The 72,089-nt window shown below is 34.3% G+C and overlaps 3 protein-coding genes across 12 annotated transcripts; 1 reads left to right on the top strand and 2 right to left on the bottom strand.

Moving 5' to 3' along the window:
* The first annotated feature begins 13,270 nt into the window (after positions 1–13,270).
* On the top strand, positions 13,271–19,407 carry LOC105770397 (potassium transporter 2). 8 transcript variants are annotated; one of them, XM_012591589.2, is made up of 10 exons: positions 13,271–13,286; positions 14,637–14,732; positions 14,914–15,148; positions 15,218–15,463; positions 15,548–15,601; positions 16,303–16,563; positions 17,126–17,178; positions 17,284–17,401; positions 17,691–17,945; positions 18,165–19,407. In XM_012591589.2, exons 2-10 carry the CDS (start codon positions 14,694–14,696, stop codon positions 19,292–19,294), a joined length of 2,391 nt encoding a protein of 796 aa, XP_012447043.1. In that variant the 5' UTR covers positions 13,271–13,286; positions 14,637–14,693; the 3' UTR covers positions 19,295–19,407. The 8 variants fall into 8 exon arrangements, with proteins under 8 accessions (XP_012447043.1, XP_052487366.1, XP_012447044.1 ...); XM_052631406.1 differs by lacking the exon at positions 13,271–13,286 and adding an exon at positions 13,862–13,877; XM_012591590.2 differs by lacking the exon at positions 13,271–13,286 and adding an exon at positions 14,000–14,015.
* Positions 19,408–20,031: 624 nt separating this feature from the next.
* Positions 20,032–29,398, bottom strand: LOC105770398 (uncharacterized). Of its 3 annotated transcripts, none has more exons than XM_052631408.1 (22): positions 29,257–29,398; positions 29,062–29,157; positions 28,567–28,718; positions 28,283–28,355; positions 27,878–28,000; positions 27,244–27,352; positions 26,601–26,680; positions 26,348–26,429; positions 25,514–25,653; positions 25,309–25,419; positions 25,048–25,164; positions 24,842–24,931; positions 24,120–24,173; positions 23,346–23,420; positions 23,157–23,232; positions 22,931–23,030; positions 22,768–22,837; positions 22,038–22,111; positions 21,660–21,769; positions 21,234–21,500; positions 20,321–20,646; positions 20,032–20,196 (listed from the first exon to the last, which is right to left on the bottom strand). In XM_052631408.1, exons 1-21 carry the CDS (start codon positions 29,383–29,385, stop codon positions 20,363–20,365), a joined length of 2,412 nt encoding a protein of 803 aa, XP_052487368.1. In that variant the 5' UTR covers positions 29,386–29,398; the 3' UTR covers positions 20,032–20,196; positions 20,321–20,362. The 3 variants fall into 3 exon arrangements, with proteins under 3 accessions (XP_052487368.1, XP_052487369.1, XP_052487367.1); XM_052631409.1 differs by having other exon boundaries at positions 20,032–20,097; XM_052631407.1 differs by having other exon boundaries at positions 20,032–20,646.
* A 6,616-nt stretch (positions 29,399–36,014) lies between these two features.
* LOC105770589 (WRKY DNA-binding transcription factor 70) lies at positions 36,015–37,352 on the bottom strand. The gene is made up of 3 exons (XM_012591860.2): positions 36,867–37,352; positions 36,683–36,784; positions 36,015–36,596 (listed from the first exon to the last, which is right to left on the bottom strand). Exons 1-3 carry the CDS (start codon positions 37,208–37,210, stop codon positions 36,125–36,127), a joined length of 918 nt encoding a protein of 305 aa, XP_012447314.1. The 5' UTR covers positions 37,211–37,352; the 3' UTR covers positions 36,015–36,124.
* Positions 37,353–72,089: the final 34,737 nt, after the last annotated feature.

The following is a 72,089-nucleotide window of genomic DNA, read 5'->3' as shown; positions in this document are numbered from 1 at the left end:
ATAAGGTCTTTCCCAGCTTTGGATAAAGTTCTTTTTGCATGGGAAGGGTCTTTTTCAATACCAGGTCCCTCTCGAGGAATTCTCTAAAGCGGACCTTTTTATGAGCTTGCATCATTTACTTTTGGCACATTCGACCATGATGGATAACTTTGAACATTCCTCTTCAATTAGAATTAGATCCAAAAAACTCAGAGAGAAAGAATCTTGTCTTCAATAGGCAAAACCGTGATGGACCCAAGAGAAAGACATTGCCCCGGTAAATTTTTTTTTGTCATCCCCTTTTTGGCAATATGACATTAATCATGAACAGACTGCAAACTTTTGATATTGTGCTGTTGTTCAAATTTAGTACATTGTCAGATATGATCCTTTTGGCGATCCATACTGATTCTTCACGAATTTGCTAACTGTCGACTTTGTGACATTAACATATGAAGCAGCTTCCACCCTTTTAGTAAAGTAATTGACGACCATAAAGATGAATCAATGATCGTCAGACTCTTTTGGCTAGATTGACCAAATGACCTTCATGCCCCACATAAGGAGAAGTCATGTATCCCAATGATTCTTTGTAGGGTAAAATCCATTTCTCGACTTGTTCTACCATCCTTAACAGGTCCGGAAATAGGCTACAATCTATGTCATCTTCAAAGTCATGAGATCCCTCTAAACACATGTCTCGCTCAAAAGGAGATTCTGAGTCTGTAGCAGCGTTACTCATGTCGTTGATATCCAGGGACCTATAGTAAGTACAAAAGAATATACAAAGAATGTACGAATTTAAGAATGATTATTTATACAATATAATTATGAATGTGGAAGAAAATCCAAAAGAATGAAAGAATAATTATTTAAAAAGAATAAAATATATTGGCTCAAAAATGAATGCAAAGATGTATTTTATTAGAATAATGACGTTCAGACATGAGCCTATTTCGCAAAGGAATTTTTATCATTTTTAGGCTAAAAACAACAAAATTGTTTTGACCATTACTCTAAATAAGCTCTAAAAAACTACATAGATTTCTTTCGCAGTTCAATTACTTAGAACACTTCTAAGTTGATAAGGGCGAATATCTTCAAGGACCCTTATAAATTGTCTTAAAAAATGACATTGATGTGAACGCCTCTCAACATTTCTTCATACATCCCATTCACCCCCATTATCAAATGTGATTGGGTAGCAAATTTTTTGCACTGGATGAATCGCCAAATTTGACAACGCCCATACTGATAAGCCTTTCAACCAGTTTTTTAAAGGTAATGCAATTTTCTATAGAATGCCCCTTAATTCCTGCATGATAATCATATTGTGCACTTGCATAATACCATTTGGGATATGGGGGCTGTGGAGGCTTCACATGTAAAGGAGAAACAACATGCGCATTGAATAAGCTTTAATACAACTCTTTGTACGACATTGGAATTGGCGTGAACTGGAGCTTTTCAGTACCTGGCTTCACACCTAATTCTTGTCTTGATGAACTCTGTTGATTAGCAATCGATTTGTCGTACGTATTCACGCTGTTCACCTCATTTTCCTTTTCTTTTGAGGCTTGCCTTCTATTATTTCCTCCAGCATCAATCTTTCCTCTCCTTATGGCGCTTTCAATCATTTCACCATTCATAATTATGTCAGAAAAGCTTTTTGTTGCATTCCCTAACATATGTGTGATGAATGGGGCCTTCAATGTATTAACGAAAAGCATCGTCATCTCTCTTTCTAGAAGAGATGGCTGAACTTGGACGGAAACCTCCCTCCATCTCTGTGCGTATTGCCTGAAACTTTCACTAGGCTTCTTCTCCATGTTCTGAAGAGTAATTCTATCAGGTACCATGTCAGTCACATGGCTATACTGTTTTAAGAATGCCTGTGCTAGATCTCTCCATGAATTAATCTGGGTACGGCTCAATTGATTGTACCACTTGGATGCTGCCCCTGTGAGGCTATCTTGGAAACAATGTATCAGCAGTTGGTCATTATTAACATACCCAGCCATCCGTCTGCAGAACATAGTAACATGAGCTTCGGGGCTACTAGCTCCATTGTACTTCTCAAACTCAGGTATTTTGAATTTATAAGGGAGTACTAAATCCGGAACCAAGCTCAATTCTTTAGCGTCAATTCCATGGTAGCTCCCAGTACTTTCCATCGCTCTAAGTTTTTCCTCCAACCATTTGTACTTTTCTTCAAGCTATTTCGGCAATTCACCATTCATTTTCTCAACTGTCTCATCGAAGTCAGGGATAGCGGGATTTTCAAGGTTGTCTCCAGGGTTAGAGCCTGATCTAGCTTGAAAGTTCATTGGTGTTACATCATCGGCCTGAAACTGCTGAGGCTTGATGGTGACAGAGGACTTGCACGGATGTACCTCAACTTGTTGAGGGGTAAAGCCTAGAGGATAGACAGGTCCCTCATTGTCTCTTTCTTCAACATTGAGCACAAAGCCTTTTCCTTTATCAATTCCCTTGTTCAACCATTGAGTTAACTGAGCCATCATACTCCCTTTAGATTCTATCATTTTGTCTATCATTTTTTATTGCTCATTCATTTGTTGTTGAAGTTACTCCTGCGTTTCCTTTTGGAACTGTTCTAGTCTTTCCATCCTTTGATCCATGTCCTTAGTTTTTGATCGAGTACCGTAATGGTGTTTAGTAGGATGGTTGGTTTCCAGATTAACTGAGGAATGATTTATATTAATTAGAAACTTGTAGTGGACTTTAATGTTTATGATGTCATGCAATGCGAATGCATGCAATGAATGCATAAAGAGATGTTGATTCTGATTCAATTCCATTTAGAAAACTTTACTAGAAAACAAATCTCTTTACATAAAATGGATATTTATACGGCCTTGCCCTCATAGGCGGAGATATTCGATCTTCTTCTTCATTTGAGCGTTAAGATAAATCTCACGAACTCTTTAAAAAGCGTATCTTCTAGCTCCTTTTTGCTCGATCCAGGCCGTAACTTGTTGCTTACTCACCCTCGTGAGGCTCGTTGGCTTCTCTTTGAGAAAGTTCAGCAGCCCTCGAATAATCTTTGCCATCTTGAAACCTTGGGCAACAGAGCCATAGTTGTGTAGTCCTCAATTAAATTATCATCCTTCTCTTATAATGTGTTCTTGGACCATATTCGGACAACCATATTATCATCCACTTTATCAAGAAACTCATTTTCTTATGACAAGCTCTCTATTTAACAACTGAACGTGAATCAACACCTTTTTTTATGATGAAATGAAATGCTATGTCATGCAATCAAAATAAAACACAAAAGGTGAGTAACATATATAAACATAGAAAATAATCAAGAAATAGTAAAACATCTATTTGGATATCTACCAGGGTTTAGTGCGGTGCTACCTAAGGTAAGCTCCTAAGGCTCATTATATGCGGTTCGGTTCTAAAGTAAAGGTACCCGAACCAGCAAATTCCTCAATCCTCACCCATTATAGGTTCATAGGGACCGAGTTCAGTTCAGGGGAATACATTTCCCTATGGCTGCACGGAGATGAAAATCTCACGAAGACATATGTACGGATGTATCCCGGAAGCGATCCACTACCCTGCACGGAGGTGAAAACCTCACGAAGGACTAGTTTCTCGCTCCCACTTAAAGGGTAAAATCATTCAACCCATGTAATGTGTAGTGCAAACAGTACTTAAATACATTAAACAAGAAATAATGAATGCAACAGGCTTTTTAAAACAAGTTTCATTTTTCGACTATAAGACAAAAATTAACCAACTTTGCGGCTCGACTCTCAAAATTTTTTTTTTAAAAAGTCCCCAGTGGAGTCGCCAAGCTGTCGAAACCATTTTTCTGAAAAACAAAAAATTTAGTTGTCGACCCTTTTTTAAAAAGCAAAAATTGGTTTTCGATAAAAAATTGAAAAAATTGGGAGTCGCCACCAATCTTTATTAAGGTGTGATTGGGTCACCTAAAAACGACTTTGGTCTACGAATTTTAGAAAAACGGATCCAGGAGTCGGTTACTTATGAGGAAGGATTAGCATCCTCATTACGCCCAAATATTGGTACCTAGTTAATTAATTAATGTCTTAATGTCGAAAGTTTAAAAAATATAATCCTTAGCAAAAACTTAAAAACGTTACGTATTAAGACCCTTATCATTTCAGAGAAAGAAAAGGCCACACCCAATGCGTTAGGGCACGACACTCTAATTTCCTCCATAATGAATTAGGCCAGAATACTCGTGTAATAAAAAATTTAAAAGAATATTTATTTGTTTAAGATTTAAGAAATCGCGGCCCAATACGTTAGGGCACAATTCCTCAGAATCCTAAACTTAGAATATTTCCTTTGTTATTATTATTATTTTTAAAAAAAAAATTTGTCTCGAGAAATCAATACGTCACATCCAATACGTTAGGATACAACATATTAAATTCCCGACAACAAGCATTTCATTTTATTATTATTTTTGATTAATGAGCAACTCTCGATCGTTGGATTTAACGAAGAAAATCGGAACCCAATACGTTAGAGCTCAATTTCCTTGAAAATCCTAAATACGAGTGTTATCTCAATTTGGAAAATCTTAAAATCGTAAAAAAATGATGTGATGCTACATTAAGAGTAAAATGCAATAATAAATACAACCATGGCATAGAAATAATATAGATTAATAAATAAATAAATAAAAATAAAAATAAATCAATGACATACAAAGCATCAAATAAATGAGCAAAAATGAAAAAGACGTGCTTTTAAAATATAAATAAAGACAAAAATCGATAAAACAAAAGAAGGAAATAAATAAAAAACTAAAAAATACAGCATATATACATGAAATTAAATGACATACGCATGTGTTTACATATAAAATTTGGACTATAGAATTTATAACAAAATATATATAGTGCTTTTATGAAAATAAAGAAAATATTATAACATATGTGCTAAAAATATAAATAAGTAATTAAACATTTTGAAAATAAATAAATCATAAATAGATAAATATACATACGTATATATATATATATAAATATAAAAGAACATTCATTAAAAAAATATGTATATATGTAAAATAATATCTACATTAAAAAAATATATGTATATATATAAATATGAAAAAATATTAGTTAAAAGAATAGATATAAATATACGTGTATATATAGATAAAAAAATCACATATGAAAATTATAAAGATAAAAATAATAATAATTACATTTTTAAGAATAAAAATATAAAAAAAGGGATTAAATTGAGCTGCAAGTAAAAAATCTGGGGCAAATCCGCAAATAAGTAAAGTCCAAAGGACTAAATTGAATGCACTGGTATCAGTAGAGAATCAAAAGGGAAATCATCCCCTCCTTCCAAAACGCTGCGCAGCGAGGGATCAAATTGAAACAAAAATAAAATGTGCGGCCCCTTTTAAAAAAATAAAACAGGTTTAATTGAAGTGTATTGCAAAAAGGGAGGGACTAATTGCACAAATTTTCCCTTTAGCCAGAGTGCACGGATCCTCCCCTTCGGGTTGGGTCATCGCGTGGGTCATGCCTGGGTAAAACGGCGTCGTTTCGATGTCCCTATTTAAGCCCCAATTTTTGCAAAAAAACGTTATTTACAGCTTAAAAAAATAAAAAAAACCCTTTTTGTTTGTTTGCTAGGGTTTTTATACCCCGCTTCTGCTGCCACCGTTTCACCACCCTTTCGTCGCGAGTTGACCGCGATCGGTGACCGGAGGCACACCGGAGGCACGTCGAGTTGGTTTTTAAACCCCTCTTTACAGACTCGAGGGCAAGGGTAAGCCAATCCCTTTCTTTTTTATTTTTCGCAATATAACAACCAAATCAGAAAAAAGAAGAAAAATCTAAAAAAAAACTCCAATGATCACCTTAAAAAACGAACAATCGATTTGCTCTCCTATTGATTTTTGTCTCTGTATTTTTCTTTTTCTTTATTTTCTCTTTTACAAACGAGAAGTATAACAAGCTAATGTTGAAAAAAGAAGAAATCGAAAAGACAAATAAAAACCTTTAGAAACTGTTCTTTCTATTGATTTTCTTTCAAAAATCTTGATCCCCCCCATTTTTACAGATTTGAGTCTGCTATTTATAGCAGACTATGGAAAAAGAAAAAGGTAAGAATCTTCTAATTTAAAACGCCTCATTTGCTCGCTGATTTTTCTGATTTTCTTGCTATTCTGCCTATACTGTTTGTTTCCATCTTTGCTGTGCAGGTACAGGCTTGGAGGTAGTGCACGCGCGGAGGGAAGGCTTGGTGCTTGCGGCACTGGGAATTGCTGTTGCTGATTTGTTTCGGGCTAGTGGGCTAGGGTTTAGGCATTTGGGTTAGGTTAAATTTAGTTGGGCCTGATATTTTGGGTTTGTAATCTATATTGGAGTATGTGAATGGACTATCTGACATTGAGCTTTTATTATTTTCTGATTTTTATTATTTTAATGGGCCCGGAGCAAAATTGGGTATTACAGTTAGGTTATTAGTTTTGTTAGCTTCTGAATGAAAAATTTTGCATTAAAATTTTTATGTAATTTTTTTGCATTTCGAAACTGTTTTAAGAATTTTGAATTTTTTTAACAGATCTAGTATTGAAGATGGAGAATCAGTTTTTTGTATGCGTTTATTTCGATGGAGAAATTTTGACAACAACCGTGGGATGTATATTTGAATGTCGGAAACAAGTAGCAATAAGATTTAATAGAAATATCTCATTTGATGATATGAAGGAAAAAATTAGTGAAAAAATTTATAGACGTTGTGGGAGAAGGATATCAAAAATTTTCTACAAGTTTCCAGTTTCGAAGGATCCAATAAAATTTACTGAAATGAAACTTGTAGAGGATGAAGACGTGGAGACAATGGTCGCTCTTTATTGTGGGACTCGGAGCAACCAAAATGCACCGATTCAGTTATTTACTGAGTTAGCTAGTGTGGAGGCAACTGAAGATCCCACTCCATTAGGTGAAGAAGATAGAGTTCAAGAGTCGTGTATGGTGGTTCCGGTATCATATGTTGATAGTCAAGCAACTATACACGAGATCGATATTGATCTTAATGCTGCACCCGAGATTGATGTGGTTGGTGATGATGTATACTATAGTAGTGATCATGTTGATCACGAAGTTGATAGTGAGAGTGATCCCGACGTGGACGAGGTCCCGAATGACATTGACGACGAAGGCGTGAATGGTGATAGAAACGTTAATGCGTCTTCAGTCAAAAACCAGATTCGTGGTATTGTGATACACAATAATCCTGGGGCACACGTGTCTTGGATAGATCCCGATACGGCATGGGTAGCTGAGTTTCCAGAGTACCCTGAAATACTACATGCTCACTGGATGACCGTATATTTTGATCCAAATGAGTTGTTCGTGGGCCAGAGATTCGAAAGTAAGGAAGAATGCAGATTTTCCATTAAGCGGTATAACATGAATATATCAGTAGACTACAAAGTCATCGTGTCTAAACCAACATTATATATTGGAGAGTGTTGGAGGTTGACAGAAGGCTGCAATTGGTAGATACGAGCTGCATTTATCTAGAAGTCGCAGATGTGAGAGATACGAAAATTTGTTAAGCCTCACACATTCACTTCAACAAGTATGACAGAAGATCATCGAAAACTTGACTCTAAAACTATCTGTACGTGCATCATGCCAATGGTGAAAGACATGCCGACTATTAAAGTTTCGGTATTGATTGTCGAAATACAAGCACGATTCCAGTATCGAGTATCATATCGGAAGGCATAGATAGCTAAACAGATGGCAATGGAGCAACTGTATGGGGATTTCGATGCATCGTACAATTAGTTACAGGGATGGATAGCCGCTATGAGGGAACACGTGCCGGGGACTGTCATTGAGTTGCAGACATGACCTTATTACGGGCTGGATGACCAACTGCAATCGAGAAAAAGAATTTTTCATCAGATGTTCTGGACGTTTGATCCATGTGTGTGTGCATTTCCCCACTGCAAACCGTTTGTGCAAGTAGATGGAACCTAGCTATATGGAAAATACACACAGATCCTACTTCTTGCGGTTGCTCAAGACAGCAACAGGAACGTGCTCCCGATAGCATTTGCCATCGTCAATAAAAAGAACATGGAATTGTGAGAGTTCTTCCTTACCAACCTGCGGAGGTATGTTATTAGCAACGATAATATTTGCATCATCTCTGATAGAGGGAAATGATTAATTGCAGCCATTAGGCGTTCCAGTGTACCATGGAGATCTGTTTACTGCATCCGGCACATCGCGGCTAACTGCCAACAAGATTATAAGAATACAGACTGGAAGATACAAGTTGTAAGAATGGGTAAAAAATTACCTTATCTTTTCAATATAAGTTTTAATGTTTTAGAGCAATACTGTAACTTATATTTTCTTAATACATATGCAGCGCACGAGTTAGAGCCACACATTTTTTGCCAAAGAATGGCCCAACTTGAGAGTGACATGGAGGGTCAAACCAACACATCTTTTCCATAGTGGTTGGGTACCATGGAGCCGTGGCAATGGGTTCAAAATTTTGAAGAGGGCTTTCGTTATGGTCAAATGACCACAAACTTGGTGGAGGAGATCAACGCTGTGTTATTAAAAACATGACATCTTCCGATTTCATCTATCTTCTCGGCTACATTCTTCAGGTTGGCTACCTTGATTCCAAGAATGAGTCAGCAACAAGTCAACCAGATAGAGGCGGGACACGTCTTTGTCGAAGATGTTAGGGATGCAATGGTTGCAAACCGTTGGATGGCGAAGTTGATGATAGTAGAAGTATATTCACGACGTAATGAAACGTTTCGAGTTACAGAGACCATCGGTCGTCGACCTAGTATACCACCTAGGTCCTACGGAGTTGATATCCGAAACAGACGATGCGACTGCAGTAGGTTTCAAACACTTCATTATCTATGTGCACATGTTGTGGCAGCTTGTGCTAAAGTTAGGCTCAATATAGAACAATTCATCGATGAAGTGTACACCATCGAACGCACGTTGCGTGTATGGGAAAACGAGTTCCTCGTGCTTCCTGACCTATCTACTTGGGAGGTACCTCCGACGACCTTCGAACTTGTCCCAGACAAAAGGTTGCGTAGAAACCCGAAAGGTCGTCCGCAATCATCCAGAATCCATAACGAAATGGACATTAGAGAGAAATCCGACGGGAAGCTGTGTGGCGTATGCAAATTAGCCGGTCATAATCGGAGTAAATGCCCGCTCTGAAACTACCATGTTGGACAATCGTCTCAATCAGGTAGAAATTGAGATGTAGTTTATTACATGTTGAGAGGATTGAATCACAAATTTGTCTACAATTTGTTGAAGTTAATCTAATTTGAAATTGCAAAATAAAATAAAAAAACCATAAAATTTTATTTAGAAAAACGGCAAAAAAGTCATTATATAAATACAAAGTTGACTATTTAAATTGCAATAGCAAAAAAAATTAAATTGATAAATAAAATGCCAAAAAAATTCATTACATAAATATGAAGTTATCTATATTACAAAACCCCCTAAAATTGATGGTTTGATGGTGTGTATCTAGGGGTATATTTTTGTGGAGCTCGACGTTCACGTTGCGGGAAATTACGGTGATCAACGTTCTCATCATCCGTATGTAGAGGTGTGAGAAACATAGATGAAAAATCATATGTCTCAAATGCCATCGATGAACTTGAGCCTAGAGGAGTGGAGCACGGCGGTGGATACGAGCCTGCGAAATAGTCATCGCCTCTAAATCTGGATGATAAGAACTATCCCTAGAATGTAGTTCTGTCTCTGCCTCCAGCTCCGACTCTAGCTCTGGCTCCGACTCTGGCTTTTGGTCTGGTGCATGATGCGGATCTAGAAAGGGTTGCCCAATTCGTGTCGTATGCGGAGGGACTACCATCGACCGCCCACCAAACAGAATTGGTTTCCCTATATCACAGTATCACTGTATGTACTCTAACGAGGGCTGCAAATCCAAAGCACGATCCATCTGAGGTGCCCTCCCCAACCGGTTGTTCCACATCGTAATATATTCTTCATGCACTTCTCCCTAATCATGTCCATACATCCCCCTCTTGTTCATCCCATGGATCTCCCCCAATTGTACTGGCAGTGTCGGGATATACTGTATGCAACCGAATTGCCGGAGTACTCGATTGCCATGATACTACTCCACTACTTGAAAATTGATAACGGGTGCACTAATGCACCATAGGTTCACGTGGACAGATGAGGGGATATTTGCCATAATTTCTGAAACAGAATACAACATCCAAATGAACTGCACAGTTAATAACATTGTTATATTAACGCGGGTCGAGTGAGATAAAATAATAAAATTAAGTTTATATTGGAAAAACTTACCCCCTCTCCAGCATGATTCTCAATCATTAGACGGTATATCGAAACTGTGTATGACCTCCCGATACCCGGATTAGTACTCCATCTACGAAAACAAATGGTTAGAACAATATAATCTAAAAAAATTTATGTCAGATTACAACAATAATATAATTAAAATTAATATAAACTATCTTAAAAACATACGAATTAAAAAAATAAAAATAGAAATAGATACATACCTAAGTAGTTTATGTTCAAACAACCTATAAAATTATATAACAACAAATTTAATCAACATTTTAATAAATCAATAAAAATGTTAAATAAATAAAAATCAAATAAAATTATATTATATAAAATTACATTATATAAAAATTAAATGAGTTAACAAACAACTATATGATTAAAAGAGTCAGTTATGATTAAACTTTTAATGAAATGATTTTTAATTTTTTATAAACTTATATGTTAAACTCACCAAATACTAAACTAAATGAACAATTTATAATTTAATCCTAAATTACTAATAAATTAATTTTGTAAAGTAAGAGATGAAATTCATAATTAAGAGATTGTGAAGGTGTCAACTGATAAATTTCGTGTTCTTTTTAACAAAAAATTTTCATTTATAGCAAAAATTCCAAGGTAAATCTCACTTTAGTACTTTAAATCCTCTTATCTTTAGCATAGATAAAACTAGTTTTACACCCATCCATCTTTATTATTTATGTTCTTAAATAGATCAAATGTTATTAATCCCTTAGCGGATTTATAATTTCATAATAAAAGATAAAAGATTAAACAAATTTAAATTTCGAATATGATATTGAAGTCTTACAAATTTAAATTACTAATAAATTAATTTTAAAATAATTAAAAACACAAAAATTTATAACATAATCCTAAATTACTAACAAATTAATTTTAAAACAATTATAAAAAGCAAAAAAATTTACATTCATACAAAATACTAATCCAAAACTATAACCACTAAACATAAATAATTAATAATTAATAATTAATAATTAATAACAAAAAAATCACAATATCTTAATTAAACTCTTTAAATTATAAACAAAATTATTTACTAAAATAATATATTACCTTCTTTCTTTCTTTCTTCTTCTCCTTCCCCTCTTTTCTTTCTTTTTTTCAGTTGATACATGGGGTTTGGGGGACCATACTTATAAGGTCCCCCATTTGTAATTTTTTCCCATTGAAAGGACAATCGCCTGGTGGAATAGACAACACCATGGTGGAAGGGACAAAGGCAACAGCATGGGCATTGGCGCCTACTTGCCAGGCGCAATTAATGGCGCCTATCTGACAGGCGCGACCTGTTGACCCTTTTTTTACTCGTATTTTAATCCGTTGACTGTATTTTTACTTATATTTATATTTAAATATTTTTAATAATAAAAAATAATATTTTATTTAAACAAAAAAATTAATATAAAAAATTCATTGGCGCCTGTCAGATAGGTGCCATTAAAAAAATATCATTTCGGTAATTAATCTATCTGACAACCTATTTTTGTATTTAATTTTTTTAATATATTCCAATAAAAAACTCTTATATTCACACATGACAAACATTTATTATATATTTTTAAATTTGAGAATATAAAAGGAAAGTAAATAACTTTTCTAACGCTAACACGTTGCAGACACACCATACTTTTCTTTTTTTTCTTTCTTCATTTTATAAAAATAGTTAATTTGTAATTTTGATTTTAATACGCTTAAATTTAAGATTTATAGTTGAAAATTAATTTCTAACATAATTTAGTTTCTATGTTTTATAATATTATTAAATAATTAAAATAATTAATATTATTAACTATTCAATTAAAATGTTACGTAGTTATATATAATTTGAAAATAGATTTTTAAATTAAAAAATAGAAATTAATTTATTGAAAAAAAAAAGATTAAATTCTAAACGTACAATGTGTATATAGTTAGAATCATGATTGTTTGAACTGAATTGAACCGATTAGGATATTGGTCCAGAAAGTAGCATCAAACCAATTGACTCACGAATTGATACAAACTGATTGAACTAAAATTTTTTAATATATATATATTTTATGACTATTTTAATAATTTATTTAATCAAACCCTATGAACTAGGGTTTGGCTCACTCCATTATTTTTGATTAATTAATATTTAATACATATTCAATCACCATTCACAAATTGATTTTCACATTTAATAGATGAGTTCTACATGAATATTACACATGATGAAAATTATTGTATTGAATATTAATGAATAAAATAATAATAAAATGAGTTTTAACTGACATAATTAATTTGATCATCAATTCTAAAAAATTACTTAAAATATATTTTAATCTTCAAATTTTTGTTGCTTCCTATTTATAATGCGCTTCAACATACTTAAATTTACAACTTTGATGTAAATCAAATTAAGAATCAATTCACCAATTTTCACATTTTTAGCGAATATAATCAACCTCGAAATGTGGAACGACAAGTTTACGTTTAAAGTGATGAACATAAGTTACATTACATGAAAGGACCAAAGTCTAAAGGCTATATTGGACAAGCTTGCCAATATTCCCGCTCATGATAATCTCCTTATATTATTTCTTCATTAAAAAAATCATGCTCCATCAATCCATTTTCATGGAATCAAATTGTCTATTGCTTCTCTCCACGTTCTCTAATCCAATTTTGATTCTGTTTTACTGAACAATGTTCGTATTGTCGGTTGAAACCTTCAAGTCTGTGTTCATTTGATCTTCAAATCCATCCAAAAGAGCATCATTTCATCTCAAAAAACTCAGATCCTTTCACATGCTTATAGTTTTGCACACATCAGCTACCATAAATGGAAGTTCCAAGCTTGTGTAGAGTCTAGAGCTAAATGCAACGAGGTTTCCACTTGGTGGCCATTGAAATTTGCCAGAAGAAAAGACTCGGGTAAGTTTCTCTATATCTATTTACTTGAGTAAAAGGTTAAAGGGGATGGTTTTTTCAGCAAGGTTTGTAACTTTAATGGGTTTGGTCTATCTATCTATCTATCTATCTATCTATCAATCATCTACGGGTGCTACAGCTGTTTCCAGAATGAAGTTTAATATTGATGAAATAAATAACAATGATAGACACAGTAACAAGGACGAGGGACGATGTAATCAAAATGCCGGGTTTTTTTTAATCTAAAAAGACAAAAGTGCATTTGGATTCATCTCATGGGGATTATCTGCAGCACATGGGGCTGCCCATTTTATGTTCATATAGTCTTCATTTACAATAAATAGGTTCTGTTAACAGTTCTGATTTCTGAATGGTCTAATGGAGAGGGGTAAATTGGTTTTGCCTTGTCTCCTTTCATTTGTTTCTGAGTTACTACCAAACAAACTCCATTATTAAAGAAATTAATAATATAAGAGCAACTTTACCTTTCCTTTACTTCAAAATTAAAAAAAAAAAAAACTTTCCGAGCTTTATCAAGCAAAAGAAAATGAAAGGTTTTACTAAGCTTCAGTTAGAAATCTGAGACAGAGAAAGGTGTGGTCTTGTGGGGTATAAGTTAATTCATTGTATTTGGCTGTTGGTGGTGATATATCATTCTCTTCTAAATGCAACTGTAGTTGCATCACATGATTCTCTTATTTTGTTCTCTTTCTTAGCCTGCACAAAACATTGGTTGGAAACTATTACATTTGCTTTTATATTATAAATATATATGTATTACACTTATATTGATTTTTTCTGATTGTTTTTATCTTCTGCTTCTTTGTCCATATGGGTTAATTCTGTAAGAGGGTTCAAAGTTTGGTTTTTTTTTTGGATTAAAAATTGAGGAAGGATGAAGTATCAGTTTCTTCCACTTTTCATCAACCATAAAAATAATATTATGTAAAAGAAATGAGGGCCCTTGAGCATTTAAGAATTCTGTCTGTATAATTATAGCGTAGCTGAGCTTCAATCCTGTTTAAGATTCCATAAATTTTCTATTAATTGGAGTCTGGGTATCACTTGGCTTCTTGTTTTCTTACTTTCCGTGAGAATTTGATTAAGATGCGCATAGCTTTCAAAGAGTTTGGGTGGAGGATGTTATAGAGGTATGGAAGCCATGTGGGTGAATGAGACATGCTTTTTATCTCCTCTATTTGCGGGTGTGTAATGGAGGGATAGCCTGGATGTCCTTGGAAATTTCATCTTGAAAGTTCTCTTCTTTTTTTTCTTGTTTAAAATTATTTCTTCCAAATTCCCGGTGTTGGATTGTGCCACTTATGTTTGGCATATTGTTTCAATGTTTATCAGCAGCTAAATTGGGTTCACTGGCAAGAAACTCTGGCTGAAAATCGAAGTATAATTATCATGGATCTTGAGTATAGCAAGTTCTCGGATGCTTCAAAGGTTTTTGCATTTAACTTTCAATCTGATAGCGTAAAGTGCATATACATCCATAAACTATTTTAAGTTATTGGTGATTTAGATTTTGTATTTAGGAAAATAAGTAGGATTAGATTATTTGGTTGAAGGAATTATGCTGTTATCGGTTGGTAGGAGAGTAGCTTATTCTGGAATTGTGTTGCAGAAGGGTTCTTGGAAGACGGCATTGCTTTTCGCATACCAAAGTCTAGGTGTGGTTTATGGGGATCTGAGTACTTCCCCTCTTTATGTCTACAAGAGCACATTTGCTGAAGACATTCAACACTCAGAGTCAAATGAAGAGATCTTTGGTGTTCTATCCTTTGTTTTCTGGACTCTTACTTTAGTCCCCTTATTCAAGTACGTGTTTGTGGTTCTTCGAGCGGATGACAACGGAGAGGGTAAGCATTTAAGCAATTGTCTCGTCCATATCATTTAGCCATTAAACTGAAACCTTTTATTGATTGCAGGCGGGACTTTTGCACTGTATTCTCTGATTTGCCGACACGCAAATGTCAGTCTTCTGCCCAACAGACAGGTTGCTGATGAAGCAGTCTCTACATATAAACTTGAGCACCCTCCAGAGAAAAGGAGCAGCTCAAGAGTAAAAGTGTACCTTGAGAAGCATAAGGTCTTGCACACTGCTTTATTAATCTTGGTTCTCCTAGGTACTTGTATGGTGATTGGAGATGGCGTTCTCACTCCAGCAATTTCAGGTAAACCTCCTAGCAGTTGGTTGGTTAAATTTGCAACTAATTTTTTTTAGTCACCGACTAATTAATATATACTTCGATATGTAGTTTTCTCTGCTGTCTCTGGCCTCGAGTTATCCATGTCCAAGGAGCATCACCAGTGTAAGCTCCTGAGCTTACTATTCTGGATCTTCTCATATGTAAATAGCATTGAAGCCTCTGATGCTATAATGGGGCCAAACCTTTTTTCATATTAACTGATTAAACACTTACCTGATTAAAGTTCGCATCTAGCTGGTGAATAAAATCCAGTTGTCCTGCAGGGAACATTCAACAGTAACCTGTCCTTTCTTTTAGTCTAATCTGGTCCTCTCTTCTTTTCTGTTTGATGGGAAGGTGAATGATGAATTTGGTTTTAACTGTTTCTGAAATAATGAGAGAACAAAGAAAATACTGAAGTTATGAGATTTTTGAAGAAAATTTTCTATTTGATCGCATTTTTGTATATAATTTGCAATACCTTAAGGGGAAATAAAACATTACTCTCTTGGTAAATTCTTTTCCAGGTAAGGAGACATTTACCCTCTTTTCTTTTCACTGGAATGGTGGATTTGATATCTTTTTTGCAGCTTCATGCATGAGCATACAATATATTGCACTTATACGAAAGATGCTTTCCACACTGGTTTGCATGGAATTTAATTTCAGACTTGGCTTTTAAACAATAAACTGCATTTTTCAGTCTTCTATTTTCTTCCATCCTTGGGTCCTGTTGGCCTTCCATATATTACATTCCTGTGTTTTTTTTTCAAGTTATCTATATTCTGCCCCTTTATCTGACATTCATGCTATCTCTTTTGCAGATGCAGTTATTCCAATCACTTGCTTCATTTTGGTGTGTCTTTTTGCACTTCAACACTACGGTACGCACCGGGTCGGATTTTTATTTGCTCCCGTAGTGTTAACATGGCTACTTTGTATCAGTGCCCTTGGCTTATACAATATGATCCACTGGAACCCACATGTCTATAAAGCTCTTTCTCCATATTACATGTTCAAATTCTTGAAGAAGACAAAGAAAGGTGGATGGATGTCTTTGGGAGGCATACTTCTCTGCATAACAGGTGAGTTTAAATACAGATAAATATGGTAAAATTTCATCCTCATTATGTCCTTGGCCACTTTGCCTTTGATAGGTTCAATGTAATTTCCTTAGCTCAAAGTAATCCATGCATGGGACATAAGTTAAAATTTGCCCATGTTTAAGGTTGGTTCACAGTTACAAGAAGCTCGTTATTTGACATTATTAGATTATGTTGGCAAAATGGAGAAACCTTTTCCGAGTAATCATACAGTTAACCCTGCAAATGAATATCCGTTTCCTTAGTAAAATTCAAAAATTATACTCACGCGAAACTCAAGGCTGGCCATGGATCCTATCATTCAAGCTAAACATCTCAGCATGATCTGATTTGCAAGGCCCCATTATACTATCTGCTGTTATATCCAAATAACAAGAATTATGTCCTGTATCTTTTTATTTTTCAGTCTTCAAGCAAAGTCATCAGAATACCATCTGAAATTTGTTGAAACTAGAGATATATCGATAACTAATGCCATAGCTTAACTTCATTGTGACAACTTACAACCAATGATTGCCAATAGTATACCTGATTATCCATGCAGGCTCGGAGGCAATGTTTGCTGATCTTGGTCACTTCTCTTATGCTGCAATTCAGGTAACTCAACACTAATACCTTGTAAATTTTGATTTGATGGTTACTGATTCAAGTTGAGTTCAAAGTCGCCTACTAAATTGAAATTTAACCTTTGCCTTGCTGCAGACTGCTTTCACCTTTCTGGTTTATCCGGCTCTTATATTGGCATATATGGGTCAAGCTGCTTATTTGTCTCAACATCATCATACGAGTTACCACATCAGTTTCTATGTCTCGGTTCCAGGTATACTCCCATCATCTGTTTACAAAACCAACAAAAAATGGTAGGAAGTTGACTGATGAAATAGGAAATGTAAATTTCAAGTCTAATCATTGACCTCCCTTTTACTCCAAGAGCTAAGAAATAGTCTGAAAGATTGACTGACGTGTCGGCAGGATAACACCATCTTAGTTTATCATGTCTCCCCAGCTTAAAAGGGTTGCAGCTCTCTGTTGGGTACATATCTGAATTCATGGTTGTAGACAAATAAACTTGACTGCATCACTCTTTTTGTGTGTGTGTGTGTATACAGAAAGTGTGAGATGGCCAGTGTTAGTAATAGCGATTCTGGCTTCTGTTGTGGGAAGCCAAGCAATCATTAGTGGAACATTCTCGATCATCAATCAGAGCCAATCACTTAGCTGTTTTCCTAGAGTGAAGGTTATTCACACCTCCGACAAGATACATGGCCAGATTTATATCCCTGAAATAAATTGGGTGCTCATGATCCTTTGCATCACTGTGACTATTGGATTTAGAGACACAAAACACATGGGGAATGCATCAGGTAAGTTTGAACACTTAAAACTTCATGCATTGCAGATAATAATTCTCTAACATAATACGAATTTCCATTTTCTTATTCTTTTGGAAGATTTTTCAACTGGCCTCTACCTATAAACTAAACTTCAGCAGGAAAGGGTTTGAGGAATTAGATCCTTCTTTTATGTTAGATGAAACAAAGAAGTTTGATGCATTATTAAAGTTCTGCTCTTATTGGTATCAGGGTTGGCAGTGATGACTGTGATGCTGGTGACAACATGCCTCATGTCCCTCGTTATTATCCTCTGTTGGAACAAGCCTCCCGCTGTAGCTCTTTCCTTTCTTCTTTTCTTTGGTTCTATTGAGTTGCTTTACTTCTCAGCTTCACTCACCAAGTTCACAGAAGGTGCTTGGCTTCCTATTCTGTTGGCCCTTTTCCTCATGACAATCATGTTTGTATGGCATTATGCCACCATTAAGAAATATGAATTTGATCTCCACAATAAGGTGTCACTAGAATGGCTATTAGCATTGGGTCCAAGCCTAGGAGTTGCTCGAGTACCCGGTATTGGCTTAGTTTTTACAGATCTCACCTCAGGCATCCCAGCTAACTTTTCTCGTTTTGTCACTAACCTTCCAGCCTACCACCGTATCCTCGTCTTTGTGTGTGTAAAGTCTGTACCTGTCCCTTTTGTACCCCCAGCTGAGCGTTATCTAGTGGGCCGTGTTGGTCCTGCTGCTCATAGGTCTTATAGGTGCATTGTTCGTTATGGATACCGAGATGTACACCAGGATATTGATTCTTTTGAAACGGAGCTAGTTGCCAGACTGGCTGATTTCATCCGCTATGATTGGCATCGGAGCCAGCACACTAGTCCTTACGCTGAAGATGATGCTTCCCACTCTAATGAATCATCAAGTGAACGTAGATTAGCAGTAATAGGGACAGTAACATTTTCTGGCACACCAGGTTATGGAATTGAGGAAAGTGTGGAACCAGCAAGTGTATCTATTGGATTCTCAACAGTAGAGAGTGTGACGGATGTGATTGAGATGCAGGCTGTGGGTGCGGGAGCTGTTGAAAGAAGAGTTAGATTTGCGATTGATGATGATGACTCTGAATCTGATGGGCAAACCAAAATGTATGTTCAGTTGGAAGAAGAGCTGAGGGATCTGATGACAGCCCAAGAAGCAGGGACTGCATTCATACTAGGACACACACATGTAGAAGCAAAGCAAGGATCTTCTATTTTAAAGAGATTGGCCATTAATTTTGGGTACAATTTCTTGAGAAGGAATTGCCGCGGACCAGATGTTGCACTCAAGGTGCCTCCAATATCTTTATTAGAGGTTGGCATGGTTTATGTGGTGTAATCTTCCCATCTCATGTAACTAGTTTTTGTAGCTTATTTTATTTATGCCACAGATATATACATAAACATAAATATAATGAAGTGAAAGAAAGAAAGAAGGCGTACTTGCTAGTTCGAGCTGGTCTGTAGAGAAAGTTATAACCTGTTTAAGAAAGGGAGGGATTCACCTCTTCCTTTATGTCAGATGATGCTAAACACATGAAATTACTATACATCAAAGTGCGTATTAAGTCTTAATACCATTTCTCTATTTCCACAACAGCGTTTTCACTCCCTACCACGTGTTACCGTATAGTGCGTTAATATCAAGAGAGAAAAAATTCAATGCCAACGCAAAATAGTCAAGCTTAAGGTACAGCATTACTGAATCAGATATCCTCGATCAACTTTAAAATCAGGGTAGATAACATCATGATCATAAAGTATATCCGCAAATCCACACATCAACTGTGTATTAGAATTGATCTTGAGATACAAGTGTTCACATCATCTACAACCAAAACTGTGAATTCCAATGAGCTGAATCAAAAGCTATATTTTAACCGAGAATAAAACTGTGAATTCCGTTGAACCAAAACACTAAGAAACATTTTTGATTGGTGTAAACCATGTTGAAGAGATGCTCATGTTGCTCGCTTGGACTTGGATTTGGACCGACTCAGCTACTTCACATTATTCCTCATTACGATCTTCTATATTTTTTTTCTCATACCGGTAGTATATAAAATCAAACTCTGATTATAGCACTGAACTTTTTTATTATTCTTTCAAAGGAATACATCTAAATTTGGTTTATAGTGCTCCCTACACAAAATACAATTACATGATCAAAACTGCACACCAGTCTCTTTATAGTAACTGTGGAACAAGAAGGCAGCAGGCAACATCTTGTACGAAAGAATGCTTACAAATCAAATAATATACCAAGAGGAAAAGAAACACCGTATCAGATAGTACTTGGCAGACAACAAAGACTTTCATGAAATTTTAATGTTAAGCCAGTCCAGATAGAGAAAGTGTACAAAACCTGATATTTTTCTCCTCCATTTGCGTTCTGTTCCTTCGTATTTTACATCCCAGTTGAGGATGTCCGATTTATCCTCTGTGCACCCAATTTCGGAGCAGCTGCTCTATTTCCTCTGCCTCTTCCCGCCGATAAAGGTTTTGCCTTGGTTGTCGGAGGGGGAGCAGCAATAGCTGCCCAGGGATCATCATCATCAACTGCTCCAGCTGTTTTTACATTCAATGGTCTAGAAGCAGATTTTGGAGGAGGAGCTGCTATAGAACCCCACAAATCATCGTCTTCATCTTTAGCTGCCTTCACTGTGCTTTTTGGTCTCAAACTTGTTGAAGCTAAAGCATAGAAACAAAAAAAACCATCCACCCGAAATGTAAATCTTCAAATTTTCACAAATATCTCATTAAACAAGCATATCTAATGACTTAATGACCAATATCCCTCAGAACTGATTGCTGATAAATTTTTAAGGCATTTCCAGTTTCAACTACATGTAAATAAGAGTTCTAACAAATGCTCTTAGGGCAAGCTTTAAGTTTAGCTAATATATTATTTGTAGTAAATATGTATTAATAGTTGATAACTTTGTTCATTGTTTCCAATGCATGGGATAAGATAAGATAATATTACATACAGTAATTTTAATGAGAGCCCTTGGGGCACTCATTGAAGAAAACTTTAAATAATGACAAATTTCTGATTAAGGGCAACTATTTTTTTGTTTTTTGGCCAGAGATTTAAGGGCAAATCTAGATCATCTATGGTTATTCACATCCTTATTCAACTAGTTTTAACATGTTTACAATGACTGTTCATGCATATAGAAAAATTTAAATGCATCGCATATTTTCCCATCTTGGACCATAAACATTAAGACTAGAGGTTTAATTCCCACATTCCAGAATTGAATGGAGAATACTACCTTGTGGTTTAGGCTGTGAAACTGGTTGTGAAACAGGACGCTTCTGAGCTGCCTGAATATTTGCCAAGGCTGGAGAAGGCTTTGGCTCGTCAAGGGGTTCAATATCATCCCATCCATCTTTGTCACTGTCATGTTCTTCATGAATGCCATTTTCAATTTCTCCCCATCCATCGGTTGAAGTAGGAGACGGAGGCATCAGTTGATCTGCAAAATCTGTACTGGAACTTACTCGGTGGACTGGTGCTGTACTTGGAGTTTCTATTAGTCCTAAGATTGTCATAGAAAAACAACATTAGAGATGGAATTATTGAATGAACACAAAAATATAATCAGACAAAAGTGAAGACCAAAGGTGCAGCATAATATTAACTTATTTCCAAAATAATAGGTACCAAATTTTATAAGTCACATAATTGCAAGAAATACCTAAGCTGGCTGTAGAGGCTGTGGTAGTTGCAGGTGTGACAGAATTTGCGGTAGCAACTGGAGCTTGATCAGAAGCTTTGCCTTTAAGAGTTAAGGAACTCATGGCCCATCTGCAAGGTTAGAATTTTACCAGTCAAAAACCAAAATTACATCCTGGGAAAAGAGAACTGACATTATCCATCAAGTGGCTATAAAAAAATTCTGGACATGCCTTTATAAATCATTTAACTATTTAAGCTAGCTGCTTAAAAATTAATGCACCTTACAAGAAAACAAATTCTAACACACAAGTTTTCAAGGTCATTGATTCCATGTGAACCATCTTGTTGTATGGTAACAATCAATATGGCCCTCCTACAGCAAAAATTCTCAACTTACCCCAGTAAACTAGCATTTCCAGGCATTGATGAAATCCCTAAACTTCCAGCACCAGAAGTATCTTCAGCATTACCCTGTAAAGAACAAAGCACAAAAACATTGGCATAAGAAAATACTATACTATAGATGATAGCAAAATTTCTTAGAACATACCTTGAATATTTAAATTTCAAAATTTTTACGCTTGTATAAAAACTATAGTTTGATCCAGATAATACTAATAATAATACCACAATGTTTGATATGCCTTCACTATTCGCTGAATCAAAACATCCTCACCAGAACTTAAGACAAAGAATATATAACAATGAGAGATAAACACATAAAAGCAGCAAGATATATTTTGAATCGAAAAGAACACATAATTAGTTATATATTGCTTGAATGCTTGAAATGTCTAATAGCCATACACTGGTTAACAGCAAATGGATGAAACCACATCAACAGTTGCAGAACCAAGAGCTACAAACATTATTAAGAAGTTTTAGCCTTGGTTCATAACATGATTTACTGCTTAAAATCAACAAAATATGAGCTACAAAGTGTTTCATTAAGGATGGAAAATTTATACTTGATGCATCAGAATGCTGATCAAGAAAATAAGAGAAAGTTAGAGATAATAAGAAATAGCATTTAATTGTCTGCTTGATAGCACTGAAACTATAGTAAGTTTGCATTTGCCTAAGTTCAATGAAAAGAAATGGAGATGCAAAGGCATCTTATAGCTCACCTTCTCATTATACTGCTTCACTATCTGTAAAAATTGATCAACTGCTTGAAATGCCTTTGACCGTACATCACTGTTTAAAAGGCAAGAGAGTACATTCTTCATGTACACTGATGAATAATAATAAAAAGCTGACAAGAAATAAACTAATCAAGAATAACATAACCTGTCAGGATCAATGATAAGTACAACAATATTTGGAAGAATCCGGGTAGCAATCTCAGTCATGTCATAATAAGAACTAGTGGCACATAAAGCCATAACTCCTGCCACAACATAATTTCATGTTAGTTTGATGACAACATAAAAACAAGAACACGAATGCTTTAAAAATCTAAGAAAGCACATTTAAAAAACCAAGAGTATCAGAAACTAGCCATAAACATGTATACCTGCTCCTCGGGCAGGAGAGAAAGTATCACGCAATGCACGGACCGTAAATGCATTGATCAAAACTCTCTTCCGTGTCTACAATTTTGGAGCAATATATGACAATTTTTAACGGGACACAATTAATTGAACTTTAACAAGGAGCAGGTAATTTAAAATATTCAAGAACGATTAGCCAAGAATCAACTAACCCCTTCATTTAGGTAGCTTGCAATGTTTCCCAATAATATGGTGGTATTTGTTCTAATTGCAGGTTCTTCATCAACCTGCACAACATTGCCAAAACGTACATAAGAACATGACTTTAAAACAGAAAAAATCATCAAACAAATTAAAAGAGAAACTTACCATTCTCATAATAGTAATCTATTGGTGATTTTCATATGGGAAATTAGACACAACTCCAACACTAATATTTTAAGCTGAACCCAGTTAACCTTTTTATCCAGTTAGATAATATACTTCACTGTCAATTAAGACAATCTCCACCATGGCATGGCCTTCTGTTTGTTAGGTGCAAACCAAACCAATGCATGGCAGTTGGGTGTTGGACCCATACCTATTTCTTTTCTTTAATATTTTCAACGCAATCTAGATAAGTGTTATAGACAACAAAACATTCCTTTGTTATTAACTATCAGAAATATATGAAGAAAATAATTTAATCAAAATGATATTTAAATCCATAAAATTAAAATTTGCAAAATAAATTTAGTATAATCTTTAGTTAGATGTGCAATAAATTAACAGTTTATTATAATTTATGAATTTGCAGGTTCAACTTGATGTAAATATAATAATGATTTTATTATAAACTGGTCATGCAGGTCTAAGGTTATAAAAAAAGAAACTTGTGGTTGTTCTGTTTTTCTAATATTTCCCTTGCAAAATGATGGCGATGAAACTCATATAAACTAACCAGAAAAAGAACATAGAATAATACTACAACACAATATGATGCACACCTGTAACTTGGAAAGATACTTCAGTAATGAGCCTGACAAAGTACGTTGTGAAAGCTGCAATGGAGATGAGACAGCAAAACTTAGAACAGACTCAAATAACATTTTTACATAAAAATAGTAATATATCACGAAGCTTAAAGAAAATATACAACGAAGCAAGATTGTAAGATCATGGAGATAATATAGCAGCACGGAAATTAAAATCACAAGCTCATAACAAACTCAAACTCGAGTTCGTTGATTTTCTTTTTCCTTTTTTCAGTACTTCTTCCTCCTCCATTGTACTTGAAACAACATAACAAGCAATTGAACTTCACACACAAGAACTTACACAAAACCTAAGACGATTGGCATATAACAGGGAATATGTTCCCAAACTCAATTTATCTTATTGGTACCCATCTGAAGATCCTAACATTTAGCAGTGGTCGCTAGGGAATATGTTCCCAAACTCAATGGATCACAATTAGTTAATGAAATCCATCTTTACATTGTCTCCTAGTTCCAACATCTTTTGACTAAAGTCAAGTAAAGAAAAGTTTATAAATTTTACTGGTTCCTCGAACATTTCAAGCTTGTAAGATTAGCAAAGTAACTTGAATAAGTCACCAACATGACTGGTAACATTATACTCTCTTCAAAGAGAAATGACTAAGAGATAGATGATGAGCCAAAGTAGAATTCCCTGCTTTCAAGGCTCAGCTGGATGGATTTGAACATACCTTAGGAGCCAATATAAGCATGGACTTGAGAGTCAATTCTCGGAGAAACGCAGACGTGTCTGCAAATCCAGTAGCAACATGGGGGTAGACCTAGTTGTAAAATTTTAAACCAACAGTTATTAATTTGCAATATTATCAGGAGTTTGAAATAAGCAACTAAAATCTGCTCGAATGAGGGAGTAACATATGTGCCATGGATTGCATACTTGCTCATCAACAACTTGAGCAGATAAAGATTCACCGAATTGATCAATATGCTGTAGAAGAGCAACTCGGACAGCTCGGTCATTAGAAGCAAAGAGCTTCACAATTGTAGGCAGTACCTACACCAGAGAAGCCAAGATATTATCCAGTCAGCCAAAAGTAATAGAGCAGAAATTACATGTTTAAACAGAGTTGGATTTTATATTTAAATCAAACATAAAATCATATGTCTAAAGTAAACAAGAAATAAACAGTTGTATGACCTTCAGACTAAATTCTTCAGCAGAAAGCCAAGAACCCATTTTCAACAGTGCAGTCAAAGCAGGGGCAGCAGCTGAACCAAATTCAAGGGCAGAGGCTAACAAAGGAAGTAACTGCAAAGCAAGTTATGAAATCATAAATTGGCTGTTGAAACCATGGATGATTTGTCTTAGTTAACTTATCACACTTAAGTTCCAAAGGTTGCACCTTCTTCAACACAATTGGGCGAGGAAGCTGCTCTGCTAAATTAGGAAGCTTACGAAAGAAAGTATCCTTCTCAACACTGTCTTTCAAACTAAGAATTTCCATGAAATGTATGGTGTCCACCAACTTATTTTGGAAATATTCTGGCAATAAAAGTATTTTAGAATGTGGTATTAGCCGAAAGCAAAAACTTGATGGAGAAGAAGGAATTTTCAAAACAAATGCACCATGGGTGGAAACATATGCAAAAAGATCACACACAAAAGGCATCAATTTCACAAAGCAGACTTCAGAAGAACCAAAGAGAAGCACCATATAGAACAGAGAGTTCCAGATCAAACCTTCTGATAAAGGAAAATTTATTACAATTACGAGGAACAGTGAGATTGCTGTTTCTAAGCCTAAAGCTTTCAGCATAACTTCACTTTCAAGAAATTACAAGAGTGTACCATCTCTCTTCATCATCTCAAATCATCCCCCAATAGGGGATGAGTTCAGAACTATTTTCCTCTTTAATCTCCCAATGCTTCCCATAAAGTAGTAATAACCAAACAAAAAGGACTATATGTACATAAAATGTTTCAACTGTTGTTCAGAGGTAGAATTGATCCTAAAATATAGAGTCCACAACCAAGAAATAATAGAATGAAGACAACATATCCACGAAAACAGCTTGACTAATTTACTATGTGGTCCGTGCCACTCCAAAGAGGTCATTAATTAGGTTAGTTGGTCCAAGATTGAAGATAAAAATCTCAAGCTTATAAAGCAGACTGCTTTGCTGGATGTCTCACCCTTTTGGCAAAACTACAAGGACACAAAGCAAAGGGCACTTACCACTATTTTCTATAAGCTTTGATGTATTCAACCTGCGAGAAGGCATGGAGCTCAAGAGCCGCTGATAATCTGGAAGCAGAGACTGAGAGACAAGAAATTAGGTAGATAAGTACTAAAACGAACCTTGCAAAGGATCAAAGCAAAAGCACATATAAGTGCTATTGCTAACTGAGGAATGCGACCACCAATAATAACTATAAATTTGAAATACGCTACACTCATTTCGAATAGCAATAGTAATGTAACTACAAACCTTTGGAATAGAGGCAGTGTTGCGCAGCTCCTCAGTTTTTCCCAACTTCATGCCAGAGAAAATCTCGTAAATAAGACATCCTACCAAATTTTTTAAAAAAATTGTTCATATTGCTAGCAGATCAGACAGGAAAAAGAAAGAAACAAAAATATCAGATAAAGAACTGAAAGTGAACCAAATCACAGATATGTCATGGTTGTTATCTTTCATTTCACTAGTCTGCTTTAGATACATGCATAAGTCAATACAATTTTTCTGAATGTCATTGTAACACACAGAGCGCATAAACAACAGCTGAGAAGGTTTTTCAAATTTTGAAACAAATCTAAACTTATAAGCTCAAACAAATGAATGCCCACTAGAAGCATAGCCAAATGAACATCAAAAGCTATGTACTCTCTACTCCTGCATCACTCTCAGTCAACACTAGCATCTAACAGAGATGAAAAATAGTCAGTATCAACTCCAAACCCATGCAAGGAAACACACTCTTGTCCTGATGAAACTTCATGATGTAAAAACACCTAAAAGATCAATGTGAAAAGAACTGGATGCTCAAAGAATTAGCACAAATTAGCTGTTTACTCATCAACCTACCTAACTTATTACACCAGTATATCAAAAGAAAAAATTGCAAACTTACCCAAACCCCAAGAATCAATAGCCCATGGTGGAGATTTTCTGATTGTGGCCCAGTCGCACTTTGCCAGCTCTGTTGGCTTGTATTGCGATCCAACAAGCCATTCATATTGCTGATGGAAACAACGGATTAAATTCAATTATCCACAGGCAATCTTGACAACAAAGAATGAAAAGTTGATCTTGAGAATCCTAAAAAGATGAGAGAGAAGACAAAGAAAGAGAGATGGTCTGCAGAAAGGATTCCATAGCATAGTAGCATATGATGGAAAAATGAAAATATATAATATAGAAAATGCATGATAAAAAATTATACAACAATTGAATAAAGCATTTCACCTATGTAATTAGATGCAGAAAAATACATAGATTGAAAGGATCCTGAATTTAATATGGAAAGTTAATTCCAATGTCAAAATTGAATGAGAAACAACTTCATTTATATGGCCTCTCAGTTACTTTATGGGTTGCATCTCTAATGATCCATTCAGAAAAAAATAACCTTGCTCTTCTTTAAGAAAATATGTAGACTTCATTCCATAAATACCTACTTGGATTTGAAGATTAAATAGTATATACGTTATAATGAGATTCAAAATAGTTGAAAACACTTGCTCACATCCAAACACAAGCATTACCAGCATCGGTCCTGTAGCAGTTGCATTGGCCCCATCATATTCTGATAGAACATCAAAAGCATATAGCTTCCAGTCCAAGGTCTGCGTTACAACAACACTTGACAAGCAAACATTGCCATGAACCTGTACCATCCAAAGCTAGTGAAAAGAGTGATCTTGAAAGAGATAACAGTGGGTTAAAAATAAAGAAATCGCAGAATCACATTTAGTAATTAACATGCATTCAATTGAATGTAGTGCAATTCCCCTAAGATAAGAACTGCTAATCGCTCTCACTCAATCATGACTAATTCAAGTACAAGAAGAAAATCCTTTAATTACCTTGGCAAACAGGTTTTTGCATGACTACAAATTTTTAGAATTTCAATGAATAAAGATGTAATTGGAAGAGTTCCAAATACTTACAAGTTTGCAGTCGTTATTTAAAAAGCTCACAGCTTTAGCAATTTGGTGGAGCCCCCAAGCATAATATTCATCCCTACCAACAAAAGAAATCACAATCTAAAATTATTATGGCTTTAAACAACAAATTAAGTTCATCATATTCTATGTATGATGGCAAAATAAAATTTCCAATAAAGCATAATTTAATTCCAATATAAGAAACTAAATGTATATTCATTCTGGGAATCAGGAAAAGCAAAATAACAAACACAAGCAAGAGACTTAGCACAGTTAAGAGAATATACCTTTGTGTACCTTCTAAACCGAGTTCCTTGATCTTCTCTGATAATGGCATAACAGGCTCCGTGACAATATAGATTGTAACTTTCGAACTAGAACCATCAAAAGATTCAACCTCAGTACTATGAAGAAATGACAAGATATTCGGATGCCTCACCTGCAAAAAGAAGCAGAGAAACTCATTCCGAAGTTCAGAATCTAGAGACTATACAAACACAATTGAGACTCCAGTTTCATCTTCTAAAACGCAAGAGAAAGAAAAGAAGCAAAAAGGGTATCTTTCACACAGAAAGAAAATAAGTTCTGAAGAAATAACAAGTAAATATCTAATCTTTTCGGATCAGAACACGCAGGAATTGAGTTGTACAGGAAACAAGTATAGGAAATTAACAGTAATATGCAATTCTAGAGATTGGGTTATTCTAGCAAAAGCCATAACGAGACAGAACACAGAGGAAGCAATTGGAATAGAAAGGCAAGGAGCAAGATGAAGTAGTTACAGTTCGAAGACGCTTGACACCATTTCGACCAGCAGCTAAATGGCCGTCCTGCGGATTACTTCCGGAAAGAGAAAATATAGAAACCGGAGATCCATCGTCCTGAAAAGATTAAAGAAAGAAAAGAAAGAGATCGAAAGGTTTATGAGAGCTGAAGGAAGAGATTAAAAAGGGATGGAAATAGTGGGGAAGTAGTAGTGCCTTGGAGGTGCCGCGAAAGTGAGACCAAGAGCCCCAAGCAGAAGGGTAAGGATCTCCAATGTTGTAAGGTAGATCCTTGAGCCCTGCTCCAGATCCGCCTACCACTCCTTTCAGGAATTTCAACATCTTTTTTCTTCGATGATCTGTGAATAGAGAGATGGACAAAAAGATGAAGAAGAAGGAGGAGGTTCCAACTTCCAATTCGATTCGATCTGCCAATATTTTCTTTTATTATTGTTATTTAAAATAATAAAATAAAAATAGAACCCTATTATATAATTCTTCAGTTAGTACATTCAGTCGATGTTCAAAGAGGTTAGATTCTGTGCTTCGCGGTTTCACCATGCTCTGCCGCATCATCCTTCATTTCTCCATTCTCCAAACTTAATGAAGGCAAAACTGGGCCAGGACATTTCTGATGGGCTTCGACCTCTTGTGGAATTTTGTAACAGGTCGACGGAAATTTAAATTGACTTTGCCACTCACTGTTGTGACTAAAATCTATAGCACGTCCCATTTGTCAGTTTTTCACAGATTTTTCTGAATTTGAATTTCCATTTGTACCATAATGGTTGCCCCTCTATTTAGATAAAAAGTACATGTGCTCAAAATACAATAATAATGGAGGATTCTTTAATAGTTTAATATTACAGTAATATAGAAATAAAAGTACTTCACAAATTGATCGGTTAAGAGATATCGATTTCTATCATTCATATGCCCAAGTCGTATATGTCATAATTTAGTGATGTTAGAATCTAGATCAGTTGATGATGACACTGATGCAGCTCCATAGCCATTGAACCATCCAAAGCGTAAAGGCCCCACTCTAAATGCTCATGCATTACAACCATAGCGCCCGAGAATACTTTCAGCACTTCACCTTCACTGGAGTATCTAAAGCCTTTTTTTGTCCAAAGTACTTAAAGGAAATCAAGTGTTTCTTTATTTCTGGAATGTATGGAACATTTGACAAGGTTTTGAAATGCCGTCAAACAAATTTATATGAATTGTGCCAATCCCCACAACTTAGCATGCGAGGTCATCTCTCATTAGCACTAAACTAGAACACCTCTTATATGTTGAAAGAAATCTTTGAAGGTGTTAATGTAAAATGTAGCAGCCATATCAAGAATTCGCCTCTTACCAGTGCAAGAATCGGATACTGCCAAAGTAAACCCGACATCATTTGAAGTTTCTACATCAATCACATTTGCACAACCATTCTACTACTCAAGCAATTATGCTTTATCATTCATTTGTGGACAATCTTTCTTTATGTTCCCAAACTTCTTATAGTAATAACATTATATTCTTTTCTTGAACTACGATCTGGGATGAGTTTTGCTTGATTGTCCTCCTCTTGATTTGGATCTCCCTCGAGCAATCAAACCATAACCTTGATTGTGTTCACCTACCTTACAAATGAATTTCTTTCTCAACTCATTAGAGCATAAGGCATTTTTCACCTCCTCAAGAGAAACATCATCATGACTATACAACTTAGTGTCAATGAAGTTCTTATATGGGCAAGGTAAAGAACACAAAACAATCAATGCTTGATCTTCATCGTCGATTTTAATATTGATATCATTGAGATCCATAATAATAGAGTTGAAAGTGTCAAAGTGTTTGAAATAGGCATACCTTCCTCCATCTTTAAGATGTAACGATGTTGTTCAGGTAGACATAGTTTGTCAATAACTTCGTCATGTATTTGCTTTCTAATTGGAGCCACAAACCAGATGCAACGGTCTCTTCGGCTACCTCTCGTAATACTTCATCGCTTAGGCATAATAGAATATCATTGTGTGCTTTCTTCAGTTTCTCGTCTTTTTGCTCTTGCGAAAGCGTGTTTGGTAATTGTCTCTACCAAACATCTTAAGCAATCCTTGTTGAACCAACATTGCCTGCATCTTGATGCATACGAAACTATTTTTACTGGTCAATTTCTCGACTACGTATTTAGTCGATAATACACTTGCAGCGATATCAACATTTTAAGTAACAACAGAAGTAACAAAAAAAGATCACAAGCATAACCACTTTGCAAAGACTACAAAAGCAGTTGAAACAGAGCTTTGATATCAATTTGTTTGGAATGGATTGGACTAAGTATGTCAATACAACCACAACTTAATTTATTGAGAATGAATAAGACATATACCACAAGAAATAATATGCAAAAAATAAATAAATAAATTAGGAGACAAAAATATTTTCGTGGTTTAACTTTAAAGTACCTCTATAAACAGTAACAAAAAAAAATTCATTATAATAAAACGGTGAAAACTACAAGTGTTTTAACACTCTAAACATAATTCAAAAAACTTACTAGTGGCATCCGAAAAATACCCAAAAACTGTTAAACCATTGATGTCAAATTAACCACCACTAACTAATTCACTCTGAAAAATGGTATGTCTCATGGCTTTAAGCAATTTACTTTGACAATTTGTAAAAGAACAATAATTCTTTCTGAAATTGGTGCATAAATTAGCCACCATTTTTGACATTGAATTCAAGCTAAAACCCTGACAACATTCCGGTGCATTAATGGGTGCAATCAATTGTTGATTTCAGCTCGGGAGTTCAAGTTAGGAAACCTAATAATCAAGGGTCTAATTTTAAATTTTATTTTTCTATTTTACAAAAAAAACCAAGCTGTTTAATAATTTATATCCGCAATAAGTTAACAAAAATCAACAATTCAAGTTTGTGTTTATTAACAATGGACTAACTTTTCAACTTTTATAGAATATGCGGACTAAATTTCAATAAATTTAAATGATGAGATTATCTTTTTCAATTTTAATAAGATTAAACAAAAGATTGGTAATGGAGATAAAGAAATTTATGGAAGAAACTAGCTAAGATCCTTAAAGCCAACATCGATATTCTCAGCAATCTAAACAACATTGTCTTCATTGATTTGTCCCTTTTGCTCAACATTAAGAATTAACGTTGTAACAGGTCAATTTTGACCTGGGTCTAAAGGCCCAAAATAGATAAAAAAATAATAAAGTCCAGATACTCGGCCTGAAACTCAAATAACAAACACCAATTACATGCCAGGCCTAGTACGATCCAAGATAACAAAACCCTAACCCAATTCAGCCCACAACCTAATTGCCCTAGTGTTCCATGTGCGCCGCACTTCCCTTTCGTGCCTTTGCGGCAAGACTTTCGTTCAAGCATGACAGCATCGTGACATTACACCAAAATGGTCAGGGTTATCCCTCCAATGCCCGTTGACCTTGTCAAAATCTGCAAACAGGGTACAAAGGAGACAGATACGGAAGCAAAAGCAAAAGCAAAAGCAAACACAAACAGCATGTAAATCAGTTATAAAAGGCCGCATTAACCATGTAATTTTTACACACGGACAATCGAATACTAAGAGAACAAAAATCAATTGAAAAATCCCAAAGGTTTATATCTATTGTCATTTTAGTTTTTGCTTCGTTTTGTAGTCTACTTTTATTTTATTTTATTTATTTTTTTACATACGGAAATAAAATAAAAAGAAAAAGGGAGGAAACTCACCTGTGTTCGGGTTTTTAACGCCGTCGGGACAACCGAGGGAGCCACATCCGAGGATAGGTGGCCGGAAATCGAAAGGTTTCTTGAGTTTTTCGGGGCTTTTGTTAATATTTTGGGGATTTTGAACCTAGATTTGGGTTTAGGGGGTTTAAAAAGATCAGGTCAGAGGTTTTCCTCCTTTCTGGCCACCGCATACGGCGGCACCGTCGCCGGTGACCGGCGGCTGACACGGTGGCCCCTTTTCCAGATTTTGGGCCGGTGCCCGGAGAAAAAATGGGGGTGAGAGCATTTCTTTAGTTTTTTCGTTAAAGAAGAAAAAAATGAAAATTTTTGAAGGTTTTTTGGCTTAAATAGCCTAGTGAAACGACGCCGTTTCACTTGGCCTCCCCAGGCGCTAAAAGGGCGTCGTTTTGGGGAGGCCGACCCGAAACTGACCCGACCCAGGTAGGATCCTCGTGTTTTTTAAGCGGAAGGGATAATTTCGCTTTCATCCCTTCCGCTTTTTAATGTTTTCAATTAAGTATTTTTTAAAATTTTTAATTTTACCCCATAATTTTACTACGATTTCAACTTCGTCCTTTCTGGAACGACGTCGTTTGGGGGCGAAGGGAAATTTTCTCTTTTAGTCCCTCCATATTATGCGCGCGTTCATGAAGGTCCCTTCTGTTATTTTATTTGTTGATTTGCCCCCAAAGCTCTGTTTCCAGTTCAAATTAGTCATTTTTTTGTTATATTTTTGCTATGAAACTAATTAATTTCAATAATGTTATCATTATTTTTACTATCATTGTTTTTAATATTGTTATTGCTATCATCATGTTTATTATTATTTATACCTTTTTAATTTTAGACTTAATTATATACATATATATGCGTATCTTTGATTTATATATACTTATTTATATATTTTTATACATTGTAATTTATATATACATATATACATACGTATATTTTTTATAATCTATATATACATATATACATACGTGCATTTTATAATCTATATATACATAGATACATTCATATTTTTATAACTTATATATGTACATATACGTACTCATATATTTTTTATACATATTTTATAATTTGTTTACATATCTATATATATATCTATGTATGTATTTTCATCTTCATAAACACATTAATACATACTCATATATATACTTTTTATACTTTATAATTTTAATATACATATATATACATACTCATATATCTTTTTATGTTTTTATAATTTTATTCATTTTCTTTATTCAATTATTTATTTACGTTATTATTATTATTTTAAAAGAATGTTTTAATTTTATTTGCTTATATATTTGTTATTTTGCATGATATTGATTTGTCCTTTTATTTATTTTATTTTGTTGCTATTGCTCGTATTATTTATACTCACATTGTCGTATCCATAATTGTCATTTATCAATGCGGCATTTAGTACATCAAATTTAACATTACATCAATTTTTTTACCCGAATTCATAAAAAGAGAAAATTTTGAAAATAAAGGCAATACTCGGTATTTGAGATCTTCGAGAGGATTGAGCCCTAACGTATTGAGTTCCAATTTTCTTCGTTGAATCTAAATAATCAAGAATGCTCTTTAATCAAAAAACATAAATAAAAAGCTCATTATCGGGAATTCAATACGTTGTGTCCTAACGCATTGGATGTGACATGTTGTTTTCTCGAGATGAGGATTTTTCTAAAAAATAATAAAGGCAATATTCAATGTTTAAGAATTTTGAGAAATTGTGCCCTAACGTATTGTGCTGCGATTTCTTCATCTGACTTAAACAATTGAATATCCTTTTAAATTTTATTACACGAGTTTTTTGGACAAGCTCATTTTTGAGGAGGTGAAATATCATGCCCTAACTCATTGGGTATAACATTTTATCTCTCCGAAATGAGAGGGTCTTAATGGGTAATTTGATTTATACAAGTTTTTTTAAATACAAGGATCGTATTTTAAAATCTTTGCACATTTTTTATATTAAGACACTAATTAATCAACAAGGTACCAATTTTGGGCGTGTCGAGGGTGCCAATCCTTCCTCGTATGTGAATCAACTCCTTAACTGCTTTTCGGATTTTATAAGACCAAAAATTATCGTTTTAGTAAATCTAAATTTTTATTAAAATGATTTGTTATGAGGTGATCCGATCACACCTTATAAAAAAAAGATTGGTGGCGACTTCGTATTCGTTTTCCTTTTTAAAATTCAAGTCGACTCCATTTTCAAAAAAAAATGATGTCAACAAACAATCGTAATCAAGATGTAACATTTGAGTGCTTCTATTGGATGATTTGTCGCTTTCATGACTCATAACCTTTACATAATTTTCTTTTTCCTACCTTTAGTTTGTTTCAATGCCCCTTTCCCCAAGTTTGTGCACCAAAATTCTGCAACCTTGTTCTATTCTAAATCCTCCCCAGCTTTACATCTTCAGTTGATTTTACAAAATATTAGTATCTAATTCTCAATTAAGGTAAACTATTCATTAAATTATTAGTTAGTTTATGTTTTGGTCATCAATTTTAAAAAATTACAAAATAGTTATTAAAATATTTAAAAGTTTTCATTTAAGTTACTAAGTTGTTAAAATCATTACTGTATGAGCTTCTTCATTCGCACCGTCTGCACCAATTAAAAGCGCTTCTTCCTTTTCTCTTCTACAATTCAAATGTTTTTTATAAAACAACTTTGAATGTCATGAATCTCTTTCTTCTCTAATCTTCCAGTCAAATCAACTTGAATTTAAGGTATGTTCTTCTACTTATCAATGGTTGCTGATCCATCATATCGATTGTTGAATAGTTGCTTAGAACTTACTAGCTAAACTTTTAAAAAAATCTTAACATCCCAATATTTTAAATAAAATTTTTTAAATAATCTAACGATATTTTATAATTTCGAATTATCAAAATCTAAATTTATTTACTTTTACTTTAGATGTAATCCTCGGTGCTGTTTTGTTTTAATTGTCATCCCCACATTCTTTTCCACAAGAAGTTTGAAAGTTCATATTTGTGCAGGGGGTGGGACCCATCTTGTAGATATATAATAGTAATAACAAAGACGAGCCAAGCTTCTGCAATTTTTCCTGGAAAGATGCCATGATATTATTGCTTCACATTAATAAATCAAGAAAAATTCCACGAATGCATTTATTACGGTGGACAATACGATGATGACTAGCAAGTACCTCCTATAATTCGAAGGAAAACAGGTTTCCACACCTGGAGAAGATTTCAATGGTTATTATTATTATTATTCCACATTACAGATCACAAACTATCGTAGATACAGTTAATATGATGATGACTAGACCAACTCACTTTCATCAAACTGAAAATCGTCTTCGAACTCTACAGGCTTCATTACAAGGTCCAGTTCCAAATTCTGGGAAGTGATTTCAGTGCTTGTATACACGTTAGAAACCACATCCCCGTATTCAGCACCTATTATGTCTTTCCACATCACAACAGAATCCATGTCTGTAAGACCACTTGTTGTTGGTGTTTCTTCCTTGGTTTCCTGCTTTACAGGTGGAGTGATTTCATGCAGCTTTTTGGTTGGGATTTTGGGGTTGCTGCTGCCATAACTGAACTTGTTGTAAGATTCCCGAGGTTCAGAATCTATGATGATTTGGGGAGCCTTGAATGAGTCTGGTCTGCAGGTATGGGTTCCAATGTAAGTGGTCTGAAACATTTGGGAGCCAGCATCTTCCAGTCTTTGGACTTGTTTAGTGGCCTTACAACCTTGATCGTACTTACGAGTGCACCTAAAGTAACTCCTGTTCATGATAATTGAAGCACTTAAGCACTTGCCATAGTGGGTTTAAGATTTTTTTTGGGATAAATTGCAAAATGAATAATATACCTTGGGTGCTTAGAATTAAGGATCTGCTTTTGTCCATATTTCCTCCATGCATGACCATCTTCCACGGTTGAAGAAACTACTGTCCGTGCATGTTCATCTCTCCTGCAAGCAAAAACATCCCATTAACATCAGAATCTATGTATGAACATCCAATTAACATGTTGTGTGTGTGTGTTTTAGTTACCTTCTCTTGTAACATCCTCTCTTTTCCTTAGAAGGAAGTTTCTTCCTGCTGTTAGTGGAATCTTCAGACCTGCCATTGCAACACGGGGAATCATGGTAGGAAGTTGCCTGATTCTGAGAATCCTCGGCAGATTCAACAGAAGTCAGCAAAGAAAGTGCGTGGTCGAAAGATGCGAAGATCTTGTGCACAAGTTCCTCAGCGGAGAGACGCCCATTTTTTTCACACCAATTGTGAAGAAGGATCTGAAGCTGTTTAGCACACTCTTGACCATTAACAAGTTCTTTTATCACCCTTTCCTTGTTGCTTGTCGGTACTCCTTCAGGCCAAGATGACACACTTCCCATAATTATTATTATTTAGAAAAATCTAAAAAACCCAAAATTTAGGTAGACACCTCTTCACCTGTTCTGCTTTGCTTACTCTTATAAATATAGGTGAACAGGAGAAGAAGAGATAAGATTTAAAGAGAAAAGTAGATGGAGGAAGGGGAGAAGCAAATGAAAGGAAATTGTAAGGAAGTTGGGATGGAGTGAGAAGGGTAATATAGAAAATTCAAACCCTTTCACATTGATAATGACAAAAGCGAGCTGACGTCTCTTCGCTATAGATTGGAAGCTTGGAAATATCATTTGATAATTTGATAAATATGGCCTGCACTCAACCAGAAATACTCAAAACATTGTGCAAATTTGAACCCAAAGAAAGAAAAAAAAAACAACACGTGGAAAGCTTAGCTTAATTTTTTTTTGTTTGAACTCATTTCAAAACGTACCTCTCAACCTTTTTTCCATTAAATTTCCTTGGACATCATAATTCTACTTTTCCATATATTTAAACCTCTTGGAAATTTGTTTAGTATATTGAATTTCAATTCATAAAATCGTGAAAACTATTTAAAGTCACATTAAAATAATGTAAAAAGTAAATTTATTTTGAAGCGTTCAACAATTTTACAATTCGATATTCATCATTTTTATTTGTTTATTAGACATTCTACACATCTAATGGTGATTGTAATTGCCCTATTCTATCCGGCCCAGACAAACAGATAAAAATAAATAAATAATAATAATAAAGCCCAATAGCAAAGTCCATTTACAAAACTCAAACCCAATGTTACACAAGTCAAAGCCCACAACTTAAAATTTTTTTCAGAAACTAAAAAACCCTAGATCCCCTATGTGTCGCTACTCCTGGCCATGTCAGCGGATGCGTCGCCCGAGGACTGCCTCCCCTACCATTGTTTCACCGAAATGGCAAGGGTGTGACTCCCTATCATCGTTGACTATCATCGCGACTTGCAAGAACAAAAGAGACAGAAAGAGCAACAAAAATAGCAAAAAAATAGGGAAAATAAAAATGTAATATATTCGGTTATAAAATCCATAACAACACATGTATCTGTTTAAGAAGAAAATCAATACAAAGAACAAAAACGTTAAAAGAAAAAAAAGAAGGTGATCCTTTTTTTATTTTTTATTTCGAACAGTATTCGAGAAGTATAAAAATAAATAAAGTTTTTTTTTACCTGTGTTGCTTCGCTTCCCTCCGTCATCAGAGGTCTTCTCCGACACCGAAAACCCCAGAACCTATTAAGGTTTGGCCTGGGCTTCGACAGAACTGGGCGTGAAAGGTTTTCTATTTTTTTTAGAAGGCATTGCCTTCAAATCAGGGTCAAGAGGGCTAAAATGAGCATTTTTTTCCGACTCCGGCCACCGGAGGTGACGACTGTCGTCGTTGATGACCGTGGCCATAGCAGAGTGCCGGGGGCCCTCTGCCCGGACAGGGAGACGCCCTTAAAAAAAAGGAGAGAAAGTTTAAGTTTTTTTTTAAACTGAATAGAAATGATTTTAAAAAAAAAATTTTTTGACATTTATAGGCATCACCAAACATCGTCGTTTTGGCCAGGTTTCAGGAGTCCCAAAATGGCGCTGTTTCAAAGCTTGACCCGCCGACCTGACCCGGATCCCGTAGGATCCACGTGTTTTTGTGGGAAGGGTCTAATTGCTACCTTAGTCCTTTCGCCTTTTAGGCATTTTTCAATATAGTCCTACTTCTGGTCTTTTTCCTTTTTAAAAATTATACCACTTAATTTTGGATTTTTTTTTATTATTTTGGTCATCTGGTCATTGCGTGTTTACTAGGGTTGGGAATAATTTCCCATTTGGTTCATGTTCCTTTTTGCGTGTTCTATTTTAGTCCTTTATTTTGCCTTATTGATTTATTTATTTTATATAATCCATACTTTAAATTTCATCTATATTTCAATTTAATCATCCATTTATTTAATTTCACACCTTTAATTACTGTTATTTATTTATTTTAGCACTTAAAATTTATGTGGTTTATATTCTGTTGATTTTTAATGCATTTTTAGGTGGTTATTACATATTTTTATTTATTTATTTTGGTATTATGATAATAATATGATTATTGTTAGTATTGTGAATTAATATTTTATTTATTATTATGGTTGCATTATTATTATGGTATTTATGCTTTTATTTATCATTTATCATTTTAATATAGATGTTTTACCCACATGACTATTTTATATTATTTTGCTATCACTATAACATGTATCAAGTTTAAATATATTTGTCCATTTTCATACTATGCCCAAATAAGTTAAATGCACATCACTTTAAACGTTACATTCATTTTTACTCGATGCATAAAAAAGAAAAATTTTAAAATCGAGGCAGCGTTCTTTATTTAGAGATTCGAGAAGTTGTGCCCTAACTTACGGGGTTCGACTTTCTCTTTGAACCTAAATAACCGAACAACTCTTTTAAAAAAACTAAAAACACATGAGATTTAAATAATAAATCAATAATGAGCAATCTTATTTTCGGGACATGATCCTTTTCTCGATTGACTCGATATAAGAGGCTCTTTCCATAAAATTCAATTTAATTTGCAATCATGCAAGAAGGGGATCTTATTTTCTTTGAATTTTAATTCTTGATACTAAGACATCAAGTAATCAATTAGATACCAGTTTTGGGCGTTATGAGGGTGCTAATCCTTCCTCATACGTAATCGACTCCTGAACCCATTTCCTAGATTTTTGTAGACCGAAAATAATTTTAATAAATCTAACATTTTATTAAAATGATAAAACCTTGAGGTGATTCAATTACACCTAATTAAAAAGGATTGGTGGTGACTCCCGTATTCGTTTTTTAAAGTAAAAATTCAATTTAGAAAAAAAGGTTTCGACAACGATTATATGGTTAAATTATTTTATTTTAAAACTATCATATAATTCAATTAAATGAAATTTGTTTGAGAATATTATTGATTGGACTTTAATTATTAAACCAAAAGAATAAATGAATTGAATTTCAAATATGCCAAGAGTAGCATAATTAGGCCTAAAATATATGATATCCCCATCCTTAGGTGTTGAGATTGAAAAGAAGATAAAAACAGGGTTGGAAAACCATCTGCAATGAAATCTTATAATTAGAAAGATGACTTTTGTATTGAAAATTAGGGAATGTTTAGAGAAATGATGGCATGAAATTGGAATATCATGTCATTTGTATCATTTTAACTAATTTATTGTAATTTCAGCATATCATGTTGGATTTCATTTTTTTTAGGATGAAAATGTTGAAATGACATTAAATTATTGGAAAGAGATACAAATGACACAGTATCCCAGTTTCATACAATTATTTCTCTACTATCTTATAGACAAATTGGATACTAAATGAGATTGGTGAGATTCGGACTCAAATGTTAATAAATACTCAACTAATTTAATGTTATTTAGTTAAAAAATGGAAGAAAAGAAAAAGGAAATGGATGGATAAGAGAACAAATTAAGGTTATGGTTAGCCACACAAACACAGATGAGATATTTGGAATTTATTGGAGTGTACAAGTCAACGGACTCCGGAGCCAGCTTCCAAGAGTTTTCCTTTCCTTTATTTTCTTTGTTTCTAGAACTAGGAATTATGGATGATACTTCTGTCTCATCTGATAATATGAGAATATAATCTTTCCAATATGTCAAAAAACATAGAGTACAGTCCCTTGCTCTAATCCGGATAGCATGTGAAGTTGAAAAAGAGAACTGCAAAAGACAGTTCCATGCAATTTACAAGCCAAAACCTAATTTGATCAAAGTAGTTTGAAAGATCAATCTTTGTCCAAAAAGGGAGGGGATAATAGATTTGTGTTTCTGGGTTCATCTCTTGGGCTGATACAAATAATATAATTATGAATTTCCGTATTTGGACTGATTCTTACATTGCTGTTGTTTGTGGCTGTAGGAGTTATTTGGGTCCATTCTATACAAACAAGGTGTTGTTCAAATAAAAGGGGAGACAATCTCTCATCCTAAAAATATTTGTTTTACTTTTTGTTGGGTGAATGTATTTGAAAGGTCCCTCTATTATAGGGATCTTATCAAATTAGTTCCCTAACTGTTAAATGGATTAATTTAGTTCATGTATAATTAAAAAAATCAAATAAGCCTAAATTCAAATAGGGTTACCATTTACTATTTAGGAGTTAATATTTTTAAAGTTTTTATGGTTTTATAAATAAATTATTATTTGGAATTGAAATGCAAATAAATAAATAAATAAATATTTTCAAACCATTTTTATATAGTAAATGTCAGCTATGCTACAATTTGGAATCATTTTATTCCTTTTAATAGTATAGGGCTAAATTTATCCACTTAATAATAGAGATATTAATTTGATCTAGTTCCTATAATACAGAGACCTTCTAGATACTTTAACCATTTTTGTTGCTAGGCTTTCTGTTCTCAGTGGCCTCTTTGGATACTAATAACTCTAGAAAATAGAGTTATCTTCATTAGTTATTCATGCAGATTTTGAGTATTTAATAACAAATTTTGGAGCTTTTGTTATAAATTTGTCATGTTGAATAATACTAAGATAAATTTTCTAAATTGATCATTTTATATATTAAAACACATGATTTTTGTAGTTTTTGAGATCGATGCACTGAAGGAAAATAAAGTCTTGAAGCTCACCTTTTGATGCTCAATGCTATAGCATTTCTACAGCATACGCCATGCAGCAAAGGCCTGATTGATGGTTAACTTTGGATGCCCAATTAAAGGATTATTGGACTTTGGAAATTCACTTGACCCAGTTCAAGAATTGGGTTAGCAAAATGGATCCTTGCTAAGGATATAGGAGCCCAAACCATCTATTAAGGAGGAGAAGGCCCAACCATCCATAAAGGTGCCCAAATCAGCCACCCAAGACTTGGTAAAACATTGAAAATCAACCACAAACTTCCTACATGTGACCATCCAACTCCCTTTCTCTTTTCAGGCTTTCTCTCCCATGAATCAAGTATGAATTTCAAAGCCATCCACTCACTTTTCTTAAAGCAAGGGTTGACCATATGAGAAGAGATTTTCAAGGCTCTCATTCGCTAAAATTAGCCAGCCTCTACAAGTATAAATAGCCTATTTCTATTCACTCATTTCACTCATCCCTCACTCACCATCTCTTCTCTCATTCTTCATCTTTTCACTTTCCATTTGAGAGAGCAACACAAGAGTTTTAGAGGAGCATTTCAGAAGTTCTTTTGAGCAATAAAATTCGGCATTTTTGAAGGCAATTGTGTGAAGGAGCAAAGCAGAAGGAAGGAGGAAAAGGAACACAAATTGAGTTACAGAAAAACACTGGATTCGTCTTCTAGTTTCTTTCCCTTTTAACTTTTATTTTGTTCTGAATTGATAAACATGATTGCTAAATATTTTTCTACTTTTAATTTAATTAAAGTAACTTAATTCTGTTGTTGTTAGATTGATTCATTCTTTTAGCTTAGATTGTTAAAATTTTGTTAACGATGTTATGTGCCTTGGTTGTTTATTCATTTAAATAAAATCATGAACATGCTATTCATGCATTATAAATGTAGGGAAGCAATAAAAGTAATTATTTAATCAAAAAAATTGTAATTAATTGACATGATATCTAAATGGTGCATGTTTGATCTTTTTATGATACATTAGGTCAAATTAGTAATAATATCGAAAGAAATTTATTACCTTACATAACCTAGGATTAATGTGATTAGATTGTAATTAATTGACACGTTATCTAAATGGTGCATGTTTGATCTTTTATGATACATAATGTGATCTATGTACCCTTTCATTCGATCTCTTAGGTCCTGCGATACCTTGAAAATTATACCACAATGCAATTTAATATGGCAAGGTAAGAGATGGATATCTAAATCTATAAAATTCTAATAACAAAGAATTAATTTTAAATGAAATTTATTCATAATTAACAAAATTAGTTAAATAACAATTCAACAAATTAAATATAACAATTTCACAACAATTTAAACATACCTAACACCTTAAATATAAGAATTCCAAACAAATTAAAATTCTATATGTTATAATCTACCACAAAGTTAGTTCCACGTTTAAGGTTTATGTAACAGCCCCCGCCCGATCCAATTGTCGAAACCAAGCTACAGGATACCACATTTTTTGTCGAAGCAACTACAATCAATTATACATTAAATGTTACACTATCCAATCTGAGCCTTAATTGAGCTTATGAAAGCTCAAAACCATCTCAGGGTCAAACTTGGACTAAACTAAAAATTTTCAAAATGTATTAAGTGGGCACCGTGATATCCCTAGCTAGGTATCATGATATTGAAAGCAATAGTTAAACTCCAAAATAAGCCAGGTGGGTATCACGATATCCAAGGTTTGGTATCACGATAGTAAAGATAATAACTAGATTTCCCAACCCGAGGATCAAATTTCAAAGTTTTCAAAATATAACAAGTGGGTATCATGATATTTAGGGTGTGGCGATACCAGAAACAGTCCAGTAAGTCCCTTTTTTAACATAAACACAACATTGGTATCTATTTCAAGTTTCCACCAAAATCTATCATTCTGTGCATAACTGACCAATTTCATCAGCACCAAAACATCCTAAATTCATACTCAAACAAGTGCAATTAACCAAATTCAGTCTCGTACCAATATCACCTATTCAAGCAATAGACATATCATTTTAATACCATGACATAGAATCCAAACAATTTGCCAAATGCCAAACATTTATCTATTCAAAACTTACTGAAACACACCTATTTACATCCAAATATAACCCTTCCATTGGTCATAAACATACCTCAAATATGTTTACCAAAACATACACATTCATTCAGGCATTAAGCTTGTCAAGTAATGCAATAGATAAGTTTCAAAACTATACCAACATTCAAGCTTAACAAATACATAACACCTACGTACATGCCATAAAACCAAACTTTAAAACGATTAAAAAACTACCAATACAAAAATGGGATAGTATGAGCTTTTGAGTTATCTGCTTGACATGTTCTGCAAAGTGGCAATCTACAAGGAAAGGGAAATAACGGGATAATCATATTAAATACTTGGAAAGTTCATAGACATTAAATAAATAACTTACCTTGACAAACAATCAAATACAATAAGCTACCAAAATGTCGACATAGTTTGGCTAAACATAACATATCACAAAAATCAATAAGGTAAGTATACTACCAACATCGAACCATGTATAACACATGTATTTATCATGCCATTCATGTAACTATAGGTAACAAGTTTAAAATCTCAATCCAATTAAGAGTAATGTAATCACATATATTCTATAGACTTTACTTTCACAACATTAAATAGTTCATCATTTGAATACCGAATTCATTCCATGTCATTTCAATTTCTGATTTCATATAATCTACATCGCTCAATGAAACCTAGTAAATAGACTCGGATACACAGGTACTAGACCACATCAGTTCCTCGTCCGAACTAAATATATATTCGTGTCAGGTTACTAGTCCAGGATAAAACTTTATAATGACACATTTAATTTCTTATAAAACTTGAAAATATACATGTCAGGTGTAACACCCCTTACCCGAGACCGTCACCGGAATCGAGTACGAGATATCATCCAATTTAACTTACCAATTCGGAGTATAAAAATTTGCTTTTAAAATTAAATTCACTGTTCACAACAAAACTGTCCACCTGCATGACTGTCACTAATTTAATTATAACTCAAGTTACGAGACTCAAAATTTAAATCCGTAAATTTTTCCTGAAACTAGACTCATATTCCTACTTACCATAAAATTTTCAGAATTTTTGACTTATCCAATTAGTACAGTTTATTCATTAAAATATCCCCTGTTTTACAGCTCAACAGGTTTGACCTCTTGGCACTAAAAATCAATTATCTCATTGTACAGAATTCATATATGGTTACCGTTTGTTTCTTTTGAAAATATACTAACTAAGGAATCTAGACATATTAATTATGACCTATAATTCTTTCTGTGAAATTTATAATTATCTTCTAAAGTCAGAACAGGGGACTTCAAAAACCATTCTGACCCTGTCATACTAAAATTCAATTATCTCAAAATATAAAATTTATTTGCCTACACCGTTTCTTTTATGTAAAAATAGGCTTGATAAGATTTAATTCTATATATCATTTACTCTCTAATTCCATTTATACTATTTATGGTGATTTTTCACATTCACGTCACTGCTGCTGTCAAAGAAACTGCTTCTTTGAATTAGTTACCATTTAAACATACATAACACCAAAACATAATTTTCACTAACTATTTCAATAGCTAATCTTAGCCATATCATTTGAACATGCTCAAAATGATTAAGACTCTATACATGCCATAGTTTAAACATTTTGAAAACACATAATACCGAGATGGTTATGATAGTGTGATACGAGCTCCGACGATTCCCAATTTGAACAAGCTCAAATCACTATAAAACAAAGGAAAGAAAGAAAGGTGTAAGCTATAAATAGCTTAGTAAGTTACATGTAAACAATAATTACTCATTTAATAATTAACACTTTTAACATATAACTAATCAAAACATTTATTAGCAATTTCAATCACTTACATATGCACAATCTTACCAATTAATCACTTGCATATACATTTTCACACTTAACATTTATCACATATGCTCAATTCTTTCAATTGTACCTGCATACACACTTCATTTCATATTCACTTTAATTCATTATTAATCCCGTTGAACACTGGAATATACATGATACGTAGAGATTTAGCACATAAGTGCCATAATCGATATGTAGCCGGTTACCATGAAATGTAGCCAAGCTACCACCGATCAATAACACCGAAATGTCCACGGGCCTGCTCACACAAGCCGTCAGTGTCGCAACACATGCTAGATCACCCAAAGACCCGGGACTCACTGTAACACTGTAACACTGATCTTTAGTGACATGTCACTTGTATCCACTTCTATTCCTAAGTTCAACCGGGAATTTACACTTAACACTTTATTACTTGAATAATTCATGAACAATTTTCCTTCCACATTCAATATTAATTCACATATCAAATATAATTCACAATTTATAAAAATATAACTATTATTTACACGTAACTTACCTCGGATGCAAAACGACTATTTTTGTAATTTAGGGTCTGTTTGATTGAAGGAATTGATTTTCCGGAAAATCATTTCCAATTTTTCCAGCGTTTGATTGGCGGAAAATATTTTCCATTTGGAAAATGAACTCCAAAACAAGGGAAAATGGGTTACATTTTAGGGAAAATGTCTTACCCTTTCAATTTCCGTAAGACATTTTCCGTGCTCTCCTCTCTATCGCCTCCTTCATTCCTTCCTTCATTTCCGGTAGAAAATTACTTCTATTTATCGATTTTCCAAGAACTTGTTTTTAATTATTCAATACTTGTTTTTAACACAATTACAAATAATTTATTTGATATTAATTTTTTTCAATTTATAACGATTAATATTGTGGCTTAATAATTGAGTATTATTATAAATAAATCATTGCAATATATGTAAAAAATTTAAAATATAAAATTTATTAATATATATCAATATATGTAAAAATAATTTTTTCAAAAATATTTCTAGGAAATCGCCAACCAAATTGAAAATATTTTACATGATTCAATCAAACACCGAAAATATTTTCCAAGAAATCATTTTATAGAAAAGTAAAACATTTTCCCGAAATCATTTTACGGAAAATATTTTACTGGCAATCAAACAGACCCTTAGTCGATAACTTTCTCTTTTCCCCGATCACTTCCACTATTTCTTCTTTCTTGATCTATATTAACACAATTTAATACATTTTATCAACATTTCATTCAAATACAATTCATACACAACATTTTGGCAAATTTCCATTTTTCCCCAAAACTTTTCAAAAATTCCATTTTTGTCCCTAAGCTCGTAAAAATAAAATTCACTAAATTTTTAAATTTCAAACTTCACTAAATCATATTTCATGCTCATAACAACCCTCAATTTTCACAAAATCACAACTTTATGCACACTTTACCATCTTTCACAATTTAGCCCTTTTTCAACATTTTCATTGAAATTCATCTAGTAAAACTTGTAATTAACACTTCAAACATTCATTATCTAACATCACTAATCAATTTACAATTATATCATGAATGGGTCAATTTTAAACTTTAATTTCATTTAAATTAAATAGTAGAAACATGAAATTCAAGCATCAATAAGCATAAAAATACGAAAATAATTAAAAGCGGGCAAGAAATCACTTACAATTGAGCTTAGGAAGATCAAGAACCCTAGCTATGGTGACATGAATTTTTTTTGGCAGCAAACGTCTGATTTTGAAGAAGATGGACACTTATTTTCACTTTATTTTGTCTTTTATTCACTTTTGACAAAAATGCCCTTAACCCATTACTTAGATATTTTTCTAGAATTACCCTTTTGTGTCCATAACACTAACTTATGGTCTAATTGCCACATAAACACTTCCAATTTCATGCAATAATTCAATTAAGTCATTTAATCACTAATTAGACACACTTTGCATTTTTCTCAATTTAGTCCTAAAAATTCAATTAGGCACTAAATCATTAAAATTTCTCATCCCTATCTTCACACAATATTTCAATCAATCAGTAATTAATAAAAATTTATAAAATTAAATTATTTCACTTCGGATTTGTGGTTACGAAACCACTATTCCGATTAGGCCCTATTTTGGGCTATCACAATTCTCCCCCCTTAGGGATTTTCGTCCCCGAAAATCTTACCAGTGAATAAGTTGGGATATTGTTTCCTCATAGCCTCATCGGTTTCCCATGTTGCCTCTTCCATCCCATGTCGTTGCCATAACACTTTCACTAAAGCAATTTCTTTGTTTCTCAACTGTTTCACTTCTCGTGCCAAGATTCGAATCGGCTCTTCTTCGTAGGTCATCTCCGATCGAATTTCCACTTCAGTCGGTGAAATCACATGCGATGGGTCTGATCGATATCGCCTCAACATAGAAACATGAAACACATTATGAATTCTTTCCAATTCCAGTGGTAAAGACAATCGATAAGCCACTGGACCAATTCTTTCTATCACTTCATACGGACCAATAAATCTTGGACTTAATTTAGCTTTACGGCCAAATCTCAGAATTTTCATCCATGGAGACACTTTCAAAAATACTTTATCACCCACTTGAAACTCAATCTCTTTTCTTTTCAAATCCGCATACGACTTCTGTCGATTCGATGCAGCTTTCAAACAATCATGGATTATCTTCACTTTTTCTTCGGTTTCCTTTACTAAATCGACTCCATGTAACTAATTTTCATTAAGTTCAGTCCAATATAATGGAGTCCGACACTTTCGTCCATACAACGCTTCATAAGGTGCCATTTTTATGCTCGATTGATAACTATTATTATAAGAAAATTCCACCAAAGGTAAATATCTTTCCCAATTACCTTCAAATTCCAATACACAACATCTCAACATGTCTTCGAGTATTTGAATTACTCTTTCAGACTGTCCATCGGTTTGGGGGTGAAATGCTGTACTAAAATTCAATTTAGTACCCAATGCCTCTTGTAATTTCTTCCAAAACCTTGAAGTAAACCGTGGATCTCTATCAGATATAATAGGGCACACCATGTAATCGGACTATCTCAGCAATATACAACTCAACTAACTTGTCAAGTGAAAAACTCATTCGTACAGGAATGAAATGAGCTGACTTAGTCAATCGATCAACTATTACCCAAATTGAGTATTTCTTTTTCGGTGACAATGACAATCCGGAAACAAAATCCATAGTAATTCTATCCCACTTCCACTCGGGCACCATAATAGGCTGAAGTAACCCTGAAGGTACTTGGTGTTCAGCTTTTACTTGTTGGCACACAAAACACTTTGTCACATACTCGGAGATATCCCGTTTCATACCCGGCCACCAATATAATTTCTTCAAATCATTGTACATTTTTACACGACTGGGGTGAACTGCCAAACTACTATCATGTGCTTCTTCCAAAATTTTCTGAATTAAATCAACATTTTTCGGAATACATATTCTGTCACGAAACATTAAACATCCATCTGAATCAATCTGAAAATCAGAATTATCGTCTATTGCACACTGAGTCTTTTTTCTTTGCAATTCATTATCCACTTTTTGAGCCTCACAAATTTCTTGAAGAAACAATGGTCTAGCTTGTAACTCTGTAAACAATGATCCATCTTCAGTCAATGTTAATCTCGTATTCAAAGCTCTCAAAGCAAAGAGAGACTTTCTGCTCAAAGCATCAGCAACTATATTGGCTTTTCCCGGATGATAATCTATCACAAGTTCATAATCTTTCATCAATTCCAACCATCTTCGTTGCCGCAAATTCAGATCTTTTTGTGTCATAACATATTTCAAACTTTTATGATCTGTAAAAACACGACATTTCTCACCATATAAATAATGACGCCAAATCTTCAAAGCGAAGACAATAGCAGCCAACTCTAAATCATGGGTAGGATAATTTCGTTCATGCGGTTTCAATTGTCGAGAAGCATACGCTATCACTTTTCCTTCTTGTATCAATACACATCCGAGCCCATTTAATGATGCATCACTATAAACAACAAATTCCTTTCCTGACTCAGGTTGCACTAACACTGGTGCCTCAGTTAAACACTTCTTTAATTTCACAAAACTTTGTTGACACTCCTCGGTCCATTCGAACTTATCATCTTTTTGCAAAAATTTTGTCATCGGTGAAGCTGTCATCGAAAAACCTTCTACAAATCGACGGTAATATCCCGCTAAGCCCAGAAAACTCCTAACTTCAGATACATTTCTTGGAGGCTTCCATTCAACTATTGCCGATATCTTATTCGGATCCACTCGAATGCCATCTCCCGAGACAATATGCCCCAAAAATCCAACTTCACTAAGCCAAAATTCACTTTTGCTAAATTTAGCAAACAATTTCTTTTCTCGCAGAGTCTGTAGCACAATTCTTAAATGTTCGGCGTGCTCAGCTTCACTTCGGGAATAAATAAGAATATCATCTATAAACACCACCAAAAATTTATCCAAATAGGCCGAAAAATCCAATTCATCAAATCCATAAAAATAGCTAGAGCATTAGACAGACCAAAAAGGCATTACAAGAAACTCATAGTGACCATACCGGGTTCTGAAAGCAGTTTTTGGCACATCTGACTCTTTAACCCTCAATTGGTAATATCCGGATCTCAAATTAATTTTGGAAAACACTGTGGCATCCTTTAACTGATCAAACAAGTCATCTATTCGGGGCAATGGATACATATTCTTTACTGTCACTTTGTTAAGTTGACGATAATCAATACACAATCTCAATGTCCCATCCTTTTTCTTCACAAATAGCACGGGAGCACCCCACGGAGAATAACTTGGTCTTACAAATCCTTTTTCTGTCAACTCTTGTAATTGCGCTTTTAATTCTTTTAGTTCAGTTGGTGCCATTCTGTAGGGAGCAATCGATATTGGAGCAGTACCTGGAATTACTTCAATACCAAACTCTACTTCTCTAATCGGAGGCAAACCTGGCAACTCTTCTGGGAACACATCTGAATATTTACATACCACTGGCACTGATTCGATCTTTGTTTCAGACACTTTTGTATTCAACACATAAGCAAGATATGCTTCACAACCATTTTTCAAACATTTCTGAGCAGACATGGCAGAAATCACAATTGGCATCACATTTGACTTATCTGTTTCAACCCGAAGAACTGTACCACTAATACACTTCAACTCAAGAATTTTCTGACTGCAATCTATCTTGGCCTTATGTAATGTCAACCAATCCATTCCCAAAATAACATCAAATTCATCAAATGGCAACAACATTAAGTTGGCAGGGAAACACTGACCTTGTATCATCAAAGGACAATTTTTACATATTTTATCAACTATCACATGCTTGCCTAAAGGATTCGACACTTTAACCACATACTCAGTCAATTCAACACACAAATTCTCATCAGACACTAAATTTATGCATACATACGAGTGAGTAGTACCAGGATTAATCAATGTAAGAACATTAGTGTCGTAAAGAGAAAATATACCAGTGATTACATCAGGGGAAGATGCTTCCTCTCTAGCTCGAATGGCCTAAGCTCTCGCTTCAAATCTTACAGTAGTGTCTTTTGTTATACCTCTACCACTAGTTCCAATCCCCACATTTCTCAGTGGTCTTCCTCTAATAGTCACACTGCTCGATCTCACATTCTGAAACTTTTCTATCTCTTCCCTTTCTGGACAATCTTTCACAAAATGATCTTGAAATCCACATTTAAAACATGCTCGGCTGATTAAATAACATTCTCCCAAATGTCGTTTACCACAGTGTTGACATTCCGGTCTAGTAAGTTTAACACTACCTACACTTGCCATTGAAGTCGCTTGAGCTTTAGAACTTGAATATTGTCTTCCTTGATCTTTTTGAAAATTCACACTAGAAGCATTCGATTGAGTATTCATTTCTCTAGACTTCTTTGCTTGAGACTGAAATGACTTGCCCATTGATCTTTTTCTGGCATCTCTTGCTTCACTTTCCACCTTTCTTTTCTCTTTGCTCAATTCTTCAGCCTTGATAGCTCTTTCAACTAGTACCACTAACTCTTTAATTTCAAGAATTCCCACTAGCAATCGAATATCCTTGTTTAATCCATCTTCAAACCTTTTGCACAACGTAGCTTCATTAGATACACACTCTTGGGCATACTTGCTTAATTTGACAAATTCACGTTCATATTCGGCTACCGTCATGCGCCCTTGTTTCAATTCAAGAAACTCTTTTCTCTTTTGATAAATGAAACGCTAACTCACATACTTCTTCCGGAATTCTTCTTGAAAGAAATCACTAATTAGACACACTTTGCATTTTTCTCAATTTAGTCCTAAAAATTCAATTAGGCACTAAATCATTAAAATTTCCTATCCATATCTTCACACAATATTTCAATCAATTAGTAATTAATAAAAATTTATAAAATTAAATTATTTCACTTCAGATTTGTGGTTACGAAACCACTATTCCGATTAGGCCCTATTTCGGGCTATCACATCAGGTTACTCGTTTAGGCTAAACCTTTAAAACGACATTAGGTTACCAATCCAAGCTAAATCTATGTTACATGTATATTCGAGTCCACAACAAATGTTGGATTTTGATAATCTCCTGTAATTAATTCGTATGCATGTGCACAATACCCTATTGACATGTCAATTGGATCCTGACATTTACTAAGTTCACCCAGGCATTTTTAACACATGTTTACATTCCTTTACAATTGAGTCCAAATCTCACATTTATATCATTTCACAACCAAACACATTTATAACCACAAATCAATACACAACAAATTAAACACTATTATACCATATGAACTTACCTGACAAAAATAACAAATGAGATTAACTTCAAGGGCTACTCAACAATTTTAGCTTTTCCTCGATTATTCCCAGTTTGATCAAATTTATGCAATGATTCAATTCAATTTATCAATACCAAACATTTTAATATCACCTCATAACATGTATGAACCAATTTAATTTCATTTTTTAATACCCCTAATTTTTTTTATTTTATTCAATTTAGCCCCTAAAATCGAAATAACAATATCTTTCAGTTTTGAGCTTCAATTTCGAAACAATCTCAATCACACCCTTCTATGACCCTCTATGATCTATTATTACTAAAATTTCACATCAATTTCAAAATTTATGCACTTTAGTCCTTATGTTAAAAAACTAGCAATTAAACATTACAAATTAGTTCTTTTTCACTTCTAAGCTTAAAATTTATCAATTTAACACCAATTTCTTCAACAAATTATTAATGGGAACTTCCAAAAACTTTAAAAATGTTGTAAATTAGTACATGGGCTAGCTAAATCAAGCTCACACAACCTCAGAAACAAAAAAAAAAAATACAAAAAAAGAGAGACTAGATTGAGCTTACCAAATCAAGGGCAGAATATGTTGAAGCTTTGTAGGTTTTCTTTGGTGGTCTCGGTGGAGAAGAAAGAAAAAAAATGATAACTTTAAATTTTGTTATTTATACTTAAATTAACTTTAATTAATTAAGGCCTAATTACAAAGTAACCAAAGTTAGTAGGTTTTAAAGTCATCCACCACTGTTTGGTGACATTAAAATGGTCTATTTATCACTTTGATCCTTTAGCTATTTAAAAATCTATAACGATTAAATTTTTACAATTTAGCCATTGTATCTCAATTAACTAGCAATTCGACAAAATTACTAGACCATACTTTAATATATTTTTATACTAGCCTCATAAATATTAAATATTAATATTTACAGACTCGGATTACGAAAATGGGGTTCTGAAACTGTCATTTCCGATATTACTGAAAATTAGGTCGTTATAGTTTAAATTTACATATCATTATATAGAAATGTACATTATAATATCATTGTATGATAGGGTTATATATCATTAATAATCCACCCTAACTATACAAAATTAATTGTATTTATTATAATCTACCATAAAGTTGGTTACACATTTAGGGTTTAAACTTATGTATCAATTATCATTAATATAAAAATTACATTATAATAACATAATTGTATTTAGTCTTACTAATCATTAATAATCTACCTTAATTATATAATGTTAATTGTATGTATTATAACCTAACAATTAATTACAGTTAAGGTTTAGGTTACATATCATTAATAAAAGAATGCATACTATAATATAAAAATTATAATATTCATAATTTGCATGCCCATATATAACAATTGATATGTTATATGCCTTAAATGTGTATGTATATTTTTTATAATATAATATGTACTACATTATGAAATAAATTCATACTATAATATTTATTTTAGTTTTATAAATATTAATTAAATTTTTATTTAAAGTAATTTAACTAATTAAGTTGATCAAATAGTAAATGAGATAATTAATTAAACATAATTAATTAATCATAAATAAATACTGAAACCTTAAATTCAAATCTCAAAACCCTAGACCTTAAACCCTTAAATCTAAGTGGGATTTGGATTATTAGTGGATTTGAATAATGGATATCTAACGGGACCTATTTGAATTCACAAAATCTAGATCAAGGATCCAAAATTCACTATCCAAATTGCCATCTTAAGTCTAGTTATATAATGGAAAGTAGGAATCGATGCGTGTGCATGGAATGGTTGAGACAAGACAGGACGATTATAATTATTTGTAATTACATGTGTGTTGTATTTGGGCAAGCATTATAATTAGTCAATTACACTAAATTGAGTGTAATTGGAGTACCCCAATTATACTTTTCAATTCTTATAAGGGGTTACAATTGGGGGATTGAGAGCATGCTTAAACCTTCTTTTTTCTCAAAATTTGATACCTAATTTGCTTGAATTGGTTGAGTTTAATTGTACTGTACCCACTAAGAGTTTAGACCTAGTTATCTTTGAAGCCTTAATTATCCTAACAATAATCTCTACTCTATCCTCCTTATATAGGTAAACATTTGGTGCCGTCTATCAGACTTGAACAAAAGACCATATATCACACCATTGTAGCTAACTCATTCACACTTAATGCCAAATCTAGTCCTCTTAAATTTGACAATGTAAATCCCATGGTTATACCTTGTACAAAGATAACGACCCTCGATGACTACATTGTTGTTGAGCAAAATGACTTGTACCACACTTTTAGATTGATCTCGTAAGATCAAGCTTTGAAAACCCCACAGACCTAAATCAACGTACACCTCCAGTCAACTTTGCCTTGAACGAGCCTGATCTTGAAAGATCTTGACCATTGAGAGCACGCTTAACCAAAAACTCATCTAACCAACGAAGTAGAGCCACTTGCACTTAGTCAACATGATCTTGAGCACACAACTAATATAAGCAAGTCACTCAGTCCTTAGGGAAACAACTCATATTTGTCTTTCTTCGAGACAACATCAACATTTTCGCCTAATTCGCCGCTAGCATGCCAGTAATAGACATAAATTGTCCACTAACTCAACATAAACCCCAAAACAACATTGGTTGGACAAAAGAAGCTCAAGTTTCGACCCGAAAGGATCTCAACCATTAGGGAAGAGATAGACAAACTGCTAGCTTGTTGATCTTGTTGGTGGTGGTTTTGGTTATTGCAAACTTACTCCTTATGGCCTAAGTTTGTTTTTATAGAAATGCATCTTATATTTGGTCTATACCAGCAATATTTTTCGAGATGTGCAGTCTTCTTGCAGTGTGAACATGGTCAATATTAATCTTTCTTTCCACTGTTTCCAAAATTATTCTTTCTTCTACCTCTTATTTTTTATTATTGCCCTAAGATTGCATTTTCCCTTTCCTTTTGACTGCAAATGCACTTTATGTTGAATCCTCTAATATCCCCTTTTACTCTTGAATCTGAAGAGTATTTGTTAATTCTGCCAAATAAATCTTAGTAAAGTCTTTGGAGTATTCAAGAGAAAGATTTTAATTCAAACTTTCAAGTAGAGTTTAATACTCTTTCATCTACAACCTTGTACTCTTTTAAAGTTTTATACTCTTTCTTCTACAAGACTCCATATTCTCTTTTGAAGTTGAGTACTTAAATTTATTTGGTTTTGTCATTGACTTGAAGATGAAAGACATTGTAACAGGCCAATTCTGCCGGGCCCAAGACCGAATAAAAATAATAATAAAACCAAAAAATAAATAAAAAAGTCCAAATATCAAAAGTCTATTTACAACAGTTACAAGCCCAAATTACATTAAACACAAAAAGCCCAATTTACAAACCCAAAATTAACCTAAACCTAACCCAAAGTCTAAAGGCCCAAAACACTTAAAATTTTTTAGAAAAACCTAAACCCTAACTTCTTTCTAGCGCCGCACCCCTCCCCTCGATTGTGCCGCCCTCGCCTCGTCCCGAGGCCTGACCCATCCTCTGCTACCTTGCACCAAAACGACAAAGGCGCCTCTTCCCCGCCTTTGTCAATGTCTGCAAAATGACATAAAAGAAAGTAGAAGCAGCGCAAGAAACGGAAAAGAGGCAAAGGCAATCAGTAGCATAAAAAAATGTAAAACATATATCAATCGGCTATAAAAAGCCACGAATCCATGTAATATTTTGGAGGGGAATACACAAAGAAATAGACAAAAAAAAGGCAAATCGAAAGAGAAAGAAATAAAAAAAATACCATAGTTTTTTAAACAGAGATATATTTTCGTCTTTTTTCCTATATATTTATTTTAAATATAGCATATATATACATATATACTCAAAACCACAAGGTTTCTTTTTTACCTTCGTTGCGATCGCCAAAGACGGAACCTAAGGGTTCCCTTTGTTTTTTCTAAATTTTGGAGGGCTTTTGGGGCATTTTGGTTCTAAATCGAGGCTGAAGGTAAAAAACGATAAAAAATGTTCCTTTTTATTTTGCAGGCCATCGTGGACGGTGGTACCGTTGCCGACGACTGGCGACTGTCACGGCGGAGTAGGGGCGCGCTTCAGAGAAAAAAGGAAGGAAGATTTTAGTTTTTTTAAAAGAAAGCAAAAATGAATTTTTTTTTAAAATTTTTTTGAGTTAAATAGGCCCTACGAAACTGCACCATTTTGGGCTGGTGCTAACAGACGCCAAAACTGCTTCGTTTTGACGCGACCCGCGTCTGACCCAACCTGAAAGCTAGGATCCACGTGGTTTCTTAGCGTATGGGTTATTTAAGCATTTAGCCCTTCCGATTTTTTAGTTTTTTTAATCCAGTCCTTTTTCGTTTTTTATTTGTATCCTATAATTTTAAATTTATTTCATTTTAGTCCTTAAATGAACGATGTCGTTTTGGGGACAGGGAATAATTTCCCATTTAGCCCCTGTTATTTTTCGTGCATTTTATTTTTATCCTTATTTCTATTTTATTATTTTTTTATAATTTATAATCTGTACCCTAATTTCATTCCGATTTCAATTCAATCATTAGTCTATTTAACTTCAAAATTTTTTTTATTTTAAACTGTTTCATTTATTATTTTGTTTGATTTATTTATTTATTTATTTTCAATTTTAATCAAACTTTTATTTGTATTCACTTATTTATTTATTTCTTTACTTATTATCCCTTTATTATTATTATTTTTTGTATTTCAAATTGGCTTGTATTTCCATTTATTGTGTATTCTTTTATTCATTTTTATTTTCTTTTATATTTATATAGTTTTATTTTATTTTATATTTTATTATTGTTATTATTACTCCATTATTTATTTATTTACTTACTTATTTATTACTTTTTATAAACTCTAAAATTATTTATTTAATAATAATAATAATATATATTATTATTATTATTATTATTATTATTATTATTATTATTATCATTGTTCTATTATGCATACTAGTATCATGATTTATTATTGTTGTTATATTTTATGTTTTATTATGCATATTATGGCATTATTACTACAAATTTATGTCGCATTATCATTACTCGCTAAGCATGACATTTTCTTTCTTACTTTTTAGCCGTTTTTTATACCATACCCGAATAAACTAAATTTATATTATTTTAAGTGTCGCATTAATTTTTATCCAATACATAAAACAGGAAATTTTTAAAAAATAGGTAATGTTCTGCATTTGGAGATTCGAGAAGTCATACCCTAAGTTAAGGGGTTTCGATTTTCTCGTTGAACCTAGATGGCCGAATATCCTTTTAAAATTAAAATACATGAGATTTGATTAAATAATAAAAATAAAGGGAAAGCTTATTTTCGAGGATTCGAGATGTCTTATCCTAACTTACGGGATACAGCCTTTTTGTTACTTCGAGATAAGATGTCCTTTTACACGTTTTGATTTATTTAAGAGATTTTACTAAAAATACATTGATACAAAGAGGGATCTTATTTTTAAACTCTTTTCAAAATTTCAACTTTCGACACTAAGACTTTAATTAATCAACTAGGTACCAATTTTGGGCGTTATGAGGGTGCTAATCCTTCCTCGTGCGTAACCGACTCCTGAACCCGTTTCCTGAATTTTGTAGACCAAAAATCTTCGTTTTAATGAATCAAACCGTTTATTAAAGCAATCAATTTACGAGGTGACCCGATCACACATCATAAAAAAGGGATTGATGGCGACTCCCATTTTCATTTTTTTAAAATAAAAAGTCTATTTCAAAAAAAGGTTTCGACAACTTGGCGACTCCACTAGGGACAAAATAAGAGAGCTAAGCCACAAATTGATCGCTTTTGGTCTTTTTGTCAAAAAATGATAATTTGATTTAAATTTACGATCCTTCCGTTGCATTTCATCAGTCATTTTTTTGGTATTCATCATTTTGTTACGTAATGATATGTTTGCTTTATTGGTTTGAGTCTTTTGGTATATTTACGCATATTGCATCGTATAATCTTTTTATTTTGCCCTTCTTAAGTGGGAGTGAGAAGCTATTCCTTCGTGAGGTCTTCACCTTTGTATTGGATTGTGGATTGCTTTCGGGATACATCCATACCTATGTCTTCGTAAGATCTTCATCCCCGTATAGCTATAGGAAAATGTATTCCCTTGAACTGAACTCGGTCCGTATGAGCCTATAATGAGTGAGGATTAAGGAATCTGCCAGTTCAGGTACCCTTACTTTATAACTGAACCACATATAATGAGCCTAAAATCCTACCCTAGGTAGAACCATACCAAACTCTAATGGTCACCCGAATAGGTGCTCTATTTATTATTTATTGTTTGCTTTGAATTCTAGCTTAGTATGAAATGTATTGACTTATGTCATCTTGTTTTGGTTGTGATTGAATTACATTTTTATCATAGAAAAGGTTGTCGATTCACGTTCGGTTGCTAAATAGAGAGTTTGTCATGGAAAAGGGATTTCTTGATAAAGTGGAAGTAACCGTTTTATGTAAAAAAACTCGATTTCTAGTAAAATTGTTCTAATGGAAATGAACTAGAATCAACGCCTTTTTGCATGCATATTTTCCATTCATTAACATTATATTTTATTGCATGCAATAAATTTTATAAAATCTAAAAGTGCGTCAAGTTCAAAACTCTAGTACAGAGCCTGATGGATAACAAAGAGTTGGAATTCTTTGAAGATATTAAGGGTTTGGAAGAGAAAGATGTTTGTGCATCTGAAGAGGGAACTAAAAAAGAAAAACCTATCAGGAATTTATGCTCATATCCTCGGAAGTGTTTTGAACAACTGGACTGTGGAGGAGATCCCCATAGTTTTTAGGACCATTTCAGAGTAATACTTAGAACATACCTATTGATCTAAGTCTGGGAATAATAGAGATCCTTTTGTAAAAAATGCGCATATCTGTTATCTTTATTTCAATGAAAACAATGCATTTTATGTCCCATTTGACAAACACTTCACTATCTCATTCATTCATACTCATACTACACAACTAATCATTCTTAAATTCTTTTATTCCTTAGGTCTCCATTTATTCCTATAATAGGTCTCTGGATATCAATGATATGAACGACACTGCTACTGACTCAAAATCTCATTTTGAGCAAGATATGTGTCTAGAGGAACTTCAGGATTTTGAAGATGGTAAAGACTGTAATCTATCTTTTGATTTTTTTAAGAACGATTGAACAAGATGAGAAACAAATCCTACCTTACAAAGAGTTAGTAGAAATTATAAGCCTAGGAGAAGATAAAGAGGTAAGTATCGGAGCTTGAATCACTACAGAGACAAAACGAGACCTCCTTGAGTTACTCCAAGAATTCAAAGATGTCTTCGTATGGTAGTATCAAGATATGCTTAGGCTAAGTACTAATATTGTGGTACACCGACTTCTCATAAAGGAAAAGTGCAAATCAGCTCAACAGAAGCTCCGAAGGATGATGCTTGACGTCTTCTTGAAAATAAAAGAAGAGGTCAAGAAACAATTTGACGCTAGTTTCTTACAAGTGGTTAAATACTCGGAGTAGGTAGCCAATATAGTCCACGTCCTTAAGAAAGATGAGAAAGTACGAATGTGTGTAGACTACAGGGACTTAAACAAGGCCAGCTCGAAGGACAATTTCTCGTTACCCCATATCGATACCCTAGTGGACGATATAGTAGGTTAGTCACTGTTTTCCTTCATGGATGGCTTCTCTGGAAACAACTAGATAAAGATGCATCCTGAAGACATGGAAAAGACCACATTTGTGACCATGTGGGGAATATTTTTCTATAAGGTGATGTCATTTAGACTGAAAAATGCAGAAGTAACATATCAAAGAGCCATGATAACCCTATTTTATGATATGATGTATAAAGAAATCGAGGTTTATATTGATGGTATGATCGCAAAATCTAGAACAGAAAAGGAGCATATACAAGTCCTGAGGATATTGTTATTAAGGTTGAGAAAATTCTAACTAAAGCTCAATCTAGCGAAATGTACCTTCGGAGCTAGGTCGGCAAACTGCTACGATTCATAGTTAGTGAAAAGGAGATTGAGATCGACTCGGATAAAGTCAAGGTTATACAGGAGTTACCTCCATCGCGGACTCAAAAAAAAGTTTGAGGTTTCCTAGGAAGACTAAATTACATCGCCCAGTTTATTTCAAAACTAACTGAGAAATGTGACCTCATATTCTGTCTCCTAAAGAAACACAATCCAAGTGTATGGGACGAGGAGTGCTAGAAAACTTTGGACAATGTCAAACATTACTTGTCTAATGCCCCAGTACTGATGCCATCTAGTCTAGATAAGCCACTAGTCTTGTACTTAGCAGCACTTGAGAATTCCATGGGATGTGTGCTTGGCCAACATGATGAGTCAAGGAGAAAAGAAAGAGTAATATATTACCTCAGTAAGAAGTTCACCGAATGTGAGACAAGATACTCGCCGATTAAGAAATTGTATTACACCTTAATCTGGACAACCCAAATACTAAGATAGTACATGTTGTACCACACAACTTAGCTACACTCAAAAATAGACTCCCTAAAGTATATGATGGAGTCGGCGTCTCTGAATGGAAGAATGGCCAGATGACAAATTCTACTTTCCAAATTTTATGTAGTCAATGTAAACTAGAAGGCAATAAAAAAGAACGCAATAGCAGATTTTCTGGCCAGTAAAGCACTAGAAGATTATGAGCCTTTAAACTTTGATTTCTCGAATGAAGATCTGATGTATGTTGCAACCACTGAAGAAGATGCTCAACAAGGACATCCTTGGAAATTAAATTTTGATGGAGCACCAAACACTATGGGTAACGAAATCAGGGCAGTCCTGGTATCCCCAAACAGAGATTATTATCCATTTACTAGCAAATTGGATTTTGATTGCACAAATAATATGACAGAATACAAAACATGCATCATGGGTATACGTGCAGCTATAGAACGTAAGATCAAAATGTTAGAGGTATGAGGGGATTCTACATTAGTGATCTATCAACTGAAGGATGAATGGGAGACAAGAGATCCCAAGTTGATTGAGTATAGAAGGCTGGTCCTTGAATTAATTAAGGAGTTTGATGACATCACCTTCTACTACCTCCCGCTAGATGAAAATCAAATGGTTGATGCCCTAGCTACTTTAGCTTCCATGGTCAAGATGAACAAATAGGAAGATGTAAAACCTATCCAGATGAGTATTTATGAGGCTTCGGCTCATTGCTACAACATCAAAGAAGAAGAAGAAGAAGAAGAAGAAGAAGAAGAAAAAGATGATCACCCTTAGTACCACAATATACTGCGATATGTGAAGAACCGCGAATACCCTAACCAAGGGACTGGAAATGATAAAAGGAAGTTAAGAAGACTAGCCAGTGATTATGTCTTAGATAGAAGGTCTTATATAAAAGAAGAAAGGATCATGTGCTACTAAGATATGTGGACGTTGTTGAGGCTAAGAAGATCTTGGAAGAAATCTATGAGGGTGTCTGTGGAACACATGCTAATGGTTTTACAATGACCAGAAAAATTATGAGATTCAAGTATTATTGGTCCACCATAGAAGGAGATTGCATCAACTATGCCCATCAACTATGCCAAGAGATGTCAAAAGTGCCAAATTTATGGAGACAAGATTCACGTGCCTCCTTCACCTCTTCATGTTATGACTTATCCACGGCCTTTATCTATGTGGAGCATGGATGTCATTAGGCCGATTTCACTAAAAGCTTCCAATGGGCATCGATTCATCTTTGTAGTTATCGATTACTTTACCAAGTAGGTAAAGGCCACTTTTTACGGCATTGTCACGAAGTCGGTAGTTAGTAAATTATTGAAGAAAAAGGTCACATGTTGATATGGAATGCCAGAAATGATCATATCTGACAATGTATTGAATTTAAACAATAACACAATATCAGAAGTTTGCAGTCGGTTCAAGATCAAATACCACAACTCATCACCATATCGCCCAAAAATGAACGGTGCAGTTGAGGCAGCCCATAAGAACATCAAGAAGATAGTGGGGAAAATGACTGAGACTTATAAAGATTGGTATGAGAAACTACCATTTGCCCTTTATGCTTATCGAACGTCTGTCAGGACCTCCACCGGGGCAACGCTTTTCTCATTGGTTTATATAATGGAGGCGATTTTGCCCATTGAAGTCAAGATTCCTTCTCTCCGAGTTTTGCCAGAGTTGAAGTTAGATAAAGCAAAATGGATCCAATCCCAATATGATCAGCTGAACTTGATTCAAGAGAATAGGTTGAAAGTTATCCGTCAAGGTCAGATGTACCAAAAACGAATAATGCGAGCTTTTGACAAAAATGTTCGTCCCAGAGAATTCCATGTGGGAGACCTGGTATTAAAAAAGATCCTTCCCATATAGAAAGGCTTTAGAGGAAAGTGGATGCCAAACTGGGAAGGACCCTATGTGGTAAATAAAGTTTTTTCTGGAGAAGCGTTAGTTTTGACCGAGATGGATGGAAAAAACCTACCTAATCCCGTGAATTCAGATTCACGTAAAAGAATAAGAAGAAGAAGAAGAAGAAGAAGAAGGTGAGGCCAAGGCGAAAACCTGTAAAAGGGCGCCTTAAGATCAAAGGGGTTTTGAGTTAAAAACCCAAGAAAATGGTAATTCAAATTTTGATCGAAGATGGGGCATGTGGTAGTCTTATCCTCTTTGAATTAACAAGAATAAGGGATGCTACATCTTGGGGCATCAACAGAGTACTCTAGGTCTTCTAAACACATATCAAGCTCAAAATGGTCCTCGAGAAGTTTGTGCGGAGAAGCTCGTGCTACGATATCTGGGGCACCTATCTTCATCTTATTCATTTTGTATTTTAGCAAAATTTTATATTCTGATTAATTCATTTCGAGCTTTACTTTCAATAAATTTTAATATTTTCTATTGTTATAATCTTTTTCAAACATTTTACATTGAAATAACGATTAATAGACTAACAATATTCAAGTAAAAGGAGTTCTGCATATTGCTCTGAAAGGTTTTCTAAATAGTACGAGGACCTGAAACATGACACTAGTCAGAACTAACCAAATTTAAGAGTTGGAAACATTTGGAAAAGAATAGTCTAAACTGTGCTTATTTCTTCGGGTTCTCTGTCAAAAACATCAGCTAAACAAGAAGACAGGGTAATACATCAGTAATAGAACCTTGATGAACAACGAACAATGTCAACTTAAGCATTAAAAGGGGATCATTCTCGAAAAATGACATTCTACATCCATACAAATATCATTCATACACATTTAGTTAGGAGTATTTGATTCATTTTGATCATGACATCCTAATCACTTGGCATAAATAGGCCCATGAAATGGATTCTGGAGGTCGTGTTCCCTAGAGAATGGTGTAACAGATAAGAGAAACCATAAATTCTATACCCCTGAAGTTGCAGTGGGACAGATTGAGGTCACCATGACAAATCTTATCTCCCTGAAGTTGCAGCGGAAAAGATTAAAGTCACAAATGTTATCTCCCTAAAGTTGTATTGGAGTAGAAATAAATCCTATTTCCCTGAATTTACAATGGAGTAGATTGAAGATAGCGAATCTTATTTCCCTGAAGTTGCAGTGGAATAGATTAAAGCTACAAACCATAAATCCTATACCCCTGAAGTTGTAGTGGGACGGATTGAAGTCATCATGGCGAATCTTATCTCCCTGAAGTTGCAGAAGAACAGATTAAAGCCACAAATCTTATCTCCCTAAAGTTGCAGTGGAATAGATTGAATATGCTAATCTTATCTCCTTGAAGTTGTAGTGGAGTAAATTGAAAACACAAATCCTATCTCCCTAAAGTTGCATTGGAATAGATTGAATATACTAATCTTATCTCCTTGAAGTTGTAGTGGAGTAGATTGAAAACACAAATCTTATCTCCCTAAAGTTGCAGTGGAGTAGTTTGAATATACTAATCTTATATCTCTGAAGTTGCAGTGGAGTATATTGAAAACATCAATATTATCTCCCTGAAGTCGCAGTGTAGTAGATTGAAGTTACAAATCTTATCTTCCTGAAGTTGCAGTGGAGTAGATTAAAAATAGTGAATCTTATCTCTCTGAAGTTACAGTAGAGTATATTAAAGTTATAAATCTCATCTCCCTGAAGTTGCAGTAGAACAAATTAAAGCTACAAATCTAATTTCCCTGAAGTTTCAGTGGAACATATTGAAGCTACAAGTTACAAATATTATCTCCCTGAAGTTGCAGTGCAACAGATTGAAGCTACAAGTTACAAATCTTATCTCCCTGAAGTTGCAGTGGAGCAGATAGAGGCTACAAATCTTATTACCACAGTTTTTTAAACAGAGGTATATTTTCATCTTTTTTTGCATATTTATTTTAAATATAGCATATATATACATATACACTAAAAAACATAAGTTTTTTTTTACCTTCGTTGCGACCGTCGATGACGGAACCGAAGGGTTCCCTTTGTTTTTTTTTGAATTTTGAAGGGCATTTTTTTGTTCTAAATCGAGGCTGAAGGTAAAAAACAATAAAAAAGGTTCTTTTTCTATTTTGCAGGCTATTGTGGACGGCGACACCGTCACCGGCGATCAGTAGCTGTCACGGCAGAGCCCGGCGACTCCGACGGCCGGAGCAGGGGCGCGTTTCAGAGAAAAAAAGGAGGATTTCAATTTTTTTAAGAGAAAGCAAAAATGAATTTTATTTAATTTTTTTTGAGTTAAATAGGCCCTAGAAAACTGCACCATTTTGGGCGGTGCTAATGACGCCAAAAGCGCTTGCTTTTGACTCGCCCCGTCCGGCGATTCAAAGCTAGGATCCACGTTGTTGACACCATTTTTTTGATAAAACGAGTTCGTCTTGGATTAGAAAACGAATACAGGAGTCGCTGTCAATCCTTTTTGATGATGTGTGATCGGGTCACCTCGAAAAAGTGGTTGTTTTTAATAAACAATTTAATTTTATTAAAACAATAATTTTAGTCCACGAAATTTAGAAAAATGGGTTCGGGAGTCGATTACATACGAGGAAGGATTAGCACCCTCGTAGCGCCGAAAATTGGTACCTACTTGGTTATTTAGTGTCTTTGGTGTCAAAAATTGAAAATTTTAAAGAGTTTTAAAAATACGATCCTTTATCAAAATGCGAAAAATATTTGAAAAGAAAAAGGGCATACTTCACGTTAATCGAGAAAGAGAATTGTATCCTATAAGTTAGGACACAATGTCTCAAATTTTTGATACAAGAATAAATGCCAGAAAATTTATTTATTTTGAAATATATTTGATTATCTCGGGTTTTGAGAAGAGATCATACCCCGTGAGTTAGAACACGATCTTTTGTTAATTCCCAAGAACATTTAAAACTTTGTTTGAAATGATTCACGTATTTAGATTTATCGAGAAAACCGAAACCTCGTAAGTTAGGGTACGATTTTTCAGAATCTCAAAATACGAAATGCTATTTATTTAAAATAAATTTTGATATATTGAGTAAAATGAAACACAATGTCGTAATAAAAATGCGAAAACAAATTACATTGTGGTTATGCATAACAAAGCAATAATAAATACGATAGTGTAAAAATAATACGAACGATAATAACGAAAATAATATAAATAAAGGGACAAATCAATAGCATACAAAATAAAAATAAAATGAAACATTCTTTTAAAATAATAATGAAAGCGTAAATAAATAAGAAAATGAATAAAATGAATAAAATTATAAAAAAATATAAGAAGATATATAAGTATGTATATGTATATATGTATATTAAAATTATAAAGTATAAAAAATATATATAGTATGTATATACATATGTTTATAAAATAAAATATGTGTATAAATATATATAGATATGTAAACAAATTATAAAATATATATATAAAATATAAGTATGTATATGTATATATATATATATATATATATATATATATATATAAATGAGTTATAAAAGGTGTACGTGCATATGTATATATATATTATCAAAATGTATGTATGTATATATGCATATAAATTATAAAGTATGTAAAAATGTAAGTAATTATACAATAATAAGGATAATATAATGAGACGCATATATTTATTTATGTAAGTACATCTAAATGGAAATGTAATGATAATAGCAGTAATATTAGTAATAATATTAATATTAATTAATAAAAAAATAGCAAGTATAAAGGACTAAATTGAACTAAAAGACGAAAATTTGGGGAAGATTTGAAATAAATAGAAAAGGAAATGGACTATATTGAGTGCGCGAATGAAATGGAGGGACCAAAATAGCAAATATCGTGCCCTCCAAAACTCATCACTTTGAGTGGGACTAAAATGAAACAGAATTAAAACTATCTGGCTAAATTAAAATAAAAGAAAAGAAAGAAAATGGACCAAATCGCAACACGTTGAAAAAGCGGAACGACCGTGCACGCAAATAGCCCAAAGGTCGAAAACGCGCGGATTCTCTGGAGCAGGTGGGTCGGATTTCGGGCCAGGGCCAAAACGACGTCGTTTTGGTGCCTGAGAGGTATGCCCAAAACGGCATCGTTTTGAGGGCCTATTTAAGTCAAATTTTTCTCTAAAAATTCATTTCAGTTCTTGGTTTTTTTTAAAAAAACTTTTCTTTCTCGCTTTCTCCGGCAAACCAGAATCCGCTTAACGCCGCCATGGCCGTCACGGCATGGAAGATGAAAAGTTTCCTTTTTCTTCCGACGCACTCCTTTCGGCCCCGCGTACCTCTCCGGCGACGACGAACAGAGGTAAAAACTCCTCCTTCTTTTTCTTTTGTGTTATTTCGAAACAAGAAAAAAAGATGAAAAAAAAATAAGAGCAAAAAAATAATAAAAGCACCTTTAAAAAAAACTATTTCTGTTTTTATTTCTCAAACGTTCCTTTTTTTTCTTTTGAAAAATCCCCCTGATTACAAAAGTTTCTATGGCTTTATAGCCATTTTACAATGTTTTTAATCTATATTTTTTGCTTGTCACTCTCTGCATGCAAGTGGGGTGACGAGACGGTGGTAGAAGCGGCAGGTGGGCAGAGCAGGTGCAGATGGGACGCGCAGCGGTGGTGGCAACAGGTTAGGGGGCGGCAGAGGCTAGAAGACCCTAGGTGCGGCGCACTTATGGTGTTTTTTGCTAAAAAGTTTAGTTGGGCTGCTAGGGTGTTGGTACTAGGCTAATTTTTGGGTTATTTTGATTTGGGATTATTAATTATTTATTTGTTTTATTCTCTGGTGGGCCGGGCAAAAATTGGCTTGTACAGCTGCCCTATTTGATCGTTGTCATGTAATGAGAACAGAGCAAAGACTAAGAAAGACCAATTTTTCCCGGTCTTGCCGATTCTTGACTCGTTCTGGTGCCTCTTGTTTTTAAGTAGCTTCATTCCAGTCCACTGTGTCTTATTGCTTCGATCTACTCCACTGCACTTCAGAGAGATACGACTTGTAGCTTCAATTCACTTTGCTACAATTTCAGGGGGACGAGATTCGTGGTTTTAGTCTGCTCCACTGTAACTTCAGGGAGATAAGACTTGTTGCTTCAACCTGCTCCACTGCGACTTCAGGGAGATAAGGTTTGATACGATAAGATCTAATTCGACCTACTGCAACTTCAGAGGTATATGATTCATCGTTTTAATCCACTCCATTGTAACTTCAGGGAGATAGGATTAGTAGGTTCAGTATGCTCCACTGCAACTTCATGGAGATAAGACTTGTTGTGGTAAATTTAATCCGACCTACTGCAACTTGAGATAGATAAGATCAATCATTTTAATCCGCTCCACTGTAACTTCAGGGAGATAGGACTTGGTAGCTTCAACTTGATCTACTGCATCTTTAAGAAAATAAAGTCTGATGCGATCTACTTTACTGCAAGTTCAGATAGATAATATCCATCATTTTAATCCGCTCCACTGCAACTTTAGGAAGATGGGACTTGGTAGCTTCAACTTGATTTACTGCGTCTTTAAGAAAATAAAGTCTGATGCGATCTGCTCTACTGGAACTTCAGATAGATAAGATCCATCATTTTAATTTGCTACATTGCAACTTCAGGGAGATAAGACTCCACTCGATCTGCTCTACTGCAACTTCAGAGAGATAAGATCCATCGTTTTAATCCGCTCCACTGTAACTTCAAGGAGATAGAATTAACTTGAATCTGCTCGACTGCAACTTTAGAGAGATAAGATTAATCATTTTAATCCGCTCCACTGCAACTTTAAGGAAATTGGATTAGCTTCAATATGCTCCGCTGCAACTTTAGGGAGATAAGATTGGTATCTTCAACCTGTTCCACTGTAACTTCAGGCAGATAAGGTTTTCAATTTCAACATGACCCACTGCAACCTCAGAAGGATAAGGTTTGATATGATCTGCTCTTCTACAACTTCAGAGAGATAAGATCAGCACTATATAGCTTCAATCTGTTCCACTGCAACATCAGGGAAATAAGATTCGCTATCTTCAGTCTGCTCCACTGCAACTTTAGAGAGATAAGACTTGTGGCTTAAATCTGCTTCCCGACTATCTTGGGAAGATAAGATTCATCGTCTTCGATCTGCTCCACTACTGCTTAGGGAGACAGGATCTGCAATCTTCAACCTACTCCACTGCTGCTCAAGGAGATAAGGCTGGTGCTTTCGATCTGCTTCACTGCCAGTACAAGAAGACAAGATCTAAAATTTTCGACCTACTTCACTTTTTCTCAGGGAGATAAGGCTAGTGGCTTAAATCTGCTTCCCTACTACCTTGGGAAAATAAGATTCGCCGTCTTCGATCTACTCCACTACTGTTTAGGGACATAGGATCTGTAATCTTCAACCTACTCCACCATTGTTCAGGGAGATAAGGCTGGCGCTTTCGATCTGCATTAATGCCAATACAGGAAGGTAAGATCTACAATCTTCGACCTACTCCACTGCTGCTCAGGGAGATAAGGCTAGTGGTTTAAATCTGTTTCCCTACTACCTTGGGAAGATAAGATTCACCATCTTTGATCTGCTCCACTACTGCTTAGGAAGATAAGATCTGCAATCTTCAACCTACTCCACTGCTGCTCAAGGAGATAGGATAGGTGGCTTAAATCTGCTTCCTACTATCTCGGGAAGATAAGATTCACCGTCTTCGATCTGCTCCACTACTGCTTAGGGAGATAAGATCTGCAATCTTTAACCTACTCCACTACTGCTTAGGGAGATAGGACTGGTGGCTTAAATCTGCTTCCTACTATCTCGGAAAGATAAGATTCACCGTCTTTAATCTACTCCACTACTGCTTAGGGAGATAAGATCTTCAATCTTCAACCTACTCCACTGCTACTCAGGGAGATAAGGCTGGTGGCTTAAATCTGCTTCCTACTACCTTAGGAAGATAAGATTCCCCGTCATCGATCTACTCCACTACTGCTTAGGGAGATAAGATCTGCAATCTTCAACCTACTCCACTACTGATCAGGGAGATAAGGCTTGATATGATGACTTCAATCCATCCCGCAACTTCAGGGGTATGGGTAACTTCATTGATCTGTTCTTTGGGGAACATGACTTGCAAAATCCATTTCATAGACCTATTTATGCCTAGTGTTTAGAATATTATGATCGGAATGAATCAAAATTTCCTAACTGGATGTGTATGAATGATATTTGCATGAATACAGAATGTCATGAGAATGATCCATTTTTAATGTTTGGGTTGTCATTCCTCGTTGTTCATCAAGGTTTTATCACTAATGCCTTCTTGTTTAGTCGGTATCTTTGACAGAAAAACCAAAGAAATAGTCATAATTTAGACTATTCTTTCTCAAATGCTTCCAACCCCTAGGTTTGGCTAGTTCTAAACATCAGCCCTGCTTTAGGTCCTCGTACTATTTAGAAACTTCCAGACTAATATGAAGAACTTATTCTGCTTGAATATTATCAGTCCAGTAATCGTTATTTCAATGAAAGATACTTGAAAAAGATTATCAAAATGGACAAGATGAAATTTTTTTAAGAGCAAAGCTCAAAATGAATGAATCAATCAAGATAGCAAATTCTGCTAGAATACAAAATGAGAATAAATTAATCAAGATGGCGTATTTTTTCAAAAATACAAAAAATGAATAAAATGGAAATGGGTGCCCTAGATATCGTAGCATGAGCTTTTCTGCCCCAAACTTCTTGAGGACTCTTTTGAACTTGATATGTGTTTGGAAGTCCTAGAAGACTTTGTTGATGCCCCAAGATATAGCATCTCTCCTTCTTACTAATTCAGAGAGGACAAGGCTACCGCATGCCCCATCTTCAATCAAAATTTGAATTGCTCATTCCTGGGTTTTCAATTCAAAATCCCTTTGGTCTCAAGGCGCCCTTTGTGGGTTTTCACCTTGGTCTCTCATTTTTCTTTTTCTTTTTCCATTTTTCTTTTCTTTTTTCTTTTCGTTTCTTTTTTCAAGTGAAGTATTTATTGCTTGAATCAGAATTCACAGGACTAGGCAGGTTCTTGCTGTCCATCTTGGTCAATATCAATGCTCCTCCAGAGAAGATCTTCCACATAAGGTCCTTCCTAGTTTAGCATCTATTTTCTTCTGAAGTGCTTTTGTATGGAAAGGATATTCTTTGATATCAGGTCCCTCTCATGGAATTCTCTGGGGCGAACCTTTTTTGGTGAGCTCGCATCATTCGCTTTTGGTTCATTTGACCATGACAGATATCTTTCAACATTTTCTCTTCAATCAACTTTAGCTGATCATATCGGGCTTGGATTCATTCTGCTTCATCCAACTTCAGCTCTGAAAAGACTCGAAGGGAAGGAATATCAACTTCGAAAGGTAAAACTACCTCTATTCCATATACCAATGAGAAATGAGTTACTCCGGTAGAGTTTTTTTTGTTTTGTTTTGTTTTGTTTTGTTTTGTTTTTGTTTTGTTTTTTGTTTTTTGTTTTTTTTTTGTTTTTTGTTTTTTGTTTTTTGTTTTTTGTTTTTTGTTTTTTATTTTTTTGCCTCCACTGAGCTATTCATTTTGGGGTGACATGGAGTTAATCTTGAACAGACTGTAAACTTCTGATGTCGTGCCATTGTTCAAATTTAATACATTGTCTGATATGAGCCTTTTAGCATTCCATAGCGACATATGATTTCTTTTTCAAGAATTTACTGACTGTCAGCTTTGTGACATTGACATATGAAGCGGTTTCTACCCACTTAGCGAAGTAATCGATGGCCATAAAGATGAATCGATGACCCCTATAAGCTTTTGGAGAGATCGACCCAATGACATCCATGCCCCATATAGAGAAAATCTATGGGAAAGTTACAACATGAAGAGATGAATGAAGCACATGAATCCTTAAAGTAACTCAATGATATCTCATTTTATCTCTATGGTGATACAGGCTCCGATCTTCACCTC

This window comes from Gossypium raimondii, chromosome 5 (assembly GCF_025698545.1).
Source record: "Gossypium raimondii isolate GPD5lz chromosome 5, ASM2569854v1, whole genome shotgun sequence".
NCBI classification, from domain to species: Eukaryota; Viridiplantae; Streptophyta; class Magnoliopsida; order Malvales; family Malvaceae; genus Gossypium; species Gossypium raimondii.
The sequence above is the reverse complement of the archived record's forward strand: the minus strand, read 5'-3'. Positions and strand labels throughout refer to the sequence as shown.

What these genes read in the sequence shown, in the direction of transcription:
- LOC105770397 (XM_012591581.2), top strand. Translation starts at nt 14,456, where the DNA reads ATGAGACATGCTTTTTATCTCCTCTATTTGCGG. An exon ending in TTTATCTCCTCTATTTGCGG is followed by an intron (nt 14,489 to 14,636) that starts GTGTGTAATGGA and finishes AATGTTTATCAG; the next exon opens with CAGCTAAATTGGGTTCACTG. An exon ending in AGTTCTCGGATGCTTCAAAG is followed by an intron (nt 14,733 to 14,913) that starts GTTTTTGCATTT and finishes ATTGTGTTGCAG; the next exon opens with AAGGGTTCTTGGAAGACGGC.
- LOC105770398 (XM_052631407.1), bottom strand. Translation starts at nt 29,385, where the DNA reads ATGTTGAAATTCCTGAAAGGAGTGGTAGGCGGATCTGGAGCAGGGCTC. An exon ending in CTGCTACAGGACCGATGCTG is followed by an intron (nt 27,353 to 27,877) that starts GTAATGCTTGTG and finishes TGTTTCCATCAG; the next exon opens with CAATATGAATGGCTTGTTGG. An exon ending in TGCTTATATTGGCTCCTAAG is followed by an intron (nt 24,174 to 24,841) that starts GTATGTTCAAAT and finishes TCTCCATTGCAG; the next exon opens with CTTTCACAACGTACTTTGTC.
- LOC105770589 (XM_012591860.2), bottom strand. Translation starts at nt 37,210, where the DNA reads ATGGGAAGTGTGTCATCTTGGCCTGAAGGAGTACCGACAAGCAACAAG. An exon ending in AGAGGATGTTACAAGAGAAG is followed by an intron (nt 36,785 to 36,866) that starts GTAACTAAAACA and finishes TTTTGCTTGCAG; the next exon opens with GAGAGATGAACATGCACGGA. An exon ending in CTTAATTCTAAGCACCCAAG is followed by an intron (nt 36,597 to 36,682) that starts GTATATTATTCA and finishes TATCATGAACAG; the next exon opens with GAGTTACTTTAGGTGCACTC.